This window comes from Athene noctua, chromosome 23, assembly GCF_965140245.1.
Source record: "Athene noctua chromosome 23, bAthNoc1.hap1.1, whole genome shotgun sequence".
Taxonomy (NCBI): Eukaryota; Metazoa; Chordata; class Aves; order Strigiformes; family Strigidae; genus Athene; species Athene noctua.
In genome coordinates, this window is record NC_134059.1 from 2163721 (window position 1) to 2233128 (window position 69408).

Genomic DNA, 69408 nt, shown 5'->3' on the forward strand with positions numbered 1-69408 from the left:
TCACTAACAGCGACTCTATACCAACCACCTGACTATATGTATAGCTTTAAGTTTTAAAATTAATTTCCAGGCACTCGGCAGCATGGAAATGAGCTTGAGGGCAGGGGGAGAGCGGAGGCGGCAGCCACCATGAGCTCAGGGTTGTCAGCTGGAGGCGATCTGCCGGAGATGTTGAGTTGTGTGTGTGTGGGAAGAGCTCAAAAATAGCGCTCGTTTAAAAATCCTAGGATTTTAAAGAAGTCTTCTGGGGCCTCGCTCCTTGTTTGTCTCCAGCAGCCCTGGCAGGGCCAATTCCAGGGTGTTCACCCTCGAGGAGTGACAAAAATGGGAAGGCAGAGCACGACCCGTGTCCGGCAGTGTGTGAGGGATCTGCCCGTGCTCCCAGGTCCATCCCCTGGGTCAACTAGAAGGCACCGTTCCCTCGAACCTCCCCAGACCTCAGCAAGCCCGAGCCGCTCCTGCCGCTGCGGGCCCGGGCACCCGCCCCGCCGGGCTCAGCCTCCGCACCGCTTCCTCCCGCTTCTCTGCGGGAGCGCTCAGCCGGGCCCCGGGCCCGGTGAGGCGGCGGAGGCCGGCGCTGCCCGGGGGGGGCCCAGGCCGGGCCGGGCCGGGGCGGCGGCAGGAGCCCGTTGCCCGGCAACCGCGAGGCACCAGGGGCGGGGTCGCGCGGCGCAATGACGCCATCAGAGCGCGCCGCGCGGGGAGAGGGAAGGGCGGGGGGAGGCGAGGTGCGCGGGCCGGGACCTCTCCCCGCGGCGGTGAGTGCGGCCGGGCCGCTCCGGGCGGGCGGCGCTGCCGCGTTTCGGCGGGGGGGGAACGGCGCCGGGGCGGGGAGGGGTGGCGGGGCTGCGGGCGGCCTGTGGCGGCCGGCGCGGCGCAGGGCGGGGGCGACCCGGGCGGGGCAGGGAGACAGAGAGGGAGGGGCGGCGCGGCGCGGCGAGAGGGCGCCCCCTGGCGGCGCGGCGGGCGGGCCGTGACATGTGGCCGTGCTGGCTGTGCCCGCAGGTGCCGGGCGCCATGGCCCCCCCCAAGGACATCATGACCAACTCGCACGCCAAGTCCATCCTCAACGCCATGAACGCCCTGCGGAAGAGCAACACGCTCTGCGACGTCACCCTCCGCGTGGAGCACAAGGACTTCCCGGCCCACCGCATCGTCCTGGCCGCCTGCAGCGACTACTTCTGCGCCATGTTCACCAGCGAGGTCGGTGTGCCCCGAGAGCGCGGGCTGCCGCCGGCCCTGGGTGCTCCGCGGGTGGAGGAGGCAGGGCTGCCCAATGCTTGGGCTGCTCTCTGTCAAGCTGCTTAGCAGCTGGGCCTGGATCCCCTTGTGGCGATCCTGGAGCCTTTGGGATCCCCCCATGGTGGCCCAGGGTCTCTCTGGAGCTCCTCTTGGTGGCCCAGGATCCCCTCGTGGTGGTCCTGGAGCCCTCTGAATCCTCTCTGGTGGACCTGGATCCCATCGCGGTGATTCTTGGTCTCCTCATGGTGGCCCCAGAGCCCTTTATCGTGGCATGGTGGGAGTTAGAGGCTGCAGTTGGGACCGTGGTCCTGAATCATTGTCTGCTGCATGACCAACGTCTGCACCAGAGAGCTGCCAGGCTGAGCTAGCAAACTGAAAGGCTCTGATATATCTACTGATTTTTTAATTTTTTTTTTTCTAGTTGTGTCTTATGGTCTTCATGCTTCTGGGCATCTTTATTGCCAAGGGTGCCAGCCCTAGTGCAAGGCTGTTCAAGCTGTGGTGTGTGCCTTAGACCGGGTGGTGAATTAAGGCAGCCCTTTAAAACTGAAATGGAGGGTATTTCACTCATGTTCTGGTCTCTGTTTCGCACTGCCTGATTAGCTGGTACGTGTTGGGTTGTGCTGTTGCTCTCGTGAAGAAGATGTAGCCTCCAGCACTGGGGTTGGGGGTGAGACTATAAGCCCCTGGTTACTCTACTTGGCGAGTCTCGGCTGTGAGGACATTTGCTTTCACAGTACTTGCTGTATTCACTCGCAGTACCTGCATGCTGTTTTTCTGAATCACTGAGAGGTAATATTTGAGCTAAAGCTAGCACTCATTCGTGTTGTTAAATGTAAGATGCTTTGCCTGGCTTTGTCTTTTATAAGTTTGAATCAATCTTTGTGGCTTCTTCTAGAAGATGCCTTCCTTATCCTTGCAACTTCCCCATAAGCAGGGAGAAAAATTACTAAGTAGCTCAAAGGTCCTAAAGACCTCCCTGCTAGCCCAGTAGTCCTTGCAGGAGAGAATAGTTTTCTTCTTTGTTTTATCCAGCAATGAACAGCGTTGGCAGAGCTGTCTGTGTGCCTCCTTTTAGTGCTGTGTTGGGTGAGCAGGTGTCTTAGTTTTTATAGTCCTGTGCAAAGCAACCAAAAAAAGACATGTAGACTGACCACATACCAGTATATTTTCTGTCCATGTCTTCATGAAATTTGTAAATTTTTCAGGTTTATGTTCTTTCTTTTCATCAGAGAAATGTCATTTTTTAAAAAAAACCCAAAACACAAAGAGGAAATTCAGTCCCTGGAGGCTGAAGTTCTCTGTTTACCAGTAGCTTCAAGGTGCACAACAGTATAGCAGCCTGTCTCTGCTTCTTTGTGTTTGCTTCCGAGTTCCTGACAATGCTTTTGACTTCTTGGACTTTAGCTAGACACTCTACAGAGATCTGATCACTCTGTGCTACAGAACATTCTTTGCAGCTGCTAACAAAGGCTGAGGGTTGGTACACTTGGGGCCTAAGCTGAGATGGTCTCTCCTTCCTACTTTGTACTCTAACTGTAACATTGTAGTGACCTTTTTCATAGATGTGGTTCTTCCTAGAAAAAAAAATGTGCATCCAGTGAGCATGATTGCTCAGTCTCTCACACTCCCAAATTGCCACTGTGTTTAAGGGTTTTACTTCTTGTGCATAGTTTGTATTTCTTCCAAATTGTCTTTTTTGTATGGAAACCCCAAAATGCCAAAGCTGCCAAGTGGCACACACAATTACTGAGTGTTTGTGGGAGAGTGTTCTTTCCAGGAAATGACAGCTTGGTAAGCCTCAGAGTGGACCTGCTTCCTATGTGTGTCAGTGCCCAGCGTGTTGGTGAGTGTAGTGGGGCAGCAGCTGGGCGCTCTCCAGATGCGTGTGGGTACGGAGTGTTTTGGCCATGGCTGTAGCTTGAGGGAACTCAAAATGCTGTGCTGCGTAACGGACTGACAGCCTCTGTGAGAGCTTCCTTCATCCATCGCTCGCCTCCTGTGAATTTGGGCACTGCTTTGCTAGGTGTAATGTGTGGCTTTTGTTAGGCTTGGGCTACACTGGGCTTAGCTGAGAACTGACCCTGTCAGTCACGACGTTACAACTGTGCAAGGCCAGAGTAGCCCTGAGACTGTCATCAGAGATTATCATCATAAAGGACTGCGTTTGCCCATCCATGTCTCTCTAGGGTCCTTCCTTCTCTCACTTCTGACTTTTACATTTACTTTTAAAAGTTCTCAATCTTACTTAGTATTAATTTCTTCCCATTTTCTATTCCTGTTCTCCAGAATAAGGAGAAGCCACTGATCACCTGTTGAACCCCTGGCTTTTGACAACACATTTCTCTGTCCTGTGCCGAGTAGTGTGGGAAAACTGAAATGCCCATCTGTGTTACCAACAGTGTTCTTCCTTGTAGTGAAAATCAGAGTGCAGTTTTAGCAAATGCTTCCCTCGATCCTAGTTGTGCACGGTCATTTCTGCCTTTGTTTGGACAAGTTGGCCTAACTTGGGATGTGTCAAGAGCTGATTGTTGGCTCCACCTCAGAAAGAAACTAGCCTGTCTTCTCTTGGAGGGTATGTTCTAGAAATTGAAGGGATTTTTTCCCCCTAGAATGTGGAAAATAAGCTTCTTATTCTGAAAATAAACAACTTCTGTTTCCAGGTTCTTACATGGTCACCTTCACTGTATTGTGAATGCCTTCCAGAATGCAGTGAGCCACACAGCAGCACTGTCATGCCAGCATTTCTTTTCTCTTAAAGGTGAGAAGAAATTGGAGGGGTTTATTACAGTGTGCTTTTGTGTAACTGCATTAGTGAAGGCAAAAACAAGAAGTGGCCTCGGATAAGAAAGTGGTTCCAGAATTTTAGGCCCATTCTCCTGCAGAGTGAGTTGCATGATTTATGGATGGAATGTCAGACAGCAACATTATGTTTCACAACAGAGTTATGACCTACAGCCCTTGCTCTAAGTTGGCTTTCAGCACCTTAGGCATCCTGGGGTAAAACCTCTGATGTCTCAAATGACTCCCCTTAATTATAGGAATGTATTTTCCTGGATGCTCCAGTTGATTTCTGGATTGGTTACTGCTGCATACTTTTAATGACGTGTTAGAAATGTGCTTGTGTTAGGGACTATCAATCCCTTGAGCTTTACTTCCTTCTGGTTAGCAGAACTCTGATTTTAAACAACAAAGAGAGAAATTAATCTGAAATTCTAACAGCAGAGATGTCTTGTACCACTAAACACCTGCAAAAGAGAAGCTGCTTGTACTGTGTCTTGATTAGCGTTGTGTGACCATAATTTTGCATTATTTCTGAGTCCAAATATGTGGATGTATTGATGATAAAAGAGGGACTCTGTCCCAACAGCACAGCACTAAACACTGGACACAGTTCTCTTAACACTGCATATGCAGTCTGGAGCTACAGCTCAGGGTCTTCATGAATCAAGCTGTCTTCACTCTGAGATCCTTCTTTAAAGTATGATGCTAGGGTCCCGAGTTATTCTGCATCACATACATTATGTGAAGTTACTTGAAATATTTTCTACCTTTTAAGCAATCTTAGCACGTGAATAAACTGTGAGCAAATAACAACAAAGTAGTGGAGCACAGCAGCAGTACAAGGGAAATGGGAGCTGATTGTCTCTGTAGTATTAGTGTTGTCCCCATAGTTTGTGTTTTGGTCAATAGTGTAAAGAGAGCGTGAGCATGACTATTTATTGATTACTGAATATTGGTTGTGGGGACAGAAGCTTTGTTACCAGCTCCAGGCTGATCTGTGAAGAACAGATGTCTACAGCTTCTACCTGATGCAGGGTATAATGCATTACCAGGGGTCTGGTGCCCTTGTAATCTCCTGTCCATAGATGTAACTTCTTACTCTCTTCTAAGTACGTATGCTCTACATCTCCCATTTGCTTGTTGGAATCGTATGAACATCTTGTCTGATCAGGTCTGACCTTCGGTGACATCTGTATCCTTTATCTGTTGTACCATTGTTGGGGAATGTTTTGTCTAGCCCAAGTTGGGAACTCATTTCAGCCTCTCAATACAATGCCTGGCCTGTCATACAGCAGGTCAGACAAGGTAATTTGCTGTTCCTTTCTGACTCTGGATGCCATAAAGTTTGTTCACTGTGTCAACAGACTTGAAAGGCTTCTTCCCTCAAATTACTTTGAGTATCACCATTACCTCTGGAGTTTCTCTTTTCTACTGCAAAGTGTATCTCTGCATCATAGAAATGGCTCAGTCTCAGCAGAGACATCTTCCCTTCTGCAGGTCATTGACTGCCTCTGCAGGAATATCCTTGACTGCTCTTATTTTCTCTACTTCTGCATTACCTTCTTTTTCCCCAACTGTGGCAGATTCTAAGCCAAGTGATCATGCTTTGATCATGCTTTCTGTTTGTTGAGTCTCTCCTCGGTCTGTCTGTGACCAACTTCAGGCTCATTCTTGGCAAAAAAAAGTCATGGGCTTTCATTGGAGTCGTGCTTGTACCGATACTGACTAGTTGTTCAAAAGTCATGGGGAAAAAAGGTTTTGCAGCCTGCTGCATGGAGACATCCTTCTGTTGAGGTCCATTCCTGTTGACGAGCTTGCAGCTATGTGCAGGGTGTGATTAGTGAGTCCACCTGCTAGCTCATTGTTCATGACCATCAGATGCTGTGCCAGCAGCTTTGTGATGGGTGCATTGAACCACAAATCTGATGCTTTGTGAAATATAATCTCAGTTTTGTACCTATAGAGGTGCAAATTTAGTGGATTTGCAGAATTTACCATTCCCGAAGATTGTCTGTTGAGAGAGTAACTTTCCTTGGAAAAAATAATTTTTCCAACATTACATATCTTAGATAATGATATGTATGATATGATATGATATCTTAGAAATTATAAAATGGTCAGGGAACAAAGTTGGGATTGTGTAAGCACCATCCCTGTATGTGCTGTGACTTCCAAAAGTTTAAGCTAAACCTACATTTAACCTTTAACTCTGAACTTTCTGGCCTATAAATAATCTTTTTTTTTTTTTTTTTTTTTTTTTTTAGGAACCTTGCCCATAAGCTTGCAGAGTGGATCAGGAATTGAACAAAGATTTTTATTTGGTTTGGTTTTAGAGCTGAGTGGTGAGGTGGGGACTCTACGTAAACTGCAGCATGTCAGACACATCCAGTCCAGGAGGGAATCCCCCTGGACTGATCCCTGTAGTAAAGCTTGGAGTTACTGCATGGAGGAGAGAGATTAGTTGTCTTGCACATGTAATTTCTGCTATCTCTAATCTCAGCTTGCTCACTTACAATGCACTTTGACTGTCCTGATCCATAATGAACTTTGTCTCTTACACTATAAGTGAATTCTGTAGGGAAATTCTCTCCTTCCCCCTATCCTTTCAGCGAGCACAAGAAGAGAAAGGACATATCTCTGTTGAAACCTCTCTGATGGATCACATTTTTAAAAAAACTGCTGAGCATTGTTGACTTTTTGATCACATTACTGAAGAATAAACCTTTGTATCCCTTCTAATCTACAGCTTTCAGAGAAAGATAAACCCTATGTAGATATCCAGGGACTGACAGCCTCCACCATGGAAATCCTGCTAGACTTTGTATATACAGAAACTGTTCACGTGACAGTAGAAAATGTCCAAGAATTGCTCCCAGCGGCATGTCTGCTTCAGCTGAAAGGTAATTGCTAAGTATCAGCACAAATTGTACAATTGCTGCTGTTTAGAGATTCCATTTGTCTGACCTTCTGTTAATGGAAGACAGATTGTGGGAGGCATGATATTTATAAGTACTTATGGGAAACTTCTTCTGTTGTCTTGTGTGCTGTGGTCTCATTGGTAGAGGAACTGACTTCTGAAGAAAAAAAGATAATAAAACAGGTTATTGTTTCATGCTTTGGGCTACTGTATTTCTGCATGAAAATTCCCAAGAGAAGTTGTGGGCTGTATAGCACGTAAATGTTACAGCTCAGTCAACTCGTAACAAGAAGCAAATCCTAGATGTCATTTGACCTGCCATCACAGTATGTCTGGGTCATTGCACCTGCACCTGTGGAGCTATCCCAGGCAACTATCAAAAGGACATTGGAGAAAACCTAGAAATCTGGTAGCATATCCACTAGCATATACATCTTTTGTTTATAATCCATGAAGCTGAGTACAACTCACATTTGAGTCTTTTTCTAGTATCAGATTTAATTTTTGCATTTAAATAGAACAGCCAGAGATCAGAACAGCTCCACACATGGTCTACTGCTTAGTGTTTTCACGTCCCTCCAAAGGAATATTTGCATGCGTGTGTTTCTGTAGTATTTTTAAGCTTGCCTGTTTGAGTTGGATTTTCGTTATTGTTTAGAACTTTTCTTTTCTGAAGCCCTTTCCAAAGCAGTGGATTGATAGTAAGCATGCAGTGCTCATTCACCCCTCCAATTTTCCGTAGGTGTGAAACAAGCTTGCTGTGAGTTTCTAGAAAGCCAGCTGGATCCATCAAATTGTTTGGGCATTCGGGATTTTGCTGAGACACACAATTGTGTTGATCTAATGCAAGCTGCAGAGGTCTTCAGCCAGAAACATTTTCCAGAGGTGGTTCAGCATGAAGAGTTTATCCTCTTAAATCAAGAAGAGGTTGAAAAGCTCATCAAGTGTGATGAAATTCAGGTAAAACCTGGAAAGTACCATTACTGTGCAAAGCATTGAAGTAAAACATTGAAACCAGTCAGAAATTAGTCCGTACTAGGGTGGACTTCTCACACAGTTACAGAATTTGAAATTTAACTTCCAAGAAGCTGCTTCAAATTTTTTTAACCATGTAATCTGAAATTAATCAGTAACATGTAGCTTCTATGTAAGAACTTGTTGTCACACAAGTGTTTCTTTCAAGTGACACAATCACAGTTACGTCTGCAGAGTTCTTGTTCCCTCATCAACTCCTTTCCCAGGAGGAGCTTTCAGAGGTTACAAAGACAAGCTGTCTCAATGCCTACATTTCAGAAATACCCCCAAGACTTTAATTTCTATTTGTAGACCTTTGCATGATACTCAGCAGCACAAGGAATGCATATGTCATCCCAGGCATTTGGGTGTCCTCTGCTTTTACAAGCAGCAGAATGTATGATGGTGCAGGGTAGTCTGACTCTTCAGGGAGCTGTATACAGATTTATTTCCCTTAAGGTTGGTTTCTGGAAGATTTACTATTTGGTTGGAACCTGTCAAATATTTTTTTTTCCAAATTTTCTATGAATAAGTTGAACATTCCTTGGTAATGGGGAGGGGACTTTATTTTTTTCATTGAGATGGACTTTGTCAAGAGTTTGCTTCAGTTCTAAAAGAAGTGATTGAAGCAGTTGCTATTCAGAGTTCACAGTAACATGAACTCTTAGAAGCAAACCAATATAAGTGATATCTTTGGTGGAATTCCTGAAAAGCCAATATAGGAGTAGCCAGAGGAAAATTCTTGATGTATACCTTGAAAGTGGCCTTCAGCCAAGCTGACATCCTCTCATTAATAAGGCTGCTTGAGAAAGAGCATGCAAGGTAGCAGTGAAGGACCCTGGCACAGGCCAAGGTCAGCAGTGGAAGAAAGGCTGAGTGCGTTTGGTGTTTAACAAGCCACAGCTTTAATGTTGTGAGGGTTTGAGCTTATGTGGTGAGTACTGACCTTCTGGACAGTGAAGAGAAAATAATGAGGAACTTGAGAATGATCCAGCCAAACTAATCAGGTGATCCACACAGGCAAAGTAAAATTATTTGTGGATTGGAAGAACTGGTTCAGGCCTTGCAGACACACAGTGAGGTGTAGTACCTTAAGAAGGTGAAGGGAGCAAATCCAGCTGTTGGTGTGTCAGTGCAGAGGTGATGTGCTGTATCAGAGGGTACTGAGGGAGCACTGCTGGAAAATCCCCTGGCTGTTCAAGAAGTGTAATGGCAGGTCCAAACTGTGATTTCATGAACAACAAAGCTGTTAAATATATCGGAGGACAGTCAGTTCGGGAGGGAATAAAACAGTGTGGGATTATCACATTTAAGGAGGAGGTGGGGAAAATTGGAAACAACAAAGTACTCTGCTCTCCTTTTGTGAGCTCTAACTGTCCTTTCCCTGTAATTCAAATAGAAGGAGGCCATTTCAGATTACACTGTAACAAATATAAATCAATGGCCTGGAAGAATTGCCTTATGTAATTAACCTCTGTGGCTCACTGCCTCAGAACATTCTGCAACAGACAGCTTGAAACTGAACTTCAAAGTGGACCAGTCATATTTCAGTGGGAAGGCTCATTCCTCTTATTACAGTATCTCCTTTTATCTTCATATTTAATGTTAACAGACCTCATGATAATGAATTCATGTCTAATTTGTTTTTATGTTGGTTGATCTGAAGACATGCAGAAAGAAAACCAAGCCTAAATAATATATTACAGATTACAATTCTTTTGCTTTCAGTAATCACAGATGTCCAGAGCAGGTTCTCTAAAAGTATCAGATTTAGATGGTTTAGTCAGTGTAATCTCTGGAAGTGGTGTAAGCACCAGTATGTGCTGGTCCTAAATGGAGAGAAAATCACAAACTAAAATAAACAAAAGTCACAAAATCAAATAAACAATAGAAATAGACAGTAACAGTCATGCCCTGGGATTCTTCACTCTGAAATCTTGTTGTTTATAGGTTCTTAAATGTGGATTGAAATTTTTTAGAAAACGTGAAAGGTTTTAAAAAAACCTGGTCTGGCTTGGGTGTTAAAGGGGCAGTCATGGGCATGGGGCTGCAGGGGGTTAAGTGAGACACTGCTCCGTAAAGAGGAAACATGATTCTGATCATCTTTATGATGGTACTTTACCTTTTGCAGAACCGTAACTCCTGCTCTGCTGAGAAGCCAGAGGAGCTGCCCTGCAAGCTGCTGCCTGTCACTGTGCTCCCTCAGCAGGGCTGGCTCCCAGCTTCTGCCTCTGCTGGGTACCATAAAGCTCATTTTTCTGGCACTGGTACTGCCCGTTGTTGATCTCGGCTGTAAGGAAAAAACAGATGCAGTTTTGAGGAAAAGAAAGTGAGGGAATTTCGTAGTGCTTGCAAGTACAGCTCATGTGAATTTCCCTAACAGCCTCTTACTTGAAATGTCCTGCTCTCTCGCTAGCTCTGAAGCGGTGTCAACAGCCTGGAAGTTGTCTGTTCCATGGCAGTAGCTGAAATAATATCCTGCGGTCTGATCAGTCTGTGCCTCCTCTCTCCAGGTGGACTCTGAAGAGCCAGTTTTTGAGGCGGTTATAAACTGGGTGAAGCACTCGAAAAAGGAACGGGAAGCATCTCTGCCAGAGCTGCTGCAGTACGTGCGCATGCCGCTTCTCACCCCCCGCTACATCACAGACGTCATCGACACCGAGGTACCGGCAGCTCGGCCCCACGGACACAGAACAGCTGGGAGCCGCTATCTGTCTGTGATTCCCGTGTCCCCTGGTTATGCCCCTGCTGTCCTAACAGAACGTGTTAAAAGCTGCTCTCTCTGCTGATGCTTTTTGCTGCTGACAGTATGGAGTTGTCCCTGCTCAGCTGGAGTGCCCCGTTTTACTCAGCAGCAGTTTGCTGTGCCAGCAGTTGCAGCACCCTGCTTTTCAGCTGGGAGAGTGCCCCATCCAGAGCAATTAGCCACTTGTCTCCTCTGATATGTGTAGCACCTTCCTGTTGTCATCCTTTAGTTTCTAACAAGTCCTTTCTGCCTGTTGTCGGTGTGCACTAGTAGGTCTCCTCTAGGCTGAAGGCTGCTGGTATGTGATCCTGGGGAGGAAAGGGCTCCTCAGAAGTTGTTTTAGGGGCAGATGGCAAGCACATACCTTTGAATAAGAAGGCTCAGGACCAATACACACCTGAGAACTGTATCTCATACTGCTTCTTTGTGTGACTAGGGTGTTGCAGAGGCAAACCAAAACGTGGATGGTAGTAAGAGATAATTAAGCTTTTGCGATGGAATTTTAATTCCAAACAGGAAGCGGTGCTGACCCCATGCAAGGTTTGACAGGAGGGCACAGGGAGGTTCAAACCAGTGTTGTGGTTTCATGGTGATGTGAGGTAATCAGTGGTTACCAGCCCTTGTCACCTGACAGGTGCTGAATGTTGTATGACAGACTTCTCTACATATGGAAATGTCTGATTTAGCAACATTCATCTCTAATGTGTTATAGCTGCTTTTTACAGATGCTCTTAAATAAGGGCAGCTAACAAGCAGTTAATTGTGCCAGAGCTAAAATATGTCTAGTCAAATTGTTATGGTCCATTTTAAACTGAAATTGAAGCTAATGCAAAAGGGGCTGCTACCAAAACAATCAGATCTATTCCAAAACCAGCCTAAGACAGTGTGTATATGGGGCCTCAGCTTTCTTACTGCACAGGACGGCCTCTCCAGTCTGTAAGTGACACTGGTGGGACATCATAATTTCAGGGCAGCATGGAGAGTAGTGTTGGCCCTGTGTGGCATCATCTGCTCTGAACACCTTCTTGCACAAGCACTGAGAACTTGTAAAAATAAATCTTACCATATTGCAGTAGCATATAGCACCCAACACCCAGAGGAAACTGAACGCTGAACATTCAGGGGAGGCTGGTCCAGGCCTTCAGCCAGGGAGGGAATTACATGGCATTATGCAAGGAGGAGATGAGACAGTCCTTAGGCTGCAGTGCGTCCTGCTTCTTCTAAAGATGACCTCACTGCTTCTGTTGTCTCTTCATAGCTCCATGTCCCATGTGCACAAGGATCAAGCTAATTGATCCAGCTAAACTGCTCTGTTGTCTGTGCTCCTTGTTTCTTCTTTGATGGCAGGTGCATGCTGAGAGTTGATTACGTGGGGCAGATCCAGCCAAACTGATTTCAAGTGTAGTTTCACTGCCGGTCGCCCTTCTCAGACATACTTCTGCTGGCTTAATTGTAGCAGAAGTGGCTTTTCCTTAGTTATTCAATACAGATGTTTTCATTAGGGACCCTGCAGTGCCAGACTTTGTGTGAGAATTGAGCCATATCTTTTCAGCTGTGGTCCAGTCTTGTCTTTGCATTTCCTTGCATGCAGTATTTGCACCATGACACTACTAGCAACAGCCTGCACACAAGTCATTTTTATGCTGTCTGAACTGACAAGAGTTGGCTTTAGGACAGTTCTTATGGGGGATCTTAAAATACATTGCATGTACCAGTGACTCATGTTTTTCCTCAGCCTTTTATACGATGCAGTCTGCAGTGCAGAGATCTTGTAGATGAAGCTAAGAAATTTCATCTTCGACCCGAGCTCCGGAGTCAGATGCAAGGACCCAGAACAAGAGCACGTCTAGGTGAGCAGCAAAGGAAAGGACACTGAGAAGGTCTGGGGCATGGGCAGGTATTGTATTATACACCCTGTCCAGTGCCTTGTAATTGTACTGAAGTGCTTCACATCAGCAAGTTGTCAATCCACAGTCCCCAGCGTTACAGAAGGGTCCTGGGGTAAAGGACAAAGGTAAGTTTTTTTCAGAGCACAACTGCTTAATGGCAATATGGGGACAAGCTGGTTGCCTTTAATTCCAGGCCTCTGTTGTAACCGTAAAACCAGTTTCCTGAGTTGGTGGCGCCTCCAGACATGTTTGTCTCAGTATGCAGCTGTCCAGGAACTGTGGGAAGAGTTTCTTCCTGTCTAAAAAGCAGGTATCAGTATCAGAAACAAAAAGAGCTGCAAGGTGAGAGACAGCTGTGTTATGGTGAAGATAAGTTTTCAACAGGGAACCTGAGAGGGGTAACAAGGAGGGAGATGGGGCAGTCCCTCCTTCCTTTCAGAGATACTTTTTTTTTCTTTTTTCCCTAGCCTGGTTAAGGCAAATAAATGATGATTTCTTCCCCTATTTCAGTAACTCCTACCAAGCAGTCACTGAGTTGTTAGGAAACTGCTTGGCTTAGGGGTGTGAGCACTTGAGAGCAACACAAACAGTAGGAATGACCTACAGAAGAAGTATTTTAATGGCTTCTTTATGACTGTGGCTGTTCCTCACCTGACGTCCCCTCTCTGATTGTCAGACTTGGTCTCTCTGGAGTCTCTCTGCCGTGCCTTTGTCCTGGGCACGCTTACAGGGCACTGCCATGGGTGCCAGCACTGACCAGCCTTCCTGCAAGGCAACCTCCAGTGCTGCTGCTCGTGTGGTGCAGAGGGACCCTGAAACACCCTCCATGGCCGTTTCCTGTTACTAACACTGGTTTAGGGGACAGAAGGCAGTTTAACCACTAGGGAAGGAGGGTAAATTAGGTTGCTAGAGAGACACATTGATTCCATTTTTTAAATTTTTTTTTTTTTGGCCTGAAGGGAATGTTGTTACGATGTGGTTTGACTTCCAGCATAGTCCAGGCCACAGCATGTCTCCTGTTTTTGTGGGAACATCCTACATCCGTTTCAATGCAATGACATGCAGTTCAGCTCAACCTGTCATTTTAGAAAGACACATTTTGTTCTGTTCATAGTTGAAATGCTTCACCTGATGGAGACATCACAAAGCTGTTTTATTGTTCAATGATACAGGTAAAAACTCTGCACCTTATTGCTAAGGTTCATCTTCTAGATTCAGCCATACCTTTTTTAATTGATTCAATACCATCTGCTATCAGCAATGTTCTTATCATGGTCACTTATAAACTATGATCAAGTTGTGTGTTAACTTTCTATGGGATAAATGGAAATGATTGCACTTTTAGATGTTATACTGGACAGGAGGCTTTCCAAGATGTTGTTGGAGCTCTCTTGTGAATACTTTCCAGTTATTTTTTTTATACTGTCCTCCTTCATCTGAAGTGGCAGTTGATTTGCTTTGTGACAGACAGGGTCTTGCTCACTCTTTGTTGCTTGGTGTTCATTCCTTCTGCAATGAAAAGTTGGACAGTTCTAAACTCCAGTAAAACTCCCTCTTACAGAAAGGGTCCAAGGGATCCAGGGGATGCTCATCTATTTTAAAAACTATGATAGAAGCCTACCTTCAGGGCAGTTGTTACAAGGGAAGTTAAAGCTCTCCAGGACACAAGTGTTGATTAAGTGACACAGAAAAATTCAGGGACCATCTTGGAGAAAAGGAAGTAGATGGAAGACAACTTTGAGATAAAGTACATAAGGCTTAGGAGACAATGCCTGGGAAAATATTTCATTAATTTTTTCAGGCTTCAGTCAGCCTGACTTGTTTCTCGGTGAAGTGGTGAACAAAGGTGCCATCTGGTCTGGATGTCACTTACAAACAAGGAGAAGCATCCATCCTCCTTCAACTTTCATGGGGTGGCAAGAGGTTTGGTAAACATTCATGGAAAGAATACAAAAGAAGAAGAGCCAACTTCAGCACCTAACTTAGCCAGCTTGTCTTCTCAGGGCCTCATAATATTAGGAGGACCAGCCGTCCAGCAGACACCTCCAAACACCTGAGTTAGTCTTACTGCCACGCACCCTGGAAGAGTTTCTCTCTTCTTCCCCACTGAGGATAGAGGGAGTCCACATGCCTCTAGCCAGGTTAGGTGTCTGCTTCAGAGCAGTGATGGAAACGGGGATTTAGAGGCAGCCTGTTGCACTAAGGAAGGCTCAGTGTTTCTTCAGGTGATTCCCTTGAGGTGACCCTTTGGTTGTGAAGGGGTTGACTTGACTTTGCTCTCCCTCTTTGGTCTAGGAGCTAACGAAGTCCTGCTTGTCATCGGTGGCTTTGGCAGCCAGCAGTCACCTATTGATGTTGTGGAGAAATACGATCCGAAGACGCAGGAGTGGAGTTTCTTGCCAGTAAGGGACCATTTTTGACCACCACTGTGATCAAACATTCCTTTTGGGCTATCCTTTGCTTAGATTTTCTGCTTAGAGTTTCTGACAGAAATACTTTAGACTTGCTGAGGTTTACATAGTGAATGCTGAAACTGCTTCACATTTACAGATTTGCTAAGAAAGCTTCATATAAGAAAGGGTTGTCATATTTCTAATCAGATGAGCCTACGGAGACCCACATCTTTGTTGTGGGAGTGAGAGCTATCATGCTTCTTATTGAAGGGGTGTTAAGCTTTAAGGTTAGTGATGATAATTGAAATGTCAATAGGAATAGTATAAGTAGTCCTGCTTTCAGGCAGGCTGCATGATCTCTCTGGTTTAATTGTTTCTGAGCATAACAAGAGATAGTAAGGAAGAGAGAATTCCTGTACTGAGGACTATTTCTACCCAAATTTAAAACCACCTTTCTCTGTGTGAAATGGTGAAGAACTGCCACTAATCACAGAAGACCCAGTATTACCTGGTATCTCAAAAGTCTGTTCTTTTTTTGGAGGCTAAAAGCTTCAGGTATTTTCATCAAATATTCCGAGTATCCACATTTTTCCAGTAACAGTCTCTGCAGGGAGCCAGTGGGAGGCACACAAACCTCCGAGATGCATCAAAGATTCAGTAGCAGCATAAGATAAATGACTTTTAACACAATATATTTTAGTGTGAAGAGATCTGGCCATGAGAAGAGAGCATGGCAGAGACAAAATACAGGCAGAGGAAGGCAGATGCAGTTGTTACGGCCATATCCTTTAAATCCATAGTGCTGTTTGCCTCTCTGGTAGTGGGCCATTTTCCAAAAGAGCAGCAAAAGAGGCTGGAAGAACAATGGTTGGTCTCCATGCATCGGCCTTGTTTCCTCTCCGTGACCTTTTTGTTCTCTCCACTGTCGTAGAGCATCAGCCGGAAGAGGCGCTACGTCGCGACAGTGTCCCTGCACGATCGGATCTACGTGATCGGGGGCTACGACGGTCGCTCCCGTCTCAGCTCGGTGGAGTGCCTGGATTACACATCGGATGAGGATGGTATCTGGTACTCTGTGGCTCAGATGAACGTTCGGCGAGGCCTGGCGGGAGCCACGACCCTTGGAGGTGAGTCCTGGCCCCTGCACTGACAGCGCAGCGCAGCCTGTTGGGTTCTCGTCCTGAAATGCCCTGAGCTGGTATGTGCAGAGTGGGATGGCTCTGAGGGAGGAGGTGAGTCTGAAATTCTGCCTTTTCATCATTTAGATGTAGAAATGGAAAACTTGCCCACATATCCTGAGAGGAGCTCTGCCTCCGCTTCAATTCTTACAGCATGTGTCTGTGCATCAAGGGAAAGGAACTCTCTGAGGGATTATGGAGTGGGAAGTTCTCAGGGTGGTGACAGTGTCACGTATGACTGAGCACAGGACACCGAGTGCAGCAATAACCAGCACTGTGGAGAGGCTGAAACTGGAGCATGTGCAGGGAAGGATTCTTAGGACAGACTTGGAAGAGGAAAACTACTTTACTGAGCAAACCAGAACACTTCAGCTTGCTTATGCTGGCAAAGCAAAGGCCAAGAGGGAAAATGGTTGTTTTCTATGAGTATAACTTGGCACAAGAAGGAAATGGGCAATGTAAGAATTGAATAAGAACAAACGGTTATAAACAGGCCAGGAAAAAGTTGGTGTGGAAATTAGAGGAAGTTTTCTAGCCATTAAAATAGCAGTCACTAATGAATATTCTGTGCTTTAACATTTATATTAGAGTATTTTCTTAATAATTAAAATTGGTTAAATGTTACTCATTTAGATTGTTATTAATCTATTATAATGAAAATTCTATTAAAAACACAGCTGCTTTGAAGAGGACAGATTTGTGAAAGCATTGCATGAATTAAGTTCTCTGGTATAAGGAACTGATCTTGATGATCCAGACATGTCTCTTGGATCTTCTTTTCTTTCGCTACCTGTGCATTTACTGCCTTGTAAGCATTTACTCTGGGGATGTGCTGACATGACACTAGTGATGGGCAGGGTTTGAGCGTGGCAGCGTTTCAGTAGGTTCTGCAGCATGAAAAAAATAACTTGGGTGCACGTGTTCTCTTTCCTCTGTTAGCAAGAAGATTTAAGGGCCAGACAGGTTTTATGTTTGTTTGGTTTTTGGCTCTGTGTGCAGGCTAATGCAGTGATCTAGGGTGAGGAGGCTGCGTTTGTCTTGGCTCCGAACGTGCCAAGATCTGTAGTTGTTCCTGTATTTCACAGTCCGTGTGGTGGTTTTGTCCATCTTTGAGGGCGTTCTTGCTCCATGTGCATGCTTGATACTTACTGAGTCCAGCCTCTGTCTGACGTTGCAGACATGATCTATGTTTCTGGTGGGTTTGATGGAAGCCGACGTCACACCAGTATGGAACGGTACGACCCGAACATTGATCAGTGGAGTATGCTGGGAGACATGCAGACAGCACGGGAAGGAGCAGGACTTGTGGTAGCTAATGGAGTTATCTACTGCCTTGGTAGGTACCCTCAGGGCCTCTAGGCCTTCTGCAAATAGTTGTTTTTTACAGAAATGACAGTGCAGATGCCCTGTGGAGAGCACCAGTTATGTCATATCCGGGTTAGAAGAGAAGATGTCGCTTCACTGCGCTGGGCACTGCCCAGCGCTGTCAGCGCCTGCAGCCTGTTCTCGCTGTTACCACCCCAGTGGCTTAGGCTGGAGCTGCTGTGTAACTGCAGCAAACGCTGTCAGAAGCAAACTGGACACAGCCAGCATCTGAGGGGTGGCTGAAGCATGGGGATGAGCAGTGCCAGCTGAGGTCTGCATGGACTGGGCAGTGCCTAAGATGCCCTGGAGGTGAAGCAGATGACCTCAGGGTAAAAGGTGCATCTGTGTCACATGAAACAGTGTTGACTGTAGTGCTCAGGAAATGTATCCTGAGCTGTATGTTTTCCAGCTCTTTTCTGTAGTACTCATTTCATTTTTCAGAGACCCACGCCAGCTGTCAAAACAGCAAGAGGGCAAATCACTATGAAGACTTCAGTAATCTCGTTCTGTAGATGCACCTTCTGGGCCCCAGAAAAGGCAGGCCTAGCACTGTGCCCACATTTTTTGCATCCTCTTCCAGGGGAGTCACAGATATTGGACACTGGTTTATGGGTTTCACTTCCCTCTCCCAAATTCCTCTTCCTCATGCTGTTCCCCAAGGCAGATACCAGCACGCTGTTCCTTTGCTGAAGCTGCACAATGAGCTTTCTTGGTATCCTCTTGTGAAACAGCTCTTTGAGACATCCCAGCCTACGCTCTGTGTAGCCTCATAGCGTCAGCTGGTGGCTGCAGGCTGCAGCACACAGCCCCTGAGCCAGCACCAGGTCTGGAAGCCACATGTCTGCTGCGGCAGGACGGCATCGGCGTTCTCGGAGGCAGCTCTGGGCAGTGTGGTGCAAACCTGGTTGTGCTGGTCTGGAGAGGTGATGCCCTCTCCCAGCACAGCCCGGTGCAGTGCAGGGGCAGAGCTTGCTCTGAGCTGGCTCTGCTCTGGCATTGCAGGGATCTTGTTCTGCCAGCCCCGGCGTGCTGTGAGTTGTGCCGATGGCAGTGCCATGCTGTACTAAAGATGAACCAGGCATGTTGTTGCTCTCCACACAGAAAACGTTTTCCAGAAGTCAGACCCATGGTTTGCTCCTGTGTTTCGTTTCAGGTGGCTATGATGGGCTGAACATACTAAATTCTGTCGAGAGGTATGATCCCCACACTGGACACTGGACAAACGTCACCCCGATGGCCACCAAGCGCTCGGGTAAGAGCCCACAGTGCCTTGAGGTCAGAATGTTTTGTGCTGCACTGAGGAAGCAGTCACCCACCACTGGCTTGTTCTGCTGCCCTGGAGGATGTTGACTGGCCCTAGCGAGGGGTTTGGCTTTAAGAAGAGATGCTTTTAGGACATGTTGACTTAACTCTGCAAGAGAAAGATCTTCACATGCCTGATGTCTCCATCCCATGCTAAAATGCGTATAGAGGAACGTGGGGGGGGGTTATAGGTTACAGGAAGGGAGGGGAAGTCCTGTGTGACTTCCATAACTAGGAACAGTGCATGGCTTGGGAAAGTTAATGGGACAGTTTAAGTCGTCAGCGGCACTGATACAGCAAAGGCAGGAGTGCTCTGGCAGGCTGTGAGCTTTGTCCAGTGCTGGGCCTCCACTCCTGGGGCAGCAGGAACACAGAGAGCAGCACTGCCACAGCAGTGTCACACTGCAACAGTCTTACACTAATGATATGAAACATGGTACAGTCACACATTAACTGTCCCCCACCAACTCCTAGTTTGTCTTTCCTGCTTGGCATTGTATCTGAGCTTTATGTTTGGCAGCCATATCTAGAAGAAAACTATACTTTAAATCCTACTTTTGGAATAGCTTTCTGTCTCGGCTCTCCTTCATTTCTCAAAGGAGTTCCTATGGGGCTTGTGCAGCTCCTGTGAGCTCAAGTGTTGGCCTTCTGCTACTTCACTGCACCTCTGCCCACCCCAGATCCTCACGGCCATGCTAGTGAGCAGCCATGGCCTTGCTCAGCCACGTGTGGAGGGGCAGGATGCTCTCTGCCTCCACAGCTTTGTGGTTCTCGATGGAGTAGTTCTGTGCTTACAGGCCCTCTTACAAAGCCCTTTTGAAGTTGCTTTTTCTCTAGGTCTTTCAATAAATGTCCTTTACAATTAGCCTAGGCAGCATTGTCTGTGTTACTTCTTTACTGCAGTGTTCTTGGTTAGGGACAAGTGCTGGTTTCTCAATTAAAACTGGTCTCTGTTCTAAAAACATTTAAGCTTTATTGTGCCTGCAGTGGCATTCACCAAAACACCAAGCTTTAAATATTTCCTCCTGTGGCAGGGCTATTCCTGTTAAGTGTGCATTGGAAGGTATTTCCTATGTGCCAAGAATGAATTTAATTTAGGAGTTGGTCACTTTCCACATTCAGGAAGACCCCACATTCAAATGTGATAAAATCTGCAGGTTTTCCTACATCAGAGGCAACATGCGAGACCTACCCATGGATCTCTACAAAGCTGAAGGATGAGACAGCTTCCCCCAAGGGGTCTGTTGTGTGCCCCAGAGAAGATGGCTCTGGGCAAGACCAAAAGCACAGAGTTCAGGGGGAAAAGCCTTTTACAAGAAGCATTTCCCAGGTCTGTGCTCACTTCCCACAAGACTTGAAGGGGTTTGGCAGCCGTGCCTCTGCCCGCAGCGCAGGGTCCTCAGTGCTGTGACCTGGAACCAAGATCTGAAACGGGGGTGTGCCCAGGAACGGGTTTTGGCCCAGGTTTTTGTGCTGCCACTCTGGTACTAACACCCCAAACTCAGTAGCTCAGATACCAGTTGCACTTGCATCCTCTATCCTGGTATCCATTCCAGTCCATCGATCCTGGCAACCTTGGACCCTGTAGGACTTCTTTTGCCCCAAGGCTTTGACACTTTGTAGAGCTGTCTGCATGTGGGTCTTTGAATTCCAAGACCAGAACTAAAAGTAATATTGCCTTTATTCACAGAGATTGTCTCCTCCTTGTTTATCTCTTAGGACAGGTTCTGGAGGTAGGCCACCCCTCAGAAACCTTGGCTGTATTGCATTGCTGGGCCTGACTTCCCTGATTGGTCTGGTCTTTCTTCTCAGCCAGTCTTCCTCGCTGAAGCTGTCAGAGAGCCCACTGGGGCAGCCTGGCCATTCCCAGCTGAGCTGGTGCTCTCAGCAAGGACAGACAGTGAAAGGGAGGCTGCATTTAGTGGAACAGGAAGTCTCTTATACCCTGTTTGTAGAAGAAACAGATCGGTGCCCACGAGCTGTAGCTTGGCTGTCTTGTTTTCTTGAGGATGTTCATCAGTGCAATAGTTACACGTTGATGGTAACAGCTTGACCAGGTTCACTCTGCTCTCGAGGTGTAGCTCAAAACAGCAGCAGCTTTGGCAAGAGCACCTAAGGCCACCAAGTGCATTGTTATCTTACTGTGTTCGCTGGCGCTTTACTTGAAAGGCGGCTGCAGATGAGGAGCAGAGGCTGGTGGATGTTTATTTTCTGCTGTTGTCATAAACTCCCAGTTGGGCCAGCTGCATTATTGACTGCTTTTACTGTAAGAACAGCTGTTCAGACAGATGCTTCAGCCACTTACACCTCTGTGACTGTGCAGTGGACATCAGTTTTCATTTCCCTGCCTTCCAGAGGAGCAATGTCAAAGAAAACCTTCCTCCAGCCTTCCATGGAGCAGCATCATCCTCCTTGCTACAGCCAGGGGCTGGGTGATACCAGGGAGCCAGAATCACCAGAGAAATGTGTCTGTGGTGGCAGAGTCCCAGCCAGCTACCCGCCAGCAGAGCAAGCCTTGTGCTGGTCTGTTCAGGGGCTCGGGGTGTCTTTCAGCCAAGGTGAACATCTCACGTTGCTAGTGCTGCTCTGGCTGCAGCGTTGCTCAGTGCCCCTTAGGCCAGAAATTCAGCAGTGTTTGGTAGAGTTCCAGTTTTTAATGTATCATATTGGAAACAACAACAGAAGACGCTGGGTTATGACAGCTCTTTGGTGGGAGATAGAAGCCTAAAAAAACGTTCTCTGAAGAGGGAGGAATTGACCTAGTTCAGGCTCGTAACAGGGAGCCCCGGACATGGTGCTGACGGTGTCACTCGGGTGTAACTGCCATCCTCTCTCTCTCCAGGGGCTGGAGTGGCTCTGCTGAATGACCATATTTATGTAGTTGGTGGGTTCGATGGTACGGCACATCTCTCCTCCGTGGAAGCCTACAATATTCGCACTGATTCCTGGACAACTGTAACAAGCATGACAACCCCCCGCTGCTACGTGGGGGCCACTGTGCTGCGGGGGAGGCTGTATGCAATCGCTGGGTAAGCACCTGCCCGGGGCTGGAGAGGGAGACGTCCCACATGTCTGCTGGAACAAGTGAGCTGAGGTGCTGCAGCCTGTGGCCCTGTTTCAGGTGGCCTCTCCTCACCTTTACGTTTCAAGCTTTATGAGAGGAGACAGCCCACAGATCCCTGTGCCCAACCCAAACGGGCAGCACGACAGTCCAGGGCCAAGCAAAAGGGAGCCTAATGCAGTGGTTTCATTTCAGGCCATTCCTGCTGCACACAGCTGTCCAGCCTCCCAGCCAGGGCTCTGAACACCCCAACCTCTTCCTTCAGTGCCATCCCTCACCTTAACTTTCTCTCCTTGCAGATACGATGGCAACTCACTGCTGAGCAGCATCGAGTGCTATGATCCCATCATTGACAACTGGGAAGTGGTGACCTCCCTGGGGATGCAGCGCTGCGATGCTGGAGTCTGTGTCCTTCGGGAGAAGTGATCTGGAGGGAACTTAGAACATCCTAAAAAGTCTCGGCTGGAGGAAGAGTCCCAAGAGATTTGCAGTGACTGTTCTTGAGAGTTGTGGATGCTGTGGAAATAGGCACCAGAACAGCAGCTTTCTGTGCTGCTTTGGACTAGAGCATGTGCATAAATGTGTTATCTCAGCAGTCATCTGAAATCGGGGGCTCTGTGTGAAGCTGGAGAGAGGTGGTGAGGTAGGTCAGGAGAAGCTGCATTCTCTGCTGTTGCTGTGGCTGAGTCTATCAGCAGAGCAGAGATGCCCCCAGCCTCGGCCTCAGCCAGTCTGGGGAATGCTTCCAGGGACATGTACATACAACTGGGTGGTCTCTTCAGCCACTGCAGGACCATGTGGGTCCTCTGGTTGCTCTCAGTCATGTGGATGTGTGAGGATGAATCCAGCTGCTCTCATATTCCAGCTTCAAATCATCTTGTACATACTGAATGTTCAGACATGCTCCTCAAGCACACCAGTGCAGAGCCAAATTGAGCGAGCATGTTCAGGGGGTCCTGCACTGTAGCTGCGTCTGCAGGTTCCTCGCAGGTCTGCACGCAAAAGGAGTCGCAGATTAAAGCTGTCAACTACTGAGACCCAACAGCCTGAGGCTGCGGGGGGCAGAGGGCAGGGGCAAAAACTCATCGCCTGGTGTAGAAGCAGGTCTGCAGCATTTGTGCTCTCATCAGGGGCCTCCGGGGTTCATCACATCGTATTTCCCTCAATGTTTGACAGACCCAAACAAAGAGCTGCGTTTTCTGGCAGCAGGAGCCTTGCTGTGATGCAGCAGTGCCTGCTCCCACCCCTGTGTCACCTTGCAGAGACCGAGGCCCTGGAGGTAGGGACACAGTTGCTACTACCCACGTAGATCTTGCTGGTGAGCAACTGGGGTTTGTCCCTGGACAGGCCTCTGTCCAGCACACCCACGTCAGCCTTTCAGCCAAGTTCATTGTGCCGATTTTCCTTTCATCTAGGATTTTTCTGCTTCCAGGGCCTTTTTGTAGTAACATCCAGGATTCTGTTTTGCCCTCTGTTCTCAGCTGGTTATTTCCCTGCCATGTAACTCCACATCCTCTCACACTAGCTATCCTTTGCCTGCCCCACCAACCCCAAGGTAGAGCTTCATCACTGGCTCACTGGAGCACTCTCCTCAGCATGTCTCCTGCCTTGCTGCGTTTCTGGGTGCGTGGGCTCTCCTCTGCCCTCAGCTTGTCCCCCGCAGTGCCTGGGCTCTGTGTAGTGCTGCTCGTTGAGCTTACTGCTGACTCCTTGCTTGGGGGACAGGGTGGGATCAGGGACGTGGTAGCATGACTTAATTATGCACTTTCAGCCAACGCTCTGACCTTCTGCGTTTGTTTCTATCACACAAGTGTTCTGTGGTTTTGTTTCCTATGTTTATTTTTTAATGAAAATGTAAAGAATAAAATATTTCCTGAGCCAGTGCGAATTTAGCTTCTGTTCTCTACCTTAAAGCCGTTTGTCCGACTGCTGTGCTCAGGGGATGTACAAACCCCGAGCTGGACCAGGCAGCCACTGTCAGCTGTGCTTCTGCCCTGCAGCTTCCATGTGGTAGTAAAAAACAACTACTCCATCTGTTGAGAGCCACAGCAAAAAACCTATCGGGCCTGGAGCACTCGCTAAGTGGGAGTGAATTTGTTGCAAGATCTGCTTGAGAAGAGAGTGGCAGCAGAGATGAGGAAAAGACTCAGATAATTCTGTTATAACAGAGCCTGCAATTGCAAAAAATAACACCTGGTTTGTCCACCATGGAAATGTGGGATGAATGGAGCTCAGTGTTAATTTGTCTGTCAAAGGTGTGGCTACAAACTACCCTCCTAGTTTCCCTTTCCAAATTCTACTGATTTCAAGGCAAAGGGCCGTGTCCTGCCCCTGCAGCCTTGGATGACTCTGCTCTCCCCACTGCCTGGTCCCTGAGCAAACACCTCACCCGTTATTTGAGATTTCAAACAGCCTCTCCTGACACATCTCCCTCAGGATGAACTTCTCTCACTCTTTAGGCAGTGAGAAGTATGTGAGAAACCAAATAAAGTACAAGGCCCCATTTGGGAGAGTGCAGTAGTCAGGAGGAAGCACTCACTGATTTCAAACGTGGATCTGGCTCACCCCGTGCACCGCTGACCCCCGCAGGGATGTGGGCACCTGGAAGGAAGTTTCAGGGCTCCAGTCCTGAACCTGGTGCTGTCAGTAGCTCTTCTTCCCTTCCCTGACCAGCCTGGCTCTCCTGCAAAGGCCTTAGTGGCGGGGTTCAGCTCCAGGAGTGACTAGTGCTAAAAAAAAACCCTGTCCAGTGTGTGGTTCTCCTGCGCAGCTCAGCAGACTGAACCAGCATTGGAACTGGGACGCAGCAGGACACAACCCCATGACTGGCCAGCAGACCCCGTCACTGCCTTTCCAGGACAAGCTGTACTGAAGCGTTTGAAGAGGAATTGGCGTTTCCAGCTAGATAATGAACAATATAAATCTTCAAAATGGTCTGCATCTGTGCCTAGCTGGAGCTGAGAAAAGTTATGCTGAAGGTAAAATAAAGGGTCAAAATGTTCTGCTCAGAAAGAAGCTGGTATTGATCCTCACAGACCAGTAAGAGCAAAACTCTCTGCTTCATGAATAATCTAGAAGATGCCAAAATGCCGAATTAAGCATGAATTTTCAACACCAGAGAGCTCCTAGCCACAACATTAAGTTAAAAATTGGCCAAAGAGCCCATTTATTTCTTGAGAAGTTCCAGAGGACTGTAGCAAAGACACTCACCACACCAGCAAGTCCTGAACACCCAGCCCAGCTCACACAGCCTCGGACTGTGGGCTGGGACACAGCAGTGGAGTGTTGTGCCACTCAGGGGGGTTTTATGGGCAGCAGATCTTGCCAGGAAAGCTTGATCTCAAGTTAATTTGACTAGCATGTGTGATCAAGGTAAGTGGTGATGCAACACTGTTAGCTTTTGACTTGCAACCTGCAAGGAGTTCACCTGGGCCTGGCAGAGGGCTTACTTTTCTTTCCCTGCCACCTGACCAGGATCTCACTCATTACTACTGATTGTGTTACCATCTAAATTAGTATATGCACACATAATACAATCAAGCTGAAGCCTTACAAACATGTTACTCCATGTCATGCTACAATCAGATCAGGGAGGCAAGGGTCTTTGTTCCACATTTCCTCGCTGGAACCTCCCAAGCACAACAAAGCAGCACTTCCCTTGGCTGATCACAGGAGGCAGAAGAGACACATTCGTTGGCTTTGAAGTTCTGGAGGGGGATAAGTGAAACTGAACCAGACTCTTGCTGCTGGGGTCCTCAGTGCACCCAGAACAGTGGCTCTCAGGACACAGCACACTCCCTGAGCAGGGCTGGTGTCCGGGCTCCAGGGCACCTTCGCTGTGCCTTTTTTTGTAAAAGTGGTGTTTGCACTTTGCAAGAAGAAATCACAGAATTGAAGAATAATTGCAGTTGGGGGAGGGAATCTGGTGGTCTATAATCCTGCTTGGAGAAGATCCAGTTTGGATCAGATTTTCAGGACCTTGTTTCACTGAGCAGAGTATCTCCAAGCACAGAAATGCTGTGATCTCTCTGGGCCCCTGAGCTGCTCTAGCTGTGGAGCAGATCTGAGTGTCTGTCCCCAGCTGCTGTTGGGCACTGCCCGTTCCTGCAGGGAGCTCCTGCAGTGTGACAGCAGGGAACTGCTGAGCTGCAGGGAACCCTCTCATGTGCTACAGGCACCAAACCCCATGGAAGGACACTTCCCTGTCAGGGGAAACTCGACAGCACAAAACCTCCTCTACAGATAAATGTGCTGCCTCTGTCCAGTGCTTTACAGCAGCAAAGCTGAACAAAGCTGCTCAGGGCAGGATTTGGAGACAGCAGGTCCGAGGTTGTATAAAAATGTCCTCTTTGCTCCCCGCAGCATTCCAGCACAGCTCAGCCAAGGCCCTTCTGTCACCAGTCGTCAGGGGAAGTCACTGTGCTGCAGCGAAGACAGGACCAAGTCTCAGCCCCTTCATCTCACCGAGGGTGTCACCGAACCGCAGCGGGGACAAAGTCCCCACCCCAGCGCAGCTCCTCAGTGCGCAGGGACACCCCGGCTCCTGCTCAGCCACCAGCCAAATTTGTTGCCTCTGGGGCAAATCACCACCTTTCTGCAGCTGGTTTGTCTGACTGGCTTTTGAGCAGCGGGTGCCCCAGAGCTGCTTGTGGTGGGTGTTGCTGTGCTTCACACCACCCTTATTGCATCTGCTCCCCTTTTGGCTCCACCAGCCCTGCTCTGGCTCCTCAGCACGCACCCAGATGCCCCATACGCTGCTCCTGCCTCACAAACACCGACCTGCTTCACTCACCTTGCAGCTCATGGCAGGGAGCAGAGCTGAGGCCAACGATGTGGCATTCAAGACTGCGATTGCCCAGGCTGGAGCCTGAGGTGAGCAGCAGGATTGCTGATGAATCCTGTATCTTTAATACTTCAGTCTCTATTGCTGGATTCTCCTGAGAGTTTTTGGGAGCAGCAGTTGGGAAACAGCAAGGTAGCGGGAGAATGGCGTGTAGTTACAGTAAAGGGTGTGGGAAAAGCAAGAATCGGGGCTCTCCTGGAACCTGTTTTATTACCCCCTAAAGAAGCAGTGGCTACAATCAACAGGCCTGCTTCAATCTTTCCAACAGCGCTAAGAGCGGGCTGCTAGCAGCAGGTCCTGAGATCAGCACAAAGCCACAGCACCTCAAAGGTGCTCAGTGAAGAGCAAGCCTGAGCCACCTGAGCCCCAGGACCTCATCTCCGGCACTGCTGCCTCTAAGCAGTAGCACAGCCTCTTGCTTTTCCCAGGGTCCGGCTGAACTCTGCTTTCCTCTCCTGGAAGCCATTTAGCTCCAAATGACAGCACCCTGCCCCTTTCAGTGCACTCTTCCCCTCTCCTTCCCCATTTTTCAGGGGCTTCCCTCAGGACCAAGCAGTTAAGTGAGCTGCTGTGTGCTGCAGGAAAGAGCACAGCTCAGGCTCTCAGAAATAGTGATGCAATCACTACATCCAAAATATGTGCAGCAGCTTCCTATTTCCCTTTGTCCAGCATCAGCTGAGCTCCCTCCGCTTTCTCTGACTGCTGTAACAGAAGCCAAGCAGCGCCAGAGCCCCGTGCCCGGGCACTGACTGTCCCTGAGGGGCCGGCGGACAGACAGACTGCCGCTGCCAACTGTTCGCCCCCAGCTCGCGGCACAGCCCGGCTGCACGCAGGGATCCTCGCACCGCACCGCACCGCTGCTCGGCCCGCGCCGCCCTCCCCCTGCAGAGCGGGGACGGGAGGTTTGTCGGGGCCCCCCCGGCCTCCCGCAAGCCTCAGCTGAGCGGCCTCCACAGCGGCTCGCGAGGGGCTGGCGGCGAGGCCGAGCCGGCCGCCGGCCCCCAGCCCCGGAGGCAGGAACCCGGGGACTACTCAGGCCTCGCGGTCTCCCCGCACGGCGGCTGCCGGGGGCGGGCGGCAGCGGGTCCCCGCCGGCGGAGCTCGCTGGGCCGCGGCCCGAGCCCGTGGGCAGCCGCCGGCCGCCATGTCAGCCCCCGGGGCCGCGCGTGCGCACGGCGCCGTGACGTCAGCGCCATGGCCCCGCCCCTCGGGCCGCGGCGGCCCCCAGCGCGCCTGCGCGGCCATGGCGGCGGCCTGCGCCGGGATGGAGCCGGCGGCGGCGCCTCCGCCTCCCGCGGCCGCCGCGCCGGGCTCGGGCGAGCTGGTGTGCGCGCAGGGCCGGAATCTGAAGGCGGTGCTGTGCCAGCGCTGCGGGTCCCGGGTGCTGCTGCCCGGCGCCGCCACCTTCGCCCGCCGTGAGGTACCGGGATGCGGGGGGCAGGGAGGGCGCTGAGGGAGGCGGCGGGCGGGCGGGAGCGAGAGGCGCCCCCCGAGGGCGGGGCGGGGCGGGCGCCCCCTGCGGGCGGGGCGGTGACGCCGTGTCTCCCGCAGCTCCTCCTGCCCGCCATGAGGAAGAAGGCGGCGGCGGCGGCGGGCGGCGGCGGGGACGTGGTGCGGGAGCACTGGCTGGTGCGCGACATGTTCTCCTTCGAGAACGTGGGCTTCACCCGCGACGTGGGCAACGTCAAGTTCCTGGTGTGCGCCGACTGCGAGGCGGGGCCCATCGGCTGGCACTGCCTCGACGACAAGGACAGCTTCTACGTGGCGCTGGAGCGCGTGGCCCACGAGTGACACCGGCGCTGCCGCCTGGGCCGGGGACGGCGACAGACTGTGCCGAGGCCCGGCAGACGGACCGCGGCTTGGCCACCCGCAGCCTCGCCGGTTGGCAGCCCCTGGCCCGGCTGCCCCACAGCGCGCCTACCCACGGCCTGCCTGACCTACAGCCCAGCTGGTCACCCCACAGCCCGGATCCACAGACCAAGAAGCAGAGCACTGGCCCAGCCAGCTCCTCACCTGAGCCCACATGGGAAGGATGTCAGTGGTGGGAGGGTCCCGGTGACCTGCAGGCACAGCTCACCATCACCGTTTTGCCAAACAGCTTGATCCGCCACTGCCTGGCTGCTCTCTCACTTCTTCCTTGTGTGGCTGCTGTTTTTCCAGTGTGCTAAGGTGTCTTTCAGGCTGATCAGTTTGGGACACAGCCATGTAAATGTGGGTGCTGGCACAAGGGCAAGGGGAGGACAGGACTGTTGCATTGAATCATCGTGGCTGCTTAAATTATCTGAACTACAGCCAAAGCAGTTACAGGGTTTAAGCTGTATCTTCTGTTGATTTTCAGAAGAACTGTTCCCTGCCCCAAACCCTAACGTTTAGGTTCTCTAAAACCTCATCCTACCTGACAGCTGTACCATGTAAGAGTATATGGCACCTGAAGTGTGTGTAAGGCATTTTAACTAACACTGTATGCAGTTTTATTAACTGAGTACTTGGAAATAAAGTAAGATACCGGTAGAGTTTGCGGACAGGCTGGTAGAGTGGCAAATAAAGACCAATGTGCAAGATCATAGCATTGCCAGGCAACAAGAATGAAGAGATTCCAACTCGAAAAGGATTTGACTCATTGGACAAGCAGTGTCCAGTGACTGTGTGTCTCAGTGCTGAAGAATGTCAAAACAGCCGTGTGTGAATTAAACAGAGAAGTTGGGAAGGAATTTCTCTTCTGTAAAGCAGCTGGTAGGAGCAGTGCTGGGATATTGTGTCCAGTTTTGTTCTCTGCCTTTGAAAAGATGGGCACAAAGCTGATTGATGGAAAATTGAAGGAGGCTGCAGCAGCCATGGTTTTCACTGTATCTTTTGGTCCAGTTTGCATTCTCCATTTGCAAACCCCTGTATGAATAATACAGCAGCTTTACAGTCACATCCTGGGTCACAGAGGGTATGCCTTTCTGCAGGAGGTGTATCAAGATACTGTGCTAATAAACACTTTTGGTACCAATGCAGCTATAAAGGCACAACTGTCATTGTGCTGGGATGATGAAGTTGTGTTTGCCACCAAAATCAGAATTGGTTGTACTTCAAGATTAGCAGTGTTGCTGCCACATGGCTGTGGGACAGTCCTTTTCCTCACTCTTCTACTAAACTGTTTTGCTGGCAGGAGTCTGTAAAGCAGGCACTTCCGATGCACTTTCTGGGAAATGTGGTCGTTTTTCCAGAAAGGCATCCTGACAGCAAGTGAGGGAGAAACAAGTCCTTCTTCCAGTGCTTGAGCACCTGCACTTTTAAGATTTGGAGACTCTGCCTTAATGTAGAACAACCAAGATGTTGACTGTTCTGGGGCTGCTCTGTCAGAAACCTCTGCTGTGGGCAGTCAGGATTTACCAACTGGAGGGAGAGAGGCACAATTCCATAGTCTGGTGATTAAGGCTCTCACTTGGGTAGGAGGTGAGTCTTGTGCTGTGTCCTTGTTAAATGTGTCAGATGGACATTTCACATGAAAACTGCTTCTTTCCTCCTCCCCTTCTTGTCTTTTAGCTCTAAGCCCAGTAACTGAACAGGTCCATCAAGGAAGTACACCCAGAAGGGCAAGGAGAGCCTCATTTGGGTTCCACACAGGCACAAGAAGATTGTGGGATCACACCACTTTAATTTCACACTTTCACTTAGATTGTTGTCTATTAGGGAGTGTGTTTTAATCTGTAATACCTAGATTATAGTCTGTGTTACTAAAATATAAAATGTGCTGCACAGTAGCTTCATTCTGGAGACACCACTCTGCAGAACAGCCTTGTGAATAGCAGCTTGATTAACACTGAGTAAATGACACTTCTCAAAAATATGGTACATGTGGATTCCTGATATTGTGGAGTTGTCAGTGGGCGGCACTGGGATGGAGCTGAGGTGGTGGTGGCAGCTTTTCCCAGTCACTGGAACGCTTCCTGGAGAGATGGGAGACCTCGGGTCAAAGGCTGTCTTCACATCAGTACAGCAGTGATTTGAATCCACTTCCGTGCACAGTAGTGATGGTGAGTAATGAAAGCTGCTCTGAGAGGAGAGGTGTGCTGAAGGGATACATCCTCCATGGGATCCAGGTTTGGTTTCTGCTGGCTCTTAAATAGAAAGTAGAATCGCACAGGTTGTGGAAATGTTAAGGAGTAATGTACGGTCTGTTGGGAATTCACAAGAGGAAACTTTTGTACCATGAGATCGTGGAATCTTACAACCTCAGGTAGGATCTTGGCTTGCTGCAGCTTGGAGAAGCCATGAGAAACACCCTTGAAGTCCAAGGCAGGGACCTGGTGCCAGTGAAGGGGCAGCCACACAGTAGAGCTCTGCAGCTTGCTGATGCTTAGGAGCCCATCACCTGGGCTAATTCATATCCTGAGAGGTGAGGTGAGAATTGGGGGGGGGGGGCGGCGGGAATGGTGAAGAGGGAAAAGGAGGCATCACTTTGTGGAATTTGAGCCCAGGGAGTTCCACCACTGTGGTGTTAACCGAGCTTTAGAGGAGAAATGTCTGCAGTCAGCAAACCCCGCCTTAGGGGGAAGGTCTGCTGTGTTTATGCAACAAACAGCAGCATCACATTGGGGAGCATCTAAGGAAGTGCTGAACCGTTTTTGTGTTAATGAAAGCTAATAAAAATTCTAATAGTCTCACGAATAAACATAATATTTTCACTACTTCTAGTGTTGAAAAACTGTTCCAGTTGCCCACAGGAACTTACAGGGAAAGGATAGACAAGAGCCAACCTTCAGGTATGGGAAGTGCTTACATAAAACCTGTTAATGCTCATCTTGCAGGCTGTCTTTCTGTATCATCCACATCAAGACAGAGCAGAAGCCCTTATTTCCACATGCAGGATGCTTTAAAATTAATATGAAAATTAATTCTTCTGCATAAATAGCTGCATAGACTACTCATAAGACCCATTCCGTGTTAAGCTGTAGCACTGCCAAGAGAGGGAACAGTAATGAACCTGCTCCCCTCGCACCAGCCAATCCCACCAGCGAGGTGGGTGAGGACTGTGCATGGCAGGACACAAAACCTCCAGCACCTGGGGCCTTGCCTCAGTGCTGCTTTTGGGTAAGAACTAATAACAGTTTTGTCTGATTGCTTCCCAGTCTGGACTTAAGGTATGCCTGTTTGTATTGGTTAGGTGTTTATATATCACAAATAAAAATGTATTTAGGATGGTTAAAAACAAATCATACTCCACGCTGACTCAGGTATTGAGACTGGTTCACAGCCCCAAAACCATGGTGTGGGCTTAGGCTGACATTGACACCTTGTGTAACTTCACCTCTCAGCTCGTTTTCCCACCCAAACTTCTCCCGCAAGACAGCTGCTGAACCCTTTGCTGAGACTGTTCAATTTGCTAACTTAGTGTAAAGCTTCTTTTCTTGGACTGCTAGGTTGAAACATGGGAGTTTGAGCTCTGCAGCCTATGTGAGATAATCAGGAGGCAATGGCAGGATGAAGGGCTTCCTATTTTCAGCAGCAGGAGGCTGTAAGATCAGCTGAACTGTCCTGTGCCACAAGTTGTCCCTTGTGAAGAGGTCACATACACACTTTTCCTTCCCTAAATTGTGTTTCACTGAAATAGGTAAGCAGTGCTTGGAGCAGGGATTGGAATTTAAGGGCCCCTCTTTCCGTATTTCTGCAAGTCAGCAAAATGGTCTTTGTTTCTGGGCTTGACAACACCCAAGCTCTGTCTGTGATTGCTCATCACTTCACAGAACTCTTTGGCAGAGCAGTTATGACAATGTGGACTTTGAAGTAATAGCTTAGAGGAGGACTTTGCTGTTTGCCTTCCTGCTGCGTTCTAGAGCCCCGCAGTTCAGCTAGTCCTCATGTAGGCAAGCCAGGAGGGCTTAAGGTAACAATCTCTGCAATACCTGCAGCTCAGGCTGTCTGCGGAACCCACTGCCATCGTGTATGGAGATGAGGAGCTCAGCAGAGTCCAGAAAAGATTGAGAAAAACAGTGAAAGGATTCAGAAAGGATTGATAAAAAGAAGGCCAGTTTTGCTAAGAGAGGTATTTTTGGTGTTACATCTACATATCTTGCCTTGGTTATTTCTCTAAACCACCAGTGCCACAGAGCAGAACTGTGACGCTGTGTGAACAGATACTGCCGTACCAGCACAGGCACCTTCTACAATGCATGGGTGTTTGGGAGAGGAGGGATATCGGAAATCTATTATGATTATTCTCTGAAGGTCATTTTACATGCCTGACATTACGCTCCATGTCGGGAACAAGAAAAGTAGGAGGAAAGGAAACAATAGAGAGGAAATAGCTTCGGGGTCCTTCAACAAATGGTGCAGGGAAACTCTTCCCTGCCTCCTGCAAAGCCAGGTTAATAAAGGCCAAACCCTAGAATCAAACACTAAACCACCGAGTATTTTGCAGCTGCTGGGGGACACAGAAGGAAACCACAGCAAATGAGTGGAACTTGCCATAAAAGTGCAAAGAGAAAATGAGGGCTTTGATAAAAGCCAGCTTTATGCTCCTTTTAACCAGTAATTTCTGTTATACGTTTCATCATAAATACTTTTGTGCTGAGTTGTGAATCAGCCAGGTTCTTAAAGTGCAGCTCTCTTGCAAGTGCAGCTGGACCTTTTTGTGTTGGTGAGGGTAGAGCAGAGGGAGCTGGGAGCCTAGCACTCCAGATGAGAGTTACTGAACTTGTGGGGCTGCATCCCCCAGATGAGCGAGAGAAGCCGAGGCTCTCTTCGCAGGAGTGCGTCTCAGAGGAAGCGCACTGGTGTCTGAAAATATCTGGCTGTGCACAGAGTAAAAATCAAGTGCTTTGCTCCCTAAATGCAATCACTGAGGAAGAGTGAGCACGTTCCTGGGTCACTGAGATAACACTTCCATCTCCTGAGAGGGACGCTCTGGAAAAATTGTTTCTTGCATCTTTCATAAAATTTAATCTAGAGTGGCACAGTCCAACCTCGGGGTTGCTGCTATTCATCTTTTTAAGAGAAAGTCTTAATAGACAATCTGAGACAGTTCCCTGTGTGGAAACAGCTTGTGGCAGAGGATATTATCTCTTGATCATCACATGGTCAGTTCCTAGGGGCTTTGGTTTTGTCTTCAGCTAAAATATGAACTGTTCGGAGCCAGCTTCTGCATGGAGAAGGACATGGTTACCCTTCCCTTCTGTGTAGGGTGGGGTGGGGGGGAACAGCCCGAGGCAGGCTGTAATCTCATAAATACAGTTGGGCCTGAAAGTGGGGCATGTTCTGACCAAAGCAGCTGCCGTTCAGCCGCCAGAGGAGGCCAAAGCAAAAGAGCCAGAGCTGTGTTTTTTCCAGCAGCCTGCCTTCAGTCTGGCAGGACAGGACAGAACTGCAGGCAAAGTCTGTCCTTGAAAAGTCTTTCAGGGCAATTTGTGGCGTCGATAGGAGCCACATGTCCCTGGGGCGAGAAGCTGCGCTGGAGAGTTCCCTGCGTGGATGTTTTTCTCCATGCTGCTCCTCGCTGGGGAAGCAGCAGGGAGTGTGTGTATGCTCAGCTGTGCTTCTGCTCCCCCTTTCATGTGCTCCATCTTCCAGGAGTCTCCGAATTCCCCCGAAGGAAGGGAGACAGTTGCCAGCCTTAATGGCTGTACGTGCAGAGGCAGAGTGCTCTTGTCTGAGTGCTGCCAGGAATCACCTTCTGCCATTGTTCAAACCCAGCTGGAAGAGATGCCCTGAGAGCAAGGGAAAATAAGCAAAGCCGTGTCAGCACAGGTATCCTTCCCCTCCTCCAGCAGCTGGCTCTGCACGCTGCCTGGAACACTGTTAACAGCATGCTCTTTCCATGGCAAACAGCCAGACGGCAGCTCGTTGCAGAATCCCGGCTTAATTTGGAATCTCTGGCAATGGAGCAGGAGGATGTGGCTGCAAAAACTTGCTGCCTCGTGCTTTGCTGGGGAGGGAGCAGGCTGTGACTCCTCTAAAACAGGCAGGACTCAGTTCTCTGTCAAACTGTGGCAGGTCCAAGGGGCTAGCACCAAAAAGAGCAGGAGGCCAGAAGTGCTGGGACTCTGCAAACACAGGACCCAAGTCCTGAGGAGGGAAGATGCTTGGAGAAAGGAGCAGCTTCAGACACCAGTGGGAGGAACCTCCTCTGACAAGGAACAACCAGGACTGAGAGCTGTAGCTGCAGGTGTCCGCAGCAGTTTGAAGGCTCAGTGACTTTGGCAGCTCGATCCCTGCTGCAGCCACAGGTCCCCCTGTTTGGCTCTGGTGCCAATGCTCCACAAGGCCCCCATGATGCCAGCACCACTCAGGGGCATCTGGTTCCATCCCTTCTCTTCAGGCCCCTGCTCAGATTTGGGGATTTCTGTGGGAAACCAGACAGCACCAAAAGGCAATGTCTGTGCAGCTGGCCTGTGCCCGAGACACAGCTGCTGATTTTGGGAAAGGCAATGCCACAGTGCCTGCTGCTGCACATACTCAGAGCAGCACAGCATGAAGTGCAGGTTCTGTTTACTGAGACCCTCCAGCTCTACTTCTTGGCATTCCCAGCCTTCCAGACCAGATTTGTAGTGCTGATCCAGCCCAACATGTTTAATTAATGTTGGCAGAAATGTCAGTGAAGAGACGTTGCCATATGCAGCTGCACCATAAGGCCAGTGCAGTGCTGAACTGGGTGCACTGGTTGTAGTGGGAGTCCTGCATTGCACCTGCAAAGCCATTCTGCCTTGTACATGCACCCCTCAGCAGGTCACTGCACCCCCTGCAGCTCTTAGGCTGAGTCAGAACTCACAGTGCATTCAGCTCGTCAGGGCTGTGGGTAAGTGAACACTCAGCTCTGTTCTGATGCTCCTCTGCAATCGGTCAGTGTCACCACGAGTTCATGGGGGATCTGAGACAGTCTGCAGAGGAGTATGCCCCTACCTGCTTCACTGGTCAACAGGGAATGGTATTCTCTTTAAAACCACCCTGTATGCACTTAAGGTGGCAAGAACTGACTGAGATCTGTGACACTTCACCCAAACCATGCTGCCTGCCCATCACGGATGGATACAGCCCTGCCAGGGGCATCTCTGGACTATGGATATGTTGTGTTTTAACCCCGGCTGGCAATTAAGCACCACATGGCCACTTGCTCACTCCCCTGCAGTGGGATGGGGGGAGAATCAGAAGGGTAAAAGTGAGAAAAACTTGTGGCTTAAGATAAAGACAATTTAATAATTATGAATAAGGGTTTCTTAAAAAGTAAGAAAAAAAAAAACAACAAAGAGGAAAATACAACTGGAGAAAAACAAGTGATGCAAAAGAAAGCAATTGCTCACCACCAACCACTGCTCAGCCAGTCCCCGAGCAACAGCAGATCCTGGCACCCTCCACCCCCCAGTTTTTTGGGGGAACATGCCATCATCTGGCCTGGACTATCCCTTTGGCCAGCTGGGGTCAGTTGTCCCGGCTGTGTCCCCTCCCATGCACCCCCAGCCCTGTCACTGGTGAGGTGGGGTGAGGAGCAGAAAAGGCCTTGACACTGTGTAAGCACTGCTCAACAATAGCTAAAACATCCCTGCGTTATCCACACTGTTCCAACACAAATCCAAAACACAGCCCCATACAAGCTACTATGAAGAACTGTATCCATATCCCAGCCAAAACCAGTACAGGATGTGAACTGTTTGCCACATTCACTAACTGCACCATCAGCTAACTGGTTTCTTGGTCAAAAGGACCATGCAGCAAAGAATCAGTATAAGTAGGAATGTCCAAACATTGGCAGATGGTGCTGCTGCCTAACCAGAGGAAGAAGGTTAACTTCCCAGCGAGAGACATCCAGTCTAATGGGTGATTTTAGTTACCCACACAAAAAGAGGCCAATTATTGTATCAGCACAGGACAAGGTATATTTTCAGTACCTAAACCAGAAGTTAGTGGTGGAGAACACAATAAAATTTGTAGGCTAGGATCAGTTTACTCCCAAGTAACGAACAGAACCTGGACCAAGAAGTTTAACCAATACAGGCAATACAGTTACCAAAGTCTGACATAATCTGAGACAGAGGGGTACCCACCAGCACTCACAATACAGTGATGGCACAGTGAAGAGGTGACTAATTTAGAAGGCCTTTTAATTGTAAAGCAAAGAAAAAATAAGTGGACTTGATGGAGAAGCTGTTTCAGCTTCGACAAATGTCAGATGGAGGTTTGTCACCACAGACCAGCAGGGAAGCAGTCAGGGAAGAGAAACTGTGTGATAGTCAGGGCTGAAGTAGCATTTAAAACAAGCAGGGAATGGAAGCAGCTCCTGCAATGTGGACTTGCAGAGAACGAAAAAATAGGGCAGGTAGTCAAGTCCGTGCTTGCAGGAGCAGGATTATAACAGTTGGAAGAACAAATAACGTAAGATTTTAAAACAGGGAATGTATTTAAAGTCATTAAACCCCGGATCTTATTTAAGGATTACCTAGAAGAAGCCATGCTAATAGCACATTAAAGTTACAAAGTCAAATGATCAAGGTAGAGAATGCTGATAATAAACTTGCTCGTGAAATGTTAATCTCTTGTGTACATACATTCTGCTGTAGTTCTGCTGACTATCACGTAGGAAATCTCACAAAACAAAAGCAGAGCCCAGCCCTCTGGGGTTCCAATCTGGCAACTCAAGCACATCCTTCCACTTATTTTGACACTCCCTGCAGGGGGAGGACCAGGTATAAGCTGGGTATAATCATATAATTAGAGATATGCCTATTGCACGTTTGGTGTTCAGGAGAGGAGTTGCCTTGTACGAACTACTCTACCTATGTCTTCTGCACTCACCATTCCCATATTTAAGTATCTCCAGCCCATCTGGAACAGGGGTCAGAAATTAATTCAGCCCTGTCTAGTTGGATAGTTTTCAGCTCTAAATGAAAGGTATTTCTCGGCACCCAGCAAACATTCCAAAAACTCTCATGGAAAATCCATGTCCTCCCATGGAGGTTTGCTCTGAGATCAGTGGATTAAGCATTTCCACCTGTTGTACATTCTCTCCAAATTGTTCCTCTGCTGCATGCAGCTCTTGAGATGAAATGCACAGGTATGTGTGATGGGATAAACATCTTACACCGCAATCAAAGCCCAGAGATAGGACCTGATCCGTCACGAGGTTTGCAGCGTCCCACGCAGAGCCACGCATGCCAGGCAGCCGGGTGCACCTCCACTTGCCCAGGCAGTTCCTTTGCAGGGCCCTACCCCCACGGAGCAGGGTTTGCCTCCCTTTGGGGGCAGGGCTTGTTGATATTGAACTTGCTGAGGAAATGGAAATCTGCTGTGTACATACCTCCTGCTGCAGGGTGACCCTGCAGGGAGAGGTCTACAGAGAGCGCTGCAATGGTTTCTGATTTTAAACTCATCTCGCATAAAAAGCATTCCATTCTGGTTGTCTTCTATCGATTTCCATGATTCATTTAGTTCACATCAATACATTCCAGCAGAAAAGGACACTGTGCTGTCTGCTCATGCAGCTATGGACTACTGACAATGCGGTCCATGGGCGACATCCAGACCTGAATGGCCAGATGAGCTAGTTTAGGCAGTACGCAACCACAGCCAGTGCTAAACCAACTAAAAATCTCATCACACGGTATGGGAAGGTACTGGTTTTCATCATCCTTGCTAGCTAGGCTTTCTACAACAGTTTTCCTTACCTGCCATTCCCTTCCCAGTCTACAGTGAAAAAAAGAACAAAATCCCTGTTTCTCTTCCCTTTCCACCTCTCCAGAAGGCTACTGAAGGTGCTACTTTACTTGATGTCAGGAACCTTGTCCCTCTCCAGCCTCTGCAGAGCTGAGGGTGTATTTTGCAACAGGCGAAGGTTGGGGCTGTGCAATAGGAGGCCCCATAAAAGGCCATAGCAAGCTGCCCCCAGGCAAGGGGTCAGGCCTGTCTTCTAGAGGGGGAGGATTAGACCAGATCAGATGATCCCAAGTGAACTGCACCCAGCATTGCAAAGGAAGATTAAAGCAAAACCAAAATACATGAAGAATCCTGTCAAGACAATTTGGAAGGAATTCTTTGCCAACACTAAGAAATACCTGCTCCTATAACAATACAGGACCCCAAATCCAGGAGGAGACTCTCTGTTACTTTCACAGACCCTGGCAAGGCATTCAGCTACTTGTGGGGAGTGGGGGAGGATAAAACAGACAAGCAAAAACCTGTAGCCAGATGATAGTTTGGGATGAGAAAATACAGGCTAGTGATTCAGGAATTCTCTGAGACAGGAATCTCTGAAGGTGGGGAGAATATCTTGGGGTGGTGATGCTGTTACTCTGCCCCTCTTCTACATACTTCCCAAGGCATTTGCTATGAGCCACCACTAGAAAATAATACTGAGCTCAGCGGGCATATGTCTGATCCAGTGGGACTCTTCTTACATTTATGTCCTTAGCAACTTACTCATGTGGATAGTCACCCCCCCGATTAAAACACACCTATCTAAAATGAACCTCTTGTTCTCTGTCACACCACCGAAACAGCCAGGAGGTATTAGCAATGCAAAGGGACACGCCACAGCAACTCAATGGCACAAACATTCAGCCTAGCACTAATTGCTCCTGTGTCAGCCTGTGACAGATGCACCCGGGATCAGCGAGGGCCCTCGCTTAGAACAACCCCCTTGTGCGCACATCGATCGATCCCTGCTTGGGAATCAAGAACCTTCTGCTGGGTCCTGCTCCAGGAAAGGAAGGGGCCATGTTTGTGAATGATTAACTACATTACACCTTCCCCTGCTCTGAAACTCAGCCCTGTCCCCAACCCCAACCATGTGTTTTCCTGGTGCAATTAACCTGACCTGTCCAAGAGAAAACCTGGGTGCTCATTTTGTGAAAAGCGATGAGGAAAGAAAGGGAGCAAAGAATGAAAGTACATGGGGTAATGCTAGTGTCTGGGAGCTAAGAAATAAGATTTTAGATGGCAAATGACACAGGGAGTCATGAGCAGGTGGCCATAAAGGCTGCAGCAAGCCGCAGCTGTATCCTGCTGCAATGGGAGAGAGGTGAGAGGAATGACTGAATCTGTCCCCACTCGCTTGGGTTATGCAATTCATTGTATCAGAAGGTGAAATCCATGTTAAGGAACTGGCTGTTGCAACATGCTACTTCCTGCTGTAAGCTGCTGTGAGCACTCCACGTCCCTTCACCAGATCCCAGCCAACATCCAGCGTCAGCTCCAGATGTTGCATATAGACTTTAAATTAATAAAATCAATTATATTAGAGCCTGCAAGAGTCATTCTGAGCCACAGAATAAAACCCATCCCTGAAGACCAAGGACCAAGGTGATCAGGTACCCTCCTGACCCTGGCCCAAAATGGGCTGAAACATCTCAGGGCATAAAGCTGGTGGCCACAGGGTACGACTTAACTAGAGCAGGAAAAACTGCACTGCCCAGGGACATGCAGAGCCCCCATCTAGTCTCACCCTTGTCTGCCCTGTTGTTATGTAGGAGTTTTCCAAACAGGCATCTGGATTTGGTTTTCTGGCCTTCATAAAGGAGCCAGAATAAATCTAGGGTGAAGCACCAGGACTGAGGATGGATATTTGAAATAAAATGGATTTGCACTTGGAGGGGAGATGAACCTGAAAAAACGAAGTCTTGGTAAAGCACTGTCCCCTCAGTGATGAAATCTGAGCATTTTACTCTAGCTGTGCACATGCACTCATCAATCCTCACACCCAGATGAGTTTTCTGTGACCTGGGAAGGAGGAGGAGTGAACACCTCACTGAAATACACACAGCATGTTGCCGTTGTCAATCTGAGTGCTGGAAAATATGTGTGGAAATCCCAGGTCATCTCAAACCTGGCACAGGCAGGTAGTGAGCAGACAGACATAGGGTTAAGGTTATCACATTTTTAGGAGTTCACTGATATAAGTGAATGTGCACCCATTATTTGTCCAACACGTGTGAGAAAGAACAGAAAGCAAGAGCTGCATAGTTATACATTCAAAGAATTTTCATCCAAAACCCTCAAGAATCCCCACAGACCCACTGTGAAGCTACAGACTTTATCACAAATACAGAGCAAGTCCAGTATTTTCTGAAAGTATCATATTCACTGAATAGATGGTATGCAGCCAAAGTCTGTGCTCTGTGGGTCTTGATAGTATTACCAGACAGAGAAATCCTGGACAAATGTAAAAAATTCTCATGCTGCATGAAGAAATAATCTCCATCAGGTAAAGGTACAAGAAATCCTGGGTACATGACAGCCCCTTGGACTTGATGTTATTGTTCAGTCAGACTAAATCAGACACATTTCAGTCCCCAAGAAATGTTTTTCCAGGTATGCAACAACACAAGCTTCTGGAAGACTGGGTTACTCCTTGTCAGTGCATCAACTATGGAAAGACACACTGGGGCAAACTCAGCTTGAAGTGCCAATGGCGTGGTCCTGCTTTCTTGATGCCCCCTTTTCCTTTTACGCCATGTGAGAAGCACGCTGAAGCCCAGTGAATGAAGCTTTATTGCAGCTGATGCAGCATGACAGAACAGATTTCAGCTGCCCAAGTGGCTGTATGAAATTTGACAAAGTACCATCAAAACCTGATTTTCTCACCAAAATCTGACAAATACTTCGTGCAGCTGGAGCAGTCCTGGTAAGTCCACCTTAGTGGGGATAACATAGCTTGTCAGAGCTGAGGTGCACGACAAAAATCCATTTCTCAACTGCTGTTAAGGCAAATCAGACCAGGTAATTAGTACATTAGTTAGGTATGTGAAAACCTCAGTTCAAGCTGGACCAGGGCATACTACAACACCCCAGCCCAGCCTGAATCTCTGATTTTATTTTGAAAAGAATGCTCACTGCACTCACAGAATGATACCATCTTAATTTTCTGCTTTTGCAAGGTGTCTGACTTTTCTAGTTTCATGGTCCTGTAACATTTCTAAAGGAGAATAAAATGCTACAGTGCAATTCTGTACCATTGAAAATTCAGGGTCTGACCCACTGTAAACCGCATTGGCAGAGTTGAAAGGATGGTTAGAGCATTGTGAGTGTTATTTCAGGTCAAAGCATTTTAAAAGCATGACTAAAATCTTTCAAACGCCTAAGACTGGTTTAAAAATAATGAAATTTTTAAAAAATTATAATTGTGGGCACTTATTTTCCATAGGTTTCAAAACTTAGCTTAAGCTTTGCTCATAGATTGAAGATTTCCTTAGTGATTTTGAAGAGCAGAACCAAATAGATCTTTTTGAATGAGGGCATGAAATTCTCACAGATTCACCTGATGCCTAAAATGGGAGGCTTTAAGGAGAAGGGAAAAAAAAGGAACTCTGAAATATTTGTAATACAGTTGCAACATATGGAAGAATGAAATCTAATTTGATTTGTTTTCTCTTTTATCCTGCAGGAAAAGGATTCCCAAAGCTGGGTTTGCAAAAGCCCAATCAGTCATGTGGTGCTGATATTTTTGTTTCCAACTGAGAAAAGCACAACAGATGATAAGAGGAGAAAAAAAAAAAAAAGAAAAAAAAAAGAACATTTAACTGCATTTTTTTCCCTGCAGTAAGAACAAAAGGAACTAAAATATTGTAGCTATTTTGCTCTCCCATCTCCATTAATAATTGTTGTGATCTGAGTACGAACTCTTAGAAGTGCAGATTTCAGTTCTGCCTGCCTCAGCCAGCTAGGACTGTCCTCATCTCCTTTACCAAACAGCTTCACTAAGGAGACTGTCTAAGCTAAAGACACTTTGCAGCCAAGGTCATATCACAGCGAAGTTAGGCTAAGCAATTAGGATAAAACAAAGGAGATGAAAAAACAGAAAGACAAGTTCTTTCAGGTCTCAGAGCTGACTGGAGGATATTACAAGAGATTAACTGAAACAGGGGCAGGGGTTATTAGAAGTTTAATGTTGATTGGATTCTTCAAATATATACCAACGTGATAGCACTAAGTAAATAGTTTGTGCTTGTCAAGGATTAGATTACATAAAAGCAGAGACGACTTGTTAAAAAAAAAAAAAACCAAACAACTAATTGCAAAGCTGTATGTATTCCCCTGATGTCATCTGGCCTCGCCACCCAGCTCATAGTTCAAAAAAAAGGTTTGTTTCATACTCACAGTGTGTTTATTGAACAGGAGCAGGAGGAACTAGATCCTGCTGAAGCTTGCTTCCTGATATAGGTACTTGTATGTGTGATCACTCCCAACCATCCCTCAAGCCCTAGTCAACCTCCCTCTGTTGTGGAGATGGCCAGATCCTCTAAATACAGACAGCTTAGTAATCTTTTATATTTTACTTGGTTTCAGCCACTTATTACATGTGGCATCATTCTCTGGAAAAACAAGTATATCGATATTATTTGTGGGTATTTTCTCCTTCTTCCATCTCTTGTCCTCTCTTGATCCTCTGATCCTTGCTTTCCAGAAGACTTTTGCCTTTCTCTTCTTTCAGTGAGTGTGCACCCACGCAGGTTTCATTTCCACACCCTGTGTTGAAATAATCACAATGAAATTGATAACAGCAATAGTGGCATCCTTAGCAAGCTTCAATTACCGTGCCCTTGAGATTAGTAGGAGCGAGGGGGGTTCACCACCTCCCACCACTCGTTCCAGCTGACTGTAGACCCTGACACGACTCTATTACACTCCCTTCGAAAGTATCAATTTTGTTCAGGCTGCTCACAGGACTGCAGATACACACAGGAAGAGGAAGACATGATCTACTTTGTTATTGTTTAAAATTGTTTCACATACCTATCCTGCCGGCAAAAGCTTAGCTCAGCAGGGGAAAGCAATTTCCTGAAACTGATGCCAATGCTGCCCTTGAAAGGATGGTGCTCCAGTTACGGGAGTTTAGATGCGTACACTACAGCAGCAGCTTTCCACCCAGGAAGTCTCTCTGGCAATCTCATAAATAATTCTGTTAGTGTAACCCTTAGGGCACACCACAGGGGTTTTACACTTTCCATTTCAACACCCAGCTTACACTGGGGCATTTAAACACCAAAGGTGCTGATTTCAGTGGGATCTACATGGCTCTCCAGATCTGGTCCTTCAGCTTCCAGTCCTTTCCATGGAGTGACTCTATTCCAGTTGGACAAGCACTGCTCTGCCTGGTGACCCTGCCATGGCGCCGTCTCCTCCCTCCTTGGAGATCAAATACAGCTTTGCCTGCATCTCACTCTTCCACCCTCAGAGCCGAGCGCTCCCTCCCAGCCTGCTGCAGGACCAGGCCGTTCAGCCGGCTGCTTTAACTGGACTCAGCATGCACAGCCAGACCGGGGCGGACGCTCACTGAAGCGGTGGAAGGCTGAGAGCACCCCCCGGCGAAGCCTGGCTCTGGGGCCTCCTTGTCAGGGCAGCGCCCGCCCGGCTCTGCGCTCCCTGGGCGGAGCCCCCCGCCTCAGGCCTGTCCCCGGCCCGTGCGAGCGCCGACCGCCGTGCTGCCCGCAGCCGACGGCGGGCCCGCGGGCGGGCACAGCTGCTCCCCCCTCGTCTTCTTCGCCACAGCGCTGCCCAGCCCGCGCCACCCGCCCGGGAGGGCGGCAGAGCCCGCGGCGGAGCCCGCAGCGAGGCCGGCAAGCACCCACGGCTGAGGAGGGAGGCGCAGGCCTCCGTTGGCGGGAAGGCTAAGCCCCACCCCCTCCCCGCCCCTGGTTACGAATCAACCAATAGCTAGCGCAGGAAGGTGAAATTCATATCCGCGATCCAATGGCGCACAGCCGGGCGCATTCCACGCGGCCGCCGCCCGTCTCCGATTGGAAGAGCAGACGATCTTGATGCGGAGGCACCCAATAGCGCCGCGAGGAAGTTACGCCTCCGAGAGAGGCCTAGCCAATGAGCAAGGCGCGGGGAGCCAACCGCCCCGCCCCCTCCCTACATAAGGCGTGCCCGGGAAGGGCGGCTGCTTTCGAGGTGCTGCCCAGACCCGTTGCGCGTCTGCCGCTCCCCGCGCTGCCCGCCGCCGGCCCGAGCCATGGTGAGCGGGGGGGCGCGGGAGGGGGGCTCCCGGCGCCGCGCGGGGGGGCGGGGCGGCCCCACCCGTGCGCGGCGGGAGGCGCGGGTCCGCCCCGGCCCGCTGAGCCCGCGGCGAGGGAGGAGGGGCGGCCGGGCGGGCCCCGCGCCGGACTGTGGTCGCCGGCGGGCCTCGAGCCGCGCCGTCCCGGCGAGCCTTTGCGGTGCCGCGTCCCGCCGCGCGGCCTCGTCCCAAAATGGTGGCGGCGCCTCCGAGAACATGGCGGCCCTCCCCGGTGGCGGCGGGACCCTCAGCCGGCTCTGAGGTGACTCCGGCCCGGGCCCGCCGTAGCAGCGAGGAGCCGCCGTCCGGGCCTGGGGCGGCCTCTCCGTCCTGGGTTCAGTCAGTCCCCGCGGCTCGCGTCCCCCCGTGCCTTGGTGCCCCGGAGCGGGACGCGGCGGGTTGTCCAGCCCGCGCACCATGGCGAGGGGGCGTGGGGGGGTGTGTGCGTGAGCTGCTGGGGTCTCTCACAGGTACATGTTGAATATAAAAATGAGGGGATCTCCTTGGGGTGTGGGGGACCTGGAGTGGCGGCGGCGGCCATCGCACTGGGTGTTTTTGGAGGTGCAGCTTCTCTTCTGGTCCTTGTCCCTGCCAGAGTCAGGTGCCAGTTGGGGTGTGAGGTGGTTTGGGTCAGGGAATGGGTTAATGGTGGAGACTTCCTGAAGGACTTTGTGAGACTGGCTTGGTAATAAAGCTGAGGTGAAATGACCTTGTATGATAGGAGTCAGCCTCGAAGGCATATCTGAAAAGCATAATAAAGGGCTGGGACGTCATAAAGAATGCAGAGAGTTGAGCTGTGCAGCACAAGTGTAAGCGGTCAGTTAGAACCTCTAGGACAATCGTGAGGTCTTTCTCCATGTGGGCATTTGTCCTGTTGATCTCCCTTTGAAAAGAGACTATGGACGTTAGAAGGTTACATGAATTTAAATGTAGCAGACTGCTTCTGTAGGGTTGTGAATGCATAGAAAATATTTGAAGTGAAAATGGTTAGGAGAATATTGGACGGATGTCTTGATGTCCTTACCGTGTTCTAACCCTTATATGGGGGCTGTTTATAGTCACATTGTTTTAAATTAAATCAAGAGTGTGAATGCAGTCCCTCCCCTCTGGAGAGGATGCAGGTTTCCTTGAGTCTCATCCTGGGGAAACCATGTGTCTCATAGGGTATGTTGTTGCGTTTGGTCTGAGCTGGTATAGCCATTCTCATGAAACTTGGCCTTCCATCAGCTTTGCACAGGTGAAGCTGTACCTTAAATACTGTGCTGGAGAGTACGAGGGACCTAGAGCATGATCCACCAGTATGGTTGTAGAGGCAGCTGGGTTTCTTCCACCTGGCAGAGTACAGTGGGGAGCTACCTAGTAGCTGTCTATAGCTACTGAAGGGGCAGTTACAGAGGACAAGCCAGTGCTCTTAAGCTGGAGCACATCATGTAGCAAAAGGAGATGGGTAATGGAGGCTGCAGAGGTTCAGACCAGGCTGGGAAAATTCTCTGGGAGTTTTCACTGGAACTGGTTCTGTGCTTGAAAATAGGGTATGTAGGTGGGGGAGAGCATTTAGTGCTACTTAAAGATTCTGTGTCCTGAGTTGTGGCTTCAATACAGCACTTAACAGTACTGTCTGTAGTACATATTTAAACCTTATTAATTATGGAACTTCCATCAGTGATATGTAAAGGCCTAGAACTGTAATGAGTGTGACAGTTGTCTCTTGCCTGTTTTTATAATGTTGAGATTATACTTTCAAGGCTCAGATTTTGTTCTGTTCTTTAGTTAGTATTCTTAGTACTGTAAGACTTCTGCTGCTGTGAACAGGCTATGCAAAGCAAAATAGGCAGTCTCTTGGTGTCTAACAAAGATTTCTTTCATTAAAGAGCTACCTACTACTTCGAAGTACTTGATAGAGTTGCATGAAAGCAGTTGAAAGAGCTCTCAAAGCAGAGCTGACAGTAGCACCAGGCCAGGTTTTTGTGACTTTGTCTTGCCAAGTTTTGCAAACCTCCAAGGATGAAGATCTCTTACCTCTCTGACCTGTTCCAGGGCTGTGCTGCTCTGCTGGTGAAGGTTTTCCTAACACCCAGCCTGAATCTTCCCCATCCTCCTAACATGTGACCTCTGCAGAGCAGAGGGAAGGCTTCTTGGTGCACTGGCCATGTGTCTCCTTTTGTAGCCAGGCATATTGTTTGCCTTATTGAGGATGGAAATGCCCTGTTGAACATTCAGGATGGTTTCTGTGGTAACCCCAGGATCTTTTCAGCAGGGCTGCTTTTCAGTTAATGTTGTCTTTGTGCTGATGCCGGGAATTACTCTGCCCCAAGTGCTGAACTTTGTACTGTGTCAAAGTAAACAAGCCGTGCTTTTAACGTGGCACCTGTAGGACCTGGTCTATGGCTGTGTTGACCAGGTTGTACTTTCAAAGACTTACATTTTCTCTTTGGAACATGAATGATTGTTGTTGTTTTATGTAGTTTGAAGTAGTGGTGCTAGTTCATTTGATGCTGGAAAGCTCAGTCTGGTGTTTTCCACGCAATCACCTTGCTTGGGCATGCTAGCTAGTCCCTACACACTTCCTTCCAATGACCTTCCCCAGCTGCTTAGGAATTTCAGTGGTAAAGCTAGGGTCGCTGATACGACCTCACTGCAGATGAGGATCCAGACTGAAGTGGTGGCATCTTTCTAGTCTTTCACTGTAGACTTGCAGGCTGTCCTCCTGCTTTCCTGAGAGGATGATGTGGCCTAATTTTCATTGCCATGGCCTGTTCTCTCAGTGCTGAAGCTGCTTTTCCTGTTGCCCTTTCTGCAGTCCGCAGGTTGGCTGTCCTCTGCTCTTGCAGTACCTTGCCAAGCCCAGGGCTTCAGCCTGGGGAGTGATGGAGTAATGGCCTTCGAGAGGAGTTGTGCAGCAGCAGCTTTGAGTAAGGCTGGTTGCTGAGGCTGTGGATTGCTCTTCTGGAAGCTTTATATCTGAATACACAGCTTGGGTGGATGGGGAGCTGAAAAACAACAGTTCTCAGCTGTTCAGTGCTGTGGTTGAGAATAGGTGATGGGTTTTTTGGCAAACACAGATCTTAATTTATTGGTGTTTCCAAGGAAATTGAAAGGACTGTGCTTCTGTTCTCCTGCATTGACTATTGATGTGGACTAGGCAGTTCCAGGTCCTGCTTTTACCCTGGAATTTCAGGGGACAAATTCTGTCATCCAATCACAGGGCCTGAACATAGTTAAATGTGACTTACTCGAAGCTCTCCTCTATGCAGGCTCTTCTAGAATGTGTTTAACTGTCACTCAAAACCAGAAGTTAAATATAAAAAGTCACAAATGGACCAGGAGTCTGGAGATGGTTCCATTGTGGTTTGGCTTTTAATATTCAAAACCCCATGCTGACATATTAAGGAAGCTGGGTTTATGCTATGGACATCAAATGCAACTTGGGATTTTATAAAATGATACGGATGGATGCTTTTACTGACATGAAATATTTTCTGCATAGCTTAAATGAGGTAGCTTTGTGTTAAGTGTTAAGGAGTTTAGTATTTTCCAGCAGTGTGATGTGAGGCCTGATGTTTCATATTTATGAAGTGATAGGAAGGGTTTCATTAGGCAAAGACTTTCTTATGGAATGACAAAGTACCCTAAAGTGATCAGGAGAAGATATTTTTCCTGATTTGATGTATATTAAACAATATGACCCTAGATCATGTAGAAGGTTTTGCTCCCTCTGGTGGCTGGAGTTCTGGGGGTGAAGTTTTTCTGGACTCTTAGGCCAGTGACATGTGTAACCATCAGTTTTTCTAAATATTCACTGTTTGTTAGGAAGAGAGAAGTTGGCTGAAGGATTTGGAAGAGTTGCTCAAACTCTTCCTGTCTGATAGGAATAACAAGGAGGAATGAGTCCATAAAAATGACAATGTCTAAAAGGGTCTTTCTAGGTGGAGGTAGATGATGACTGAAAGAGGCTTTTGTGTTCTGTTGTATTTTGTGCCAAATGCCCCTAACACCCTGACAATAAGGCCAATGTTTTAATAGCTTTGCAGTATGGGAGTTCAAGCTGTGTGTGCTGAATGTTTTCTAAACAAGGAAACTGCTGTTTCTGCTGAGTGATCCAATCCTTTTTCTCCACACAGCGTGAGTGCATCTCAGTCCATGTTGGTCAAGCTGGTGTGCAGATCGGCAATGCCTGCTGGGAGCTCTACTGCCTGGAGCATGGCATCCAGCCCAACGGTACCATGCCGAGCGATAAAACCATCGGTGGTGGTGATGATTCCTTTAACACATTCTTCAGTGAGACCGGTGCAGGAAAACATGTCCCTCGGGCTGTGTTTGTGGACCTTGAACCAGCAGTAATAGGTAAATAGTGACCTGTGCAAGGAACTGTAGAAAATGCTGTAGAATTTGATTTAACTTACACGTTTTATTAAAGGATCTGTTTCTCTAGTCCTGCAAAATGCTTTGGGGCTTTAAATTTTTGCTACATAAAGCTTGCCTACATCTTCCTAGTGATGGAAAATACTTGGCTTTACATTCATCAAGACTGGCAAATGTGCACTCTGGAGCTCTGAAGAATTTAAATATTACCTTCTGCCAGCTTGTGGAATTAAATGGGTTTTCTAAATATGCTTCATGGTTTTGTTATGCAAGGAACTAGTTATAACCTCTTGAAACAATATGGCATAATGTGTGCAGCAGTCAATAGGAACCTTTTAAAAAGATGTGATACTCATCATTAAGCAGATTTCTTTTTGTACATTGGAATGATTCCTGTGTTTTCCCAAAACAATCTTCTACTCTTTGTAGCTTGAATAGGGCTTGCAGAAATGAGTCTCAGTTGCTAGTCTAAATTAAGGGACTTCCAAACATCCACTTTAACTTCCTGTGGCCTTATCTTTGAGTAACAATCCACTCATCCTGAAAATAAGCTGTAATCCCAAACTCTGGCAACACTGGCTCTTAATGTTCAGATGGGATCCCATGCATCAGCCACTGTCCCGTCCCCCATTCTGTGGCATTAGCTACACTGCCAGCTCAGTGTGAGCTCCTCAGTTTCACAAGACCCTTGTTCCTGAGTCATGAATCTTGTTTTTACTGTGATGTGTGTGCCTGAAGTAATTCTGCTGGTTCTGTGGCTGTCTTGCCTTAAGTAGTGATTTGGGGCTCTCGTAGGTCTGTGTTGCCTGTGCTTGCTCAGGTGCTGTTTATTTTTCTGCAATACTTAGTGTTGAGACTTTTGCAGGAGAGCAGAAGGCTGTTGGGCAGGTCAAGGGTGGGAGTGCTGGACTGATAAGTTTAAAATCACCCAAAGCACCCTTGGCCATACACTAATATTCCCAGGAGTTGTTGCAGGTCTGATTTTCTGTTTTCTTGAGCCCTGTTGCTTCCTCTGCTGCTGGCCAGGTGGTGGCTCTAAGCAACCAGAAAAGACTGAGAAATGAGGTGAGGGAGAGCAGGTGGCAAAGCTCTCACCTTGCCTCTGGGGGTGGGTAGCTTGTGAGTCTTGGGACAAATGGTAAAAGGTAGTGTTCCAGCACTTGTTAATGATGCAAGTGCAGTACAGGGAGATGGGCAAAAGGCTCTCTTATGAAATACTTAGTAATACTGAAGTTAGGGCTTTTTGTTAAAGATTACCTTGTATGCCTTTCTGGGGAAAACATTTCTTTATTCCTGCCCTGCTTATTTGGAAATTGATTCATTTTCCTGGGTGGGGCTAGCATGATTTTTCCCATTCATGCAGCATGTCCCTCTGCACTGTGTTTAGGAAAAAAGCATCAATTGTGCATGCAGCAGCTCTGTAGCTGCCATGTGTGTACACCAGGGATTTCTGGAGCTTCCAGATCAGTGCTGCTCTTAGTGAAAGCAGCAGGACTGCTGTACATGTGCACCAGCTCTGGATGCGGTGGTAAAATACCATCAAACTTTCCACCAAGAAAAGAGGCAGTAACGTGTCTGGGATTCAACAGAAGTGTCTTGAACAAACTACCCCAGGTAGACTTAAAACATGAAGCTGGGGAAACTTGGTTTAGCTGACCCCTAAACTCCAAATTCTTCATTCCAGCACATTTGCAGGGTCCAATGACTGACCTTTAACTCTTCAAGAGCTGTTATTTCCCCAGAACCATCTTGACTCATGTTGCGCCTACCAGCTACCTTCAGGTCCTACATTTTTCCCTTTACTCATATTTTTCATTTATAACTTGGAGTGGTAATGCAGAAGGCCTTTCAAATATATGTATTTTGAATGGTAGACCTCTCCAAATTGTTTTTATTTTGGTGCAGCTTGGAAATACTTTATAGAGTATTGGATTGCAAACTGCAGTGGTAGCTGGTTGTTCTAAATTGGTTCAAATAGTGACTGTATTTTTAAATCTTGAAATCTACTTATCTTTGTCTTGCTCGCTCTTTTTCAGATTAAAAAGAATATATGCAAACAGGCAACTTCGTCTGTAGTTAATAAAGCTCTTTGCTTTCCACCTGATTTTAATTAAAGGATGCAATACTACATTAGCATACAACTCAAGAATGGCTTGAGCTAAACCAGAGACAAAGCTATGCTGAGTGTCTTGGTACCTTTGTGGTAGGACAGAGCTTTAGCCTGCTAGATGTAAGTGTATATTTCTGATAACTAGTGGTGATCATAATTCATTCTTTAAATCTGTAACTGGTGGGGGATGCTGTGTGTTCATTTGCATGGTTTCTGCCTAACAGCCATTTGTGCTGGAGCTTACAGCTCGGTATTTGAATAACTGAATAGCTCTACAAGAGCATCTCCTGTTCCTTTTGAACATTTTTCTCTACCCTTGGCATAAAGTACTATTAAGGGAAAGAAGGGGACAAGCAAGCACTGTCAGCTCTGGCTGCTCACAGCTGCAGAAGCAGTAAGGCAACATCCTGGAGGGCCTGGAAAATAAGGGGAAAAGCAGTATTTCAGATGCTGATCTGCAAAGTGGGCCTTAAGTTGTCTTTATGAAAGAGTGGTTCTGATGCTACAGTCCAGTTTTAAATCGCTCTGGCAGGTCAAAAATTTAAACTTATGTGTAAAATGTGACAGTTTCTTAAGCAGTAACTTCACTTTTTCTTAAGTATTCAATGCTTAGACTGTATTAGTATTGTCACCTACTGATAGGTAGAAACCAAGCTGCTTCTTATCTCTAAGGGTTTAGGTACCTTATTCTGGTCACCCTCAGAAATTTGAAAAACCTGGTCTACATAGAAAACTAACAAATAATATTCATCCTGTCTCCCTAGATGAAGTTAGGAATGGGACATACAAGCAACTCTTTCATCCTGAACAACTGATATCTGGTAAAGAAGATGCTGCTAATAACTATGCTCGAGGTCATTACACAGTTGGGAAAGAGATAATTGATCTAGTTCTAGAGCGTATCAGGAAACTGGTAAGACTTTTCTTCACTGAAGGCTCTTAAACATCTTTATCCTGTTGTATAGGATTTGGAAATTTGGTTATTAAAAATACATAGATGTGTAAATTGTGCTTTAATTTATTCCATGGTAGGAGAATCTGTGGACTTAAGTCTGTATCTGTTTTTATTCTTAGCCAGCTGAGAATGGTTGGATTACTCATGTCAGATATGACTTTCAAGTGGCCTAAAATGCTGATAAGACACCCAAAACTTTATAGTTTCATGCTCAACTTCAGAAAGCTAGGACTGAGAATTATGATTTGTGTAGTTCCTGCTGGGCAGAGATTGGTCTCTGGCTGAGGCTCTTCCAAGGAAGTTTAAATAGGAGTGTTTGCTTCTGTGGTTTAGACTTTTGTTTGCATTTCTTGCTGTTATAATTGCTGAATTAATTTTATGGTATTAACAGTAGAAAAAGAATTAATCTCAGTAAGTTGGGATGTCTTGGGCTCCCCAGTACTTTGATCATGTGGCAAATTTATGAAGATAAGAGCTTAGAAGGTTAGAGTTCCCTTTTTAGGGCTGCTAAGCATGTCCTTTACTGAATCTGCATTGCAAAGGTAAGAAATTCTCATTGCACAGAAAATCCAGATTATATCTCTGGTGCTTTAATAGAAATGCTAAATGAGTCTTACTGAGGTACACCTTTTGCAGACCAAAACTGGTATTATTCTCAACACTTGGGTGCCACCATCTCTAAAGCTAAGTTTGCAGCAGGCAGTACTTTGGCCTGAAAAACATGGTTGTAATTTCTTTTTACAAGCTGTTGGAAGTCCCTGTCAGTCCTGGGAACCATGCTAAGCATCATGTGGTACTTCCTGAGGATAAGGCAGTCTAGTTTCTTCATCTGATCAGACTAAACTGGAATGGCAAAATACACTTTGACAGCTCACTGCCCTGAACTGAGTTACATGCTTGAAACTCTTACAGGATTATAGCAATAGTTCTGGGACAGAGGATTGCACCATTTTTGTGCAGGTAGAGAATGTTAAATCAGTGTAAGGGAGAGATGGTCTGTTGTTCTCCCAATGGTATTGCTTTTCTTGGTCATTGTTAATGACCTTGGCCTGAGAATTGTGAGTAGGGGAGGTTTTGCTGTAGTAATCTGAAGTGGGGAGGTCACCCTCCAGCATGATAAGGGGGCTTAAAATAGTCAAGAATACAGTGGTTTTTATGGGGCACCTCCTTGATTTCAGTGGATGAATCAAATTCAATATTACTTTCCTAAAGCCTGAACAGTTGGTATGTCAGAATTCAGAGTTGTCTGTCTTGAGCTTGTTTTGGTTTCTTAATGTCTACACAATTGCTTTAACACATCTATTTTCTCTTTCAGTCTGACCAATGCACTGGCTTGCAGGGTTTCCTGATTTTCCACAGTTTTGGGGGAGGCACTGGCTCAGGTTTTACTTCTCTGCTGATGGAACGCCTGTCAGTTGACTATGGGAAAAAATCAAAATTGGAATTTGCCATCTACCCTGCACCGCAGGTCTCAACAGCTGTTGTTGAGCCATACAACTCCATCCTGACTACCCACACCACCCTGGAGCATTCCGACTGTGCCTTTATGGTTGACAATGAGGCCATCTATGACATTTGCCGTAGGAATCTGGACATTGAACGCCCGACCTACACCAATCTCAATCGCCTCATTGGTCAGATAGTCTCTTCCATTACTGCTTCCCTCAGATTCGATGGTGCCTTAAACGTGGATCTTACTGAGTTTCAAACTAACTTGGTGCCTTACCCTCGTATCCACTTCCCGTTGGTAACATATTCCCCAATTATTTCAGCAGAGAAAGCCTATCATGAGCAGCTCTCTGTGTCTGAGATAACCAACGCTTGCTTTGAGCCATCCAATCAGATGGTGAAGTGTGACCCTCGCCATGGCAAGTACATGGCCTGTTGTATGCTGTATCGTGGGGACGTTGTCCCCAAGGATGTCAACGCTGCTATTGCTGCTATCAAAACCAAGCGCACAATCCAGTTTGTAGACTGGTGCCCAACTGGTTTTAAGGCAAGTCTCAGTTACAACACGATTTTTTTCAGACTTCTCGTTCACTATCATGGGCTTACAAAGTATATTTTTCTCACTAAGAATCATTTGGGTACCTGATCTGTATTTTGAGACATGGTAACTTAGGTCCTTATACAGAGCTGTTTTCTTGGGAGTGAAACATTTTGTTTGACTGCTGTCTGACTTCTTTGATTATAGTCACTGTCAAATGCTACAAAGAAACTCATGGTCTCTTCTGGTTTTCATGTAGGTTGGCATCAATTACCAGCCACCAACAGTGGTTCCTGGTGGTGACCTAGCCAAAGTCCAGCGGGCAGTGTGCATGCTGAGCAACACTACAGCCATTGCCGAGGCATGGGCTCGTCTAGACCACAAGTTTGATCTGATGTATGCCAAACGTGCCTTTGTTCACTGGTATGTTGGAGAAGGGATGGAGGAGGGGGAGTTCTCAGAGGCTCGGGAAGATTTGGCTGCGCTTGAGAAAGATTATGAAGAAGTGGGCACAGACTCGATGGATGGAGAAGATGAAGGTGAAGAATATTAAATGCAACAAAAGTGAATTGCAAGTCTTTGCCGTTTTACTGCCTCTTCCATAGCGGTGTAAATCATGTTAAATAATCAGAATAAACTTCTTTAATCAAGACATTTGGTAGTGTCCAAACACTATGTGCATTAACTATATGCAAGTAGTCCAGGAGATTTTTGAGAATAATTTCTTTGAGAATGGTAGCTGAATAAAATAACCATGCTATAGTTAGATGAGTTCTTGTCCTTAAGGTTTTATTATTTGAAGAACTAATAGTGCATATTTTCCCCCAGAATACAAGACTGGAATGCTTGAGCTTTTGCTGGAAGGTTAATAGCTACATTTTTTTCAAAGCTCTAAAGCTGGTGTCACAAGAGGCAACAGGAGTACTAACCTTGTATCATCCTTAAGAAAAGGTGCAAGACCCTTAAAACCAAAGGCTTTTTGAGTTGGTTTTCTCCTGTACTTAGACTTAGCATGGGCTGGTACCTTAGAGATACAGTAACCTGGAAGGGGAAGAGCTGTCCAGAAAGGATGTGCCATAGCATGAGGAACTTGCCACTTCTGTCAGAACCTGGGTGGCTGTTGCCCTGGTGGTGCTTTGTCCTCCCACAAAAGGAACTGCAGTCCCTGTCTGCCAGTGTTCTGTGGAGTTTACCTTTTGCCTAAAGCTGTCTGGAGCAAGAAGTATTTAGTGCATGGGTTCAGATAATTACCATCCTTCTGTGTAAGCTGATGTAACAGGACAGGATTTGGCTAATCAGGTTATCTTCAGATGTGGCCAGCCTCTGCCTAAAATCATCTACATGGTCTGGGTGGGGGCTTGGGGGACATGGGGCAATGATCCACAAACCAAATAACCTGACTGTTTCTAGCTGTCTTGAAGGTGACTGAGGAATCCCCCACAGAAGCATCAAAGGTGGAATAGTCAAATATGTTAAGATGATGATGGAATACTGAATGTGATTATAAGATACCAAAGTCTGACTCCAAGACTAGATTTGAGCTGGAGAATTCCCCCCTGTCCTATTTCAACCTTATTTATATTGCTTCTGATTTAACAGCAGAGTGTGATTCAGGCCAAGCCTTGAAGCCTGTGTTAGTTGAAGATGCACATACCTGTTTAGCAGGAGTCTTAGCTGTGGTTTGAAAAATGCCTCAGCTTCCTTTTGTATGGAAACCTCCAGTCCTCAGGTAATGCTGCAGTATTTGACATCAACTTGTAAAATGAGAACTTTCCCCTAACTTCAGTTTTAAGTGACCTGGGTTTAACCGTACTTGTTCTAGACGGGGATACCTACTTTTAGGTGAACAGGCTGCTGCTAATTACCAGAATAGTCTGCTCTGCAAGGACTGGCCAGTAGTTTGCTTGGGCTGGAAACCTGTTGTCCTGCATTGCTGTGTTTGTGTTCTTGCAGCCACTGGGGTTTAGACAGTCTGATTTCAGATTAATCTAACTTACTGGAGGTGGAAGTTAACAATTTTGTATGGATGGGGAGAACAATCCTAAGGCTTTGTAACTTAGATGAGTGCCTCAGACTGTCTTTTCAGCCATGGACTTGTACATAATATACAGATGCTGTGTAAATCATATCTCCGCCAGCCATTCAGCATAGCTGAGCATGTCTGAAGTTCCAGTGAGTTTCTCATTTGCATTAGCTTGTGTTTTTATGTTCCAGGGTAGGCATAAGTGTAGAGAATTTCAAGTCTTGTTGACTAACTTATTTTCCTACTTAGTGGATGATTAAGCAAATGTGCTAGGCATAACCCAAGAGACAGTCACACTCATTGCAATTCAGATTGACTTCATTTCAGTGCACAAATTCAGATTTTTAATGTAATAGCAGTGCCCACAAGAGCAGTATGCAAAGGACTGTTTCAGGCCTTGCAGGTGTCTAGATTTTCAGTGTGAAATCTTTTACTACTAGCAGATCCTGAAGGATGCTGTGTGGCCACAAGTGCCAGCACCCAGAACTTCCTTTAAAAGCGATGTGTGTTGGGGGTTGTGTAGAATTTCTGACTCGCTTTCAGTGTGATCTTTTAGCAATGATTTGGCTCTTCTACCTGGAATTCTTCACCTCATTTGAAGCTGGCATGATCTGTTTCCTGCTGATACTGTCTTTCTTGCTGTACTTGTGGACTACCCTTATTTAGGACACTGCTTATGTGATGGGAATTGGTTTGCAGTGTGTCAGTGTTTTATCTGGGCATGTACAATGATGGGTCTGCAGGGCACAGCACTCCAGCATTCTTGTAAAAGGCTTGTGCATATTGAATGCTGAACTCTTTGAAAAACCTGGACTAGGGAATCTCATTCAATGTACGCATTAGATTTGAGATGCATTATGCTTTTTAATTTTTAAAAGTAACATGTAATGCCACTTTGAGAAGATGGTAAGCTAAAACATGATGAGCATCCACTGGTGGAAGGTTTTATGTCACTTGTTAGCCGTTGGGCTGATGCTGAAAGTACATTATACATTCTAAGCCTACATCGTACTCAAATTTTCTTTAGTATTAAGAAACACTGTTGCATTAGCTAGTGGGCAGTTGACTCTCAGCATCTGCATGCTGAGCTAAGATAAGATAGTGTTTTTCTCAGATATGAAGCCAAGATAATTACAGCAGGAAAATCCTGCTAAAACTGCTCTTGCTTCAGCTAGCTGCAGAAATCTTTAAACATGTTATAATTACTAGCTGTATGGATGAATTAGCAAATGGGTGGTTCATCTGCTTCCTGAAATATAGAGGAGATCCTACACTGAATTAGAGTGTAAGAGTGAATACCTGAAACTTGCAGAGGTTAAGATTAGCTGTTGTTTAAAAGAAAATGCTTTCTTTGCACTCTGAAAGCCTTTTTTTAATTCTAAACTTCAAATGCTTGTTTTCTTTGGTAAGAAATCCTCGTACTTCTGCTTTGAGAAGTCATGTGCCTGTTTGCACTGGCAGAAGTGTAGGTATTATCTAGTGGTAACTAAATATATCTTTACCTGTGTAGTGACACAGCTTTCTCCAGTATGAGATTGGCAATTAATAGCTATCACCTGATACAGAATAACTTCTATGACTCATTAAGTGGAGGAGGAGGAAGTGTATGGTGGATTGGTATGAACTTTGTTATAAATTGCTGATCTTATCTGTAATATCTGTTCTAAGATGGTTATGGTGCCATTCCAGGGGAATGCAGTGCAGCAGAATCTGATTTCCACCCACTCTGCCCTCTGAATAAGCCATATAAATACCTTTTTATGTGTTATCGTCTGTTATATATTATATGTACATTTCCAATTCCTATAGTACACATGCCACAGCAGTCGTATGACAAATCTGTCTTTTTAGCTTTATCGACAGTATAGGTAACGTAAGCATGCAACTGCATGTGCTGCCACCTTCCTACAGAGCAATTTTTTTGCAGATAAAACTCAGAAAGGGGTTTTTGTGCCTCAGATACTTTGAACCCTGTCAGACAAATAACATTTACCCTAGCAGCCTGTTGCTGAAAACGTGAACTTGTTTAGGAGAACATAGCTCTTGAGTTAGAATTGGTGAGTGAGATTTTAGTTAAAAGTGAATAAGAAAGAATAGGATGACTCCCTTATTCTGATGAGAACATAGAGGTAAAGATTGCAAATTACACTGCTCTTGGCAGTGTTTTAGGAAAATACAAAGCATTGTCTCAAAAAATGGATAATATGACATGGTAGTAAAGATTCTCTGGTTTTACGTTCTTCCTTTCTCTAGTGTAATAGTGAGGAGTCAGAACAGTCTCATGGCAGTTCAGAATAACTTCCCTTAGCTTGTAGTACTAGTTCCTCAAAATTTTCACAGGAATAGGGGTGTCCAATCACTGCTTTGCCAATATGCTGCTGTGAATGGGCATAGAGCTTTTAATTGCCTTGTCCTAAGTTTTGGTCTTGTTAGGCCTTCCGTTGACATACTGCTTCCACTCTGGCAAATTCTCTTCAGACAAGCAAGGAAGATGTCATTCCGTGCTTGGCTCTGTACTTTTCGGTCACATCTGCATGAACATTGTGACAGTGGAGACTGTGACATCTGAAATACAATGCTGCTAATGTACTACCCCATGCCATTCTCTTCTGATGTTTTTTAAATGCCTGTATTTCTGCCAAATAAAACTGTTTTGCACAAGGTCATGTTTTTCTTTATGTAGGAGATGCTTCACAGAAGAAAACCTGCGTTGGCACTAATAATGCAGAGCTATTTTAACATAATGGGATGGCTTTTTCCCTTTCCTTGCTGAAGTATTGTAACAACCTAAGATTCAAATTATTTTGCAGATTTTTCAGTCAATGTGGTTGTACCTTTGAATTCACATTTTTCTACAAGCCTTAAAAGTTTGGGGAGAAACATCAGTCAGAGTACTAACTGTAGAGATACTGTATGTTGTATAGCAACTGCAAATTACCAAAGGTTGAGAAGGTACGGAGGGAGGGTAATTGAGGCTCCTGTCAGGAATAAGATACTGGATTTAGGTGACTCCTGATCTCACTAGTTCTTACATGTTTATAAAGAATTACTTCAAAGGAAAAGATGTTTTTTTTTATTTGAACTCTGAAAACAGACTGGCCTTATAAACAAATTCAGCAGTAAAGAGAACTATTTTCCGTCATATCACAGAACTCCACTGGAAGTGCTGTAGGGATTTTCTGTGTGTATTGGCAAGGTGATAATGATTAATCCCTTTCCTCTATCTTGGTCTGAACTAGAGAGAGGACTAACTATGTAACTTCCAGACTGTGCAAAGACTTTGATCTACAGATTCCTTAAAGTTGGGCAAGAGGATTAAAGAATTGTAGTCTCAACTGGCTATTAATGGAGAGAAGGAATGAGTGTGATGAAGTGGGAGAAATTACATTGCTCTGAAGGTATTGTAGGTGCTGCATGACAAGAGGCTGAGAAATACCAGGAGACTAAATAAAAACCAAAAAAAGGGTAAGTCACGTGAGTGGTGCCTTCTGTGGCGCTCTTCGATTGAGTCAGTTAACCAGTCTCTTCATCTTTCTGATGACATGTGCCTGCCTGTTGGCTTTCTGAAAACCCAACTTTCCATGACCAGCTTCAAGTGACAAAACGTTAACTTGTTCAAAGATATTCTTAGCTCTTGTGATAGTCCTGTTTCCTCAGTGAGTTGTAAACCTTCCAATTAACTTTCAGGAGCATGTTTCAGTTTCTCTGCAGTATTGTTTTGGTTTTCCTGGTATGTGTCAAGAGCTTGGAATAATCAGGCACAAAGTTAAATTCTTCTTTTCAAATGTTTACTAGAAAACAATAGCTGTAAATAAATGTGAGGGTCTAGAAAACATTCCAGAAATGTTTAGGAAAAGCTTTTTTCTAATACGTATCTCATTAGAAATGCAGGAAGACTTGGGAAGTCTTAAGTGAATTGCACTTCCTTTCTTTCTCAGAGTATCTTAGTCACTTTAAAATTAAGTACTTCAACCCATTGGATGAGCTCAGTTTTTGCTTTAAGGTCTACCCCAGGCTTCGTCTGTCACACCAATAAGTGTTTGTGTGAGAATTCTCTCGATTTTGGCCCAATATATGCAATGGTAACTGTTAGTTCAGCAGCAAATTTGAGTGGTTTTTGAGGCTGAGGGAAGAACAAGGCTTTAAGCCTTTCTTCATGGGAAGGGAGTCCTGATCCCAGGTAGGAATATTTAAATTCACTTTATAAGGCTGGGACTGGAGATCAGATGGTCATGGAGAAGTTGAAAAAAAAAAAATTCAAGACATCATTACAGGCTTGAGTTTCTGTCCATATGGATACAATCAGAGCCCCAGAAAGGCTGTCCCAAATGTGTTGCATTAATACTGGTTTGGCATTTCTCCCACTTCAGCTTTGTTACCTTCTGGAGGTGATGGGTGATGTTTAACTGCTATTACACTGTTGAGGGCCTGTTTGCAACTCTTCCTAAAGAGCTGCACTACTTTTATCTCTAAATATTTTAGGTGTGAAATGGTGAGATGCTATTGCTGGTCTCTATCTGCATACTGCTATCAGTCAGCCTTGCTGCTCAGGCAGGTCGTTGAACAGAGATCAGTGATGGAGATAGTTAGGCAGTTCATAACTGTCCTAACCTATGTGCCTTGTTTGGTGGGTAGGATTCACTTCTCCAAACACTATGCCTGAGTTATCTATAGTCTTGAACTAGGTGCACTAGGACTCTTTTGCCATATCAAGGGGATTAGGGGGGAAGGAAAGGTGATGGGAACAGGGGGTTTTTTCTGTCCATTCTAGATGGTAAAGTTAGAATTTTAAGGTGCCTGTTGAAGACTGAAGATGTCATGTCCAGGTCTATGCATTTAACTTCCAGAGGCTTGAACTGGAACAAATTCCTCTGTCCAAAATGGCTCAAACTTTCTGAGAATCTGTTCTTACCTTGCAGTTTCAATGTATCATTTCAGTGAATAAGACCTCTATGCAGTTACTGGTCACCAGTGCTCAAGTTCCTTTTTGAGACAGCTGCTGTGAGTGGCTTGTTGCAGTGCTTCAAATTAGGGATAAATTCCAAGCAGTGTTCAAGAAGGCTGCCAAAGCCTTAAGCATCTTCATGTTACTTTTTCTTTTGTTCGAGCTCTATGGCTACAACTGTCAAATGCATTTCATAGTCTTACATCACTACCACTTGCAAAAGCTACTTTTCAGTTGGTTATACTGAGACTAGATATCTTTGTGGCTTTTCAGTTATTTCAAAATCCATTTTGTAGAACCTGCCTTGGGTGAACGCTGCTGGTATGCATTGTTTCAGAGATGCTAATGTACCATTTTGAGCCTGGCATCCTTTTCCCGCAGTTCTGGAGTTGATCTTGTGTGATTCTGCACAAGCTGTTAAGGCAGAGTTACTTTTAAGTTTTCTGTCTGTAGCTGCAGTTAAACCAGCTTAATTGCTGGCTTTTGCTATCCCAGTCCTCCCTCTTTTCTCACCCATGCAATCATGTTTTTGCTCTTACACTGCCTCTGGCACTAAATTTTCTGTTAAATTGGCAAAAAAACATACCCCTTTTTGTGGGAAGAAGGGCATGGTTTTCTTTTGCTGTTATGAACTAAGATGGCTCAATGTAGTATCAGCTGGGTGCCGGAGCAGGGAAGCGTTGGGGTACCATGGGTCAGCTGCAGCTGCTGTCAAACCACAAGCTCAACTGCTCTCTGACCGGGACAAAATGGTTTCTGCCTTTGTTCTTCACAACTTATATGGAGTGTTTATGTGGAAGGCAAAAGCATGTGCATGTATGTATGGAAGTGTCCCAGTCACGTCTCAGGGTACATTATAGAACAGTTTCTGCCATTGTCCACAAATGCTTTTGAAAATGGTGTTAATGTCTTGCAGTAAGCACATATGGCACCCAGAAATGGAGGGTTTCCTTTTCTCTGACTTCCCTCATAATTCAGGCAACAGTTACTGGCAGTTCTATGCGAAGTACTCTTCTGTTTCTTGTTTTACTTTTTGCTGTGTTTAGTGTTTATCTTCCTCTCTCTGTTTTCAAATTCTGTGTCTGTTTCTGTACTTGTTCACTGCTGTTGCAGATATCAACAGTGTGTTTAAGTTCCAGCTTTGTCTATTACAGCATATGTGCACTGGCTTCATTATCTTCACTGCCTACAAGTATTTAATGTCTACTAAGTGTGTCTGCATGTGTTAGATTTGCCTCATGAGGCTGAGTGGGGCAGCTTGACTGCATATTGATTTAGACCTTGTTTATTTTTGATTAGATGTATTAAATGCTCATGTGTGTTTATTGCAGACACTTCTCTAAAGCACCTGTGTGCTGATACACCCATTTTTTTGCTAATTGTAGGTGCTGGCAGATCAAGAGCAATCCTTACTGTTGTATTTGTGGTCACTAGAAAGCTTTTCTTGTTCAGTCTTGTACTTCCTTGCAAAACATGCTCTAAATTCTGTTGGAGACTTTGAAATTTTTACATCATCTTCATCAAATGTGTTTGGTTCTAGATAGGAACACAATAAGCCAGGCTTCCTTTGCAAAAATCCCTCAGAACTCCATGCATTCTGAGGGCCTGATGTCTGTTTATTTTGGTAGTTTATTGACTGTAGAGCTCCTCAATTCTTTCCATTGCCAGATTGTTTAATCACATCCTTTTCCCCTTTGAATGCCTTCTGCCTCCCCAGCTGGTTTTAAACCTGCATGCTGTCTACCAGATTCTGTATCAGGCTGCCTTGTATGATTCATGCAGTTTCTTACCACCTTTGCTTTAACATTGTCACCTTTGTCACCACTATTGTCTGAAATATTTTCTTTGCCTTAATTCATGTAGCTTTTACACGTTCTCCAGTGTACCTGACTGATCTGCAACTATTTCTGCGGTAGTTTAAAAACCAAACTTCTTATGGAACAAGGACAAACTCCTTGTCTGTTCAGCCTTGGACTGTAAATTTTTAGTATATTTTAAGTGACCCATAAGGGCTTTGACGATTTTGTGCATATTTGCTATTTGAAACCTGGATAGTAACTTCTTGGGGGGGTGTGTGGAGGGGTATGTGTTCAGGGTTTGGATAGTATCTGCATATTTGAGCTAGGCATGTAAATCTGTCCTGAATGCAGCTTCAGGTTACCCAAACACAAAGATCCCCTGAATCCTGTGCTATTGTACAAGCTAATGGAGTCTCCTTATTGTCTCTTTAATGTTACCCTTTATGTGTCTAAAACCAAGTGAATCCTGGGGCATGTGTCTGGGTAATCATGGGGGATTTCAGCTGTAGCAGAGGCAGGAACTTTGACTAGGAACAAGATTTGTTAATTAAACATTTTCTGCAAAACGAGCTTCCTTCCTTGCCTGGGCCTGTGTAGTGTCACTGAGTTGTGGAGAGGAGGGCAGTGGGTTTATCTGTGGTGGTGCAGTGCGTCACCACTTTGGTAGCGGGCTTTGCAACAGTGACAGAAGCTACAGGCTGCTCTGAGGGAGTTTTTATGCTGCTTCCACTTGCCCTGTGCAGAAACCACAGCTGAGTTTAGATACTTTTGGGGGAACAGTTGTGATGGTACTTTCTGTCATTGCAGCCAAGGGGTTAGGGGTGGAAATGCTGCGTCTTTATTTCTGAAATAGTTTTTCCTAAGAAAAAAAGATAAGCTTTGTAGTTTTATGCATCATGGCAAGTTGTGTTTCCCAAGTTGCTCTGTTTTGTTGCCAGGGCTTTGCAGTGAGGTTCATTTTCCTAAGCATCAAGTTTTGGAGCTGAACTAGTCACTCAAGTCTCCTTGTACAGTCAAGTCCCCTACAGAGAAGAGGATTTCAAGATGAGGTTACTCTGACCTATTTTAGACACTTGCTTTAAGATAATGAACCTTAAAGCCTCACCCTCACTGACTGTCCAAGTGCTCCCTTGATGACTGGTCCCTTGTCACTCTTCACTTCACCGGAAGAATCCCACCCCCTGCCCGTCCTGCCTGGAAGCAGATTGTCCCACACTGCAGCCATTTGCTGTTAGCAATGCCGAAGAGCAAGAAGGTACAACCCTAATTTGAGCATGAGTCAGCAGCTGCCTGAGAGCAAAGTGAAGCGTGTGAAACAGCACCTCAACTCTGCCTTTCCAGCGCTTCCTACGGCTGTGGCTTGCTTATCCGTGTTCGTACCGCAGCCTGGCCAAGGATTTGGAGTAAGACTGTACTCAGACTTTAATAGTAGCTAATGATAGGGTATAGGATTTTTATTAATAAAATTCTTAATGCTGAAGGCAGTTGCACAACTGCAGAGGACTTTCCATATTTGAGCAGAGGTATTTCAGTTCTCCACATGCTTACCAGCTGTTTTTACCTGTCTATTGACATAGTCCCCACTAGGAGCTGTGTGCAGCTGTGGGACTTCCGTCCTGGGCCAGCTCAGTTCCAGCCCACAAATGAGGCTCAGATTTCCTGCCTACCCCTTCAGTGTGGCCCCTCTGCATGGTTTCCTGTATTTGACATCTTCAGCCTGCAGTCTGAAGAGTTAAGAGCTGGCGGTACTTGCTTGGCTTCCCCAGAGCGCAGAGGCATTGCAGGGACGGGGAGCAGGCGTGTCAGCCAGCACAGAGCAGGGCAGTGGCGTGGAGTGCAGCTGCTGAAAGAAAGGCAGAGAAGTACTGGGGCATCTATGTACTGAAACCAATGTTTCTCTCATAACAGAAGTTGCTAGCAAGGTACCTAATTTTCCATCTAAGACTGCTTCTGCTAAGACTCATTAGCCAGGACATCATGAGACGAAAAGTCTGGGTAGATAGCATCAAAGCAAAGAGTCAGTATGATGTCTGTGAGCTGGAAGCTAGGCTTAAAAAATGTCCATAGCTTGGTATATCCAGTATAATCTATATTTCTAACCAGGATCCTGAGAGTACAGCAGTTTGACACCAATAGTCCTTTTTCTCAAGGACTGACATGTATCAGCATCTCCAGGAGCAGCTGGCTTTCTGGAAAATGTAAAACCCACTTCTAGCCTTGATGATGAAACTCAAACTGCTCTGCAGGTTTGTACAGGCTGCTGGCTTGCCTCGGAAAACTGGTTTGGTTTGATATGTCAGATTCTGCTTACTAAATCTGTTTGTTCCCAGGGAACTTATTTTCTTAAAGAGCTGAGAGGCTCAGCATATTTCCCTCCCTGCCCTGTATTGTGATCATCTAAACACATAGTATTTTAATTAGGCCAAGCTCTCTGCTGATGAAATGAGTGCTTTGACTTCAATGGAGTTTCACTTATCTGTGACTTACAGAAAAACCCTGACTGTAGACTCTATGTGGTGCTAATTGTCTCTGAACATGATAGTCTAAAACTTGGACTCATGGGCAGCTTGCTTCCAGGTAATTCTGGAGTGAAGCTTATGTAATACACAATCTCTGTCATAAAGATGTCCTATTAGCATCTTAAGTATTTCTAATTGTGGAGCCTCTGGGAGCAGCTCGGTTAGCTTTTTCAGTGTCCACAGTGCGCAGGTATCTTTGTCTGCTTGGAGACCCAGGGTATGGTCTCTCCTAAAGCTCATCTCAGCGTTCCTGTTGTCCCAGGCCAATGCATGCCAGGGGAGCTGGCTGCAGTTGGAGCTCTTGCTGTGTTACTGGATTAAACTGAACAGCAGACTCCAGGCTCCTGGGGTGAAAGGTGCCCTCTCCGGACTGAGACCCTGCTTCTCTCTAGCAGCTCCCCTTTGTGACTGCCCACTTTTAGCACTGGAATTAACAGCTAGCTCTGTGCTGTGAGCCTGGAAACAGATGGGATGTGATCAAAGTAACCAAGTATCAGTCTGAATTAATGCTGACCTAATTAGGATGACTGAACTGGTACCCAGCCTTTGAAAAAGGGGGTCTCAGTATGGGCATGTACATAAAAAAGGGGAAAAAAAAATCTTTTTGCAGTGTCTGGGTCAGATATCTAAAGCCAAGCAAGTCAGTGTAGGCTTTATGCATGAGGTGTTCCAGAGAGATGATGGCTAGTGCAGAAGAGTGAAGGGAAGGCTTGTGCTGGGTAGGAAAGTTTGCAGTATGGTTCCCATCTGAGAAAACACAAAATAGGATTAGATAGATATCCCTACAGGTTGATGAGACTCGCTACAAACAAATGGTACATGGAGCAAGCTGTGCTGAAGCACTATGTGAAGGGATACTCAGCTGTGAAGGATTCTGGATGGATGCTCTGTACAGAACTCACAGCTGGGTACAGGACAGGACTAGGTGCAACTGAGTGAGGATGGAGGAATTGCCAAGGAAAAATTCCCTCACTTAAGAGTACTCGGCTTCAGTCAGAAGTCTGGACACTCCTCACCTTGGGCCAACCTGATGCCTTATTTCTTGATGTCTCTGCAAGGCCACTGCCAGGACAGCAGCTGCTGTCTCTTGGGTATAACACTGAACTGCAGCAAATGAGGAAATTCTGCTCACTGGGAACGAGTGTAACAGGCTTGAAGAAAGCCTATCTAATAAAAGGTTTTAATTAATGAGAATCAGCTGAACCATGAAGAGGGAATGTCTGCATTCTCATTCCAACTGAGTGAAATCTGCTTTCCTTTCTGCAGTTTGTGCTTCTGTAACACTTGGGGAATTCATCAGAGAGTCCAGAGCCATTGATTTCTAAGCCAGACAGCACTGTGCCATGTTAATCCCCTGAATACAACAAACACTTTGCAGATGTCAAGGCAGGAGGAGGACACTAGAGAAGGCAGTGTGCAAAAGTACACATTTGTGTTGATTAAGCATTCACATTAGCAGGTAGCAAGGTGGAAAGGCAAGATGTCTGGTGAGGTATACAGACCCTCCAGGGCTTACTACTTACTTTAAATCTCCATCTCAGCCAGACCTGAGCTGCCTTGCCCTCCCTTCAAGGCATCTGCTTTTATCCTTGGGTCATCTCTTGATCTCCCTGCTCTGATCACATTTAGATCTCTGTAGCAAGTGCTTTTTTCTCCTCCATCATAACTTCCCAGGTAAAGCACCGCACCTGTCTTGAGTGTTTTTCCATCAGTCCCATAGGAGGCCTTTGTATGTGACTCTCAGCAAAAATGGTCCTTCCAGCTCTGACAGAACAAGTCTTCAGGGAGTCATTACCAAAAAGACTTTATTTGCCATCCACCAGAAACCACTGGTGTTCAAGCAACCTTGAAACTCTTGGGTAAACTCAGACCCAAAGTCACAAAAGTAGTGTTGCTTGAAGTGTTCTCCTCTGTGCCAGAGACCCTTGAGTTTTAGATGTGATGCAGAGCAGCTGTTCAAAGGTAATTAAACAGTTTAGTTTTCTCTCCAGATTGTGGTATTAGGTGATTTATAATGGAAGTCTCCTTGGTGTAAAATGAAAGCATAAACCAGATACTGTGTCTTACATACATGGTTTTAGATTTCCATCTAAACTTGATACTGCTCTTGTACAAGGGAGGGGGTTTGCTGACTCCTGTCAGCTGTAGATAAAATTCAGCAAAGGAAATGGCAGGAGCCTGTTCGCAGAGCTCATGGAAATCTGAGATGCTCCCAAGGGCCAAGGCCTCCCCAGGGCTGTGAGAACCCGAGCCTGGCTGTCGCCCTAAAGCCCGACCGGGGTGTCTGTGACTCCTGGGACCAGTGTGTCCTGCAAGGATGAGGCTTTCAGAAGAGCTCAGCCCTTGGTGCTGACACCCAGTGCTGCACCTTCTGGAGGTGTGGGCCAGCCCCCTTCCCTGGGTGAGCCCTGTCGGATGAGGGCCCACGTTGTGGGGCGCAGAGCAGGCTCCCCCTTTTCCGTGCCCTTGGCAGCACAACGGAGCTGTGTCTGGGCTGGGAGCGTCCACCTGGCCTCAGTGTTTCAGAGCTGCACGGGTTTGTGGCTGGGAAGGCTCCAGAGATGATGGCTTGGAGTGGAGGAACCCTCCCTCTGCCATTGTCTGCACAAATACATTTTACAAAAGCTGTTTTCATTTCTTTCCTCCTCTGTTTTTCAGTGAGGAGAAGAATAAGGTTCATCTTAAACTGGCAGTGGATGCTTTGTGCATATTTTTTTATTGATTCTAATGGCAAGCAGAAGTTGAGATAGCTGACAGCTTCTTCCTTCCTCTGAACACTTCATGTGGAAAGTGTTCATCTGTGGTAGGGGAACAGCCCAACGCTACGCAGTGGATGTGTTGACAGTTTACGCCGTGTCCGTGAGCGATAGCAGCTTTCAGCTGCTCGGACTCCCCGGGGCCTCGGACTCCCCACTCACCCCCTGCTGCTGAGCTTAGAAACCTTGGGGGTATTTCACTTTTTCAACCACTACATCAATAAAGTAGGGAACGTTTCACCAAGTTTTATTCAAAATTTCAGGTCAGTAAGTGAAGTTTTATTAAAATTTTCAACGTTAGCATTGTGTGCTTGTTTTGAAAGTTTGTTGTTTTAAGGGGAGGTTGTAACAGCACAAAGGTTGACTTTCATCTAGTGCAATTACTAAAAATAATGAATGCAGCTTTATGCATTAAGCTCCTTAAGCGGCGGTGGAAGGCCCTGCCCCCCAGCGGGATGGGGGGCGGCTGCCGGCCTGTCCCCGTGGGTGCCCCCGCTCGCCCCGCGGCCGGGGCGCAGTAAATGGCGGCGGGAGCGCCGTGGGCCGCTCGGCTGAACGGGGACGCGAGTGGGCGCGGGCGGCCGGGCACGGGGGGGGGGAGGGCGGGGCCGGCCGGCCACGCACGTGCGCTACGTGCGGCGCCTGCTGCTGCGGCGGGGCCGCCCCTCCCCCCGCCCCGAGCGGCACCGAACCCCGCGGGGGGGCAGGGGACCCCCCGACCCGCCCCGGGAAACGGGGTAACGGGGAGGGGCGCCTCACGTCCTCCGCGGGGGCACGGGGGGTCCCTTATCCCCGCGCAGGGCGCGGGCAGGGCCTCCCTGCGCTGCCCCAGGCCCGGCGGAGGGGCGGCCCGGGCGGCGGCAGGACAATGGGCCCGAGCCCCCCCGCGGGTGGCGGAACAAAGGGGCCGGGCCGGGGCCGCCAGGGGCTCGCGGCGGCCGCCCGCGGCCAGGCCCAGACAATGCGTCCGCGCGGAGCCGCACGGCCCCGCCCCGCCTGTGACGTGGGAGCGGCGCAGCCAATGGCGGCGGGCGGAGAGGCTCTTTAAAAAAAGAAGCGCCGGCCGGCGGTGGCTGTCAGCTGTGGCGGATCCCTCCGCGCATGTAAACAGAGCTGTGCGGGGCCGCCGGCCCATGTGCCGCTCGCGACGCAGCGGCGGGGGAACGGCCCCGCGGAGCGGCCCCGGCGCGGGCGGCGGGCACGGAGCCTCCGGGGCGCGGAGCTGAGGGGCCTCCCCGAACCAGCGGTGCTGG

At 47.2% G+C, this 69408-nt stretch overlaps 3 protein-coding genes across 5 annotated transcripts; all 3 read left to right on the forward strand.

The window, feature by feature from the left end:
• The first annotated feature begins 674 nt into the window (after window positions 1-674).
• On the forward strand, window positions 675-23769 carry KLHL12 (kelch like family member 12). Of its 2 annotated transcripts, XM_074925715.1 has the most exons (12): window positions 675-758; window positions 1006-1203; window positions 6773-6926; window positions 7686-7903; window positions 10471-10620; window positions 12439-12553; window positions 14888-14994; window positions 15917-16112; window positions 17341-17499; window positions 18682-18780; window positions 21673-21859; window positions 22191-23769. In XM_074925715.1, exons 1-12 carry the CDS (start codon window positions 675-677, stop codon window positions 22315-22317), a joined length of 1794 nt encoding a protein of 597 aa, XP_074781816.1. In that variant the 3' UTR covers window positions 22318-23769. The 2 variants fall into 2 exon arrangements, with proteins under 2 accessions (XP_074781816.1, XP_074781817.1); XM_074925716.1 differs by lacking the exons at window positions 675-758; window positions 14888-14994; window positions 15917-16112 and having other exon boundaries at window positions 969-1203.
• A 4200-nt stretch (window positions 23770-27969) lies between these two features.
• On the forward strand, window positions 27970-31907 carry RABIF (RAB interacting factor). Of its 2 annotated transcripts, XR_012635080.1 has the most exons (3): window positions 27970-28154; window positions 28286-30175; window positions 30266-31907. XR_012635080.1 is itself a non-coding variant. In XM_074925657.1 (2 exons), exons 1-2 carry the CDS (start codon window positions 27978-27980, stop codon window positions 28523-28525), a joined length of 417 nt encoding a protein of 138 aa, XP_074781758.1. In that variant the 5' UTR covers window positions 27970-27977; the 3' UTR covers window positions 28526-31906. The 2 variants fall into 2 exon arrangements, 1 of the variants encoding a protein (XP_074781758.1); XM_074925657.1 differs by having other exon boundaries at window positions 28286-31906.
• A 12671-nt stretch (window positions 31908-44578) lies between these two features.
• Window positions 44579-58789, forward strand: LOC141969459 (tubulin alpha-1C chain-like). Its single transcript, XM_074925270.1, has 5 exons — window positions 44579-44660; window positions 48821-49043; window positions 51936-52084; window positions 53442-54122; window positions 54373-58789. The coding sequence occupies exons 1-5, from the start codon at window positions 44658-44660 to the stop codon at window positions 54664-54666; spliced, it is 1350 nt and encodes a 449-aa protein (XP_074781371.1). The 5' UTR covers window positions 44579-44657; the 3' UTR covers window positions 54667-58789.
• Window positions 58790-69408: the final 10619 nt, after the last annotated feature.

Bases quoted from the DNA above. Each gene is read 5' to 3' on its own strand.
- KLHL12 (XM_074925715.1), top strand. From the start codon at position 675: ATGACGCCATCAGAGCGCGCCGCGCGGGGAGAGGGAAGGGCGGGGGGA. The intron at 759-1,005 runs GTGAGTGCGGCC...CTGTGCCCGCAG, and splicing joins CGGGACCTCTCCCCGCGGCG to GTGCCGGGCGCCATGGCCCC. The intron at 17,500-18,681 runs GTAGGTACCCTC...GTTTCGTTTCAG, and splicing joins TGGAGTTATCTACTGCCTTG to GTGGCTATGATGGGCTGAAC.
- RABIF (XM_074925657.1), top strand. From the start codon at position 27,978: ATGGCGGCGGCCTGCGCCGGGATGGAGCCGGCGGCGGCGCCTCCGCCT. The intron at 28,155-28,285 runs GTACCGGGATGC...TGTCTCCCGCAG, and splicing joins CCACCTTCGCCCGCCGTGAG to CTCCTCCTGCCCGCCATGAG.
- LOC141969459 (XM_074925270.1), top strand. The intron at 52,085-53,441 runs GTAAGACTTTTC...TTTCTCTTTCAG, and splicing joins TAGAGCGTATCAGGAAACTG to TCTGACCAATGCACTGGCTT. The intron at 54,123-54,372 runs GCAAGTCTCAGT...GTTTTCATGTAG, and splicing joins GGTGCCCAACTGGTTTTAAG to GTTGGCATCAATTACCAGCC.